Source organism: Podarcis pityusensis, assembly GCF_964106645.2.
Source record: "Podarcis pityusensis genome assembly, chromosome: 14".
NCBI lineage: Eukaryota > Metazoa > Chordata > Lepidosauria > Squamata > Lacertidae > Podarcis > Podarcis pityusensis.
The window spans coordinates 21,984,365-22,039,767 of record NC_138039.1 but is presented as its reverse complement, the minus strand read 5'-3'; the positions used below and the strand labels follow the sequence as shown (position 1 = coordinate 22,039,767).

General features: G+C 44.9%; 2 protein-coding genes across 8 annotated transcripts; one reads left to right on the top strand and one right to left on the bottom strand.

Moving 5' to 3' along the window:
• Window positions 1-5,012: 5,012 nt before the first annotated feature.
• On the bottom strand, window positions 5,013-18,673 carry METTL22 (methyltransferase 22, Kin17 lysine). 7 transcript variants are annotated; one of them, XR_013979537.1, is made up of 12 exons: window positions 18,544-18,673; window positions 15,636-15,789; window positions 14,270-14,635; window positions 13,391-13,431; window positions 13,162-13,306; window positions 12,866-12,937; window positions 11,753-11,806; window positions 10,784-10,864; window positions 9,645-9,747; window positions 8,503-8,671; window positions 7,005-7,176; window positions 5,013-5,566 (listed from the first exon to the last, which is right to left on the bottom strand). XR_013979537.1 is itself a non-coding variant. In XM_080981522.1 (12 exons), exons 1-11 carry the CDS (start codon window positions 18,589-18,591, stop codon window positions 7,075-7,077), a joined length of 1,335 nt encoding a protein of 444 aa, XP_080837648.1. In that variant the 5' UTR covers window positions 18,592-18,673; the 3' UTR covers window positions 5,013-5,573; window positions 7,068-7,074. The 7 variants fall into 7 exon arrangements, 4 of the variants coding, with proteins under 4 accessions (XP_080837648.1, XP_080837647.1, XP_080837649.1 ...); XR_013979538.1 differs by having other exon boundaries at window positions 5,013-5,573; window positions 7,011-7,176; XM_080981522.1 differs by having other exon boundaries at window positions 5,013-5,573; window positions 7,068-7,176.
• A 2,048-nt stretch (window positions 18,674-20,721) lies between these two features.
• On the top strand, window positions 20,722-41,972 carry TMEM114 (transmembrane protein 114). Its single transcript, XM_080981866.1, has 6 exons — window positions 20,722-20,882; window positions 23,457-23,794; window positions 24,841-24,921; window positions 30,905-31,042; window positions 32,103-32,934; window positions 40,381-41,972. Exons 2-5 carry the CDS (start codon window positions 23,611-23,613, stop codon window positions 32,333-32,335), a joined length of 636 nt encoding a protein of 211 aa, XP_080837992.1. The 5' UTR covers window positions 20,722-20,882; window positions 23,457-23,610; the 3' UTR covers window positions 32,336-32,934; window positions 40,381-41,972.
• The last annotated feature ends 13,431 nt before the right edge of the window (window positions 41,973-55,403 follow it).

Here is a 55,403-nt window from a genome sequence, read left to right as displayed (position 1 = left end):
TGACGTTCTTAGGGAATTCTGCTCTTCACAGCAAATCAGTGATAAACACACAGATTGGTGCACAGGCAGGCTGGCTGGCTGCTCAGATATGCACTTTTTTATAGCTGAAATTTAGCAACCGAGAACTTGGCCCTGCTAGTAAAAGATAGTAAATAATCAAGTGCATGATGACACGTTCTCTTGTAACCTTGCTGAATGTTCTGACCCTCCTAATGCCAGATTATGCAATTGGTGCTACAGAGAAAACCAGTGGGCAATTTGAGAAATAGCCAACCTGGACAGAGAGCAGAAACAAGGTCAATGTCTGGTGCAATGGGTCAGTGCATCTGGCTGTTAACCAGAAGGTTGGTGGTTTGAGCCCACCCAGGGGTAGCTGTGGTGGGCAGAATTACTGCATTGCAGGGAGATGACCCATGGGATCCCTTCCCATTCTATGATTCTATGGAAAGTTACTTTCAAAATCTTCCTCTACAAATTTTGTTGTTTCGTATTCCCGCAGTATTCTCACACACAAATATTCACTGAATATTCGATACCTGTTTCAACGTAAGGACAAAAGAAGAGCCTGCTAATGGCCCATCTTATCTCATATATCCTGTTTTTACAGTGGCCAACCAGGTGCCCGAGGGCAAACCACAAGCAGGACTCTACCTTCTCCTTGCAGTTTCCAGCAGCAGGTCTTCAGAAGCACTGCTGCGACTGACCTTTGAGGTGGAGCATAGCCATCATAGCTAGTAAACCATCGAGGGTCTTATCCTCCATGAATTTATACATCCATTAAAACCATTTCTGAGAATTATTGATGTTTGCAAAGTGACTGCAAATATCAGTAGCTTCATTTGCCTAAACATTGATTTTGGGACTAGAGTTTAAATTCAAAACAAACTGAGTTGCAGCCAATGTTAGTCCTACTCAGAGTAGACCTATTTAATTGACCTGATTTAGGTCCATTGTGTCTACTCTAGCTCAGTTAGAGCTTTCAGTTTGAGCTTGCTGCCAGTAACCAATTGCTTGCCACTCTCTCTGCTTTCTAGATTTGAGTGTTAAATAACATTAAGCTCTTTTGACCCAGAAGCCTTTCCCCTTTTCATTTCCTTCACCTCACCTTCAATTATTGTATTATCTTCATTGTCCCAGCCTAGTTCTTCAAATCCTCCTGCCGAAGCATTAATACCCGGTGGGGGCTGACATCTTTAATCATGCTACGTATCAAATGCCAGCACAGTTTAAGTGCATGATGTACAATTAAAGATGGCAACGTTCTGGGAAAACAGCTCTGCTGAGATTTTCAAAGGAATGACAGGCAAATTTGGTGAGATGAAGGGAGGAGGGAGAGCTTAGGTCTCTGCTCAGGTCTCTTCCTGACCAATGAGAGCAAGAAAAAAAGGTAGAATTTTCTGGAGCAGCAGTATTCCTGAATAGCCTGCTTTTCAGCCAACATCAAAGACTAGATGACCCTCAAGGTCCCTTCCAACTCTACAATTATATGATTCTGTATCTTCAAATGGCCTTTAGCAAGTGTAACAGAGCTTTTCAGCCAACCATTGGGCTGGTTAGTGTGAAATTCTCTTTCCATGTGCCTCCAAGGACTGCAGAACACTGGCTCACAACTCTCCAAACTCACATGTCCAGGCACAGTGCATAGCCTTTCCTGTCTTTGGGTCCTATGTGAGTTTTGCCCTGCAGCTCCTAGGGAAATAAGAAACTGCCTTATACCGAGGACAGGCCTGTCTAGTTCAGTATTGTTGGTAACTGGCAGAGGCTCTCCAGGGTTCCAGACACAAGCTTTTCCTACCTGGAGACTGCAGGAGAAGTGATCTAGCTTTGTGGAAGAACATCTGCTTTGCATGCAGAAGGACCCAGGTTCATCCGTGGCATCTTCAGATCCACTTGTGCATGTGGGCATGGGGTCTCCCGAATAGGATAAGCATTTGGACTTTGGAGAGGCAACTCCTCTGTAATAAGCAGGGAGCACTGTTGAAAGGCCAAGTGAGGAAACAGAGTGCAGGATAGCTATGTTTACAAGTGAGGGGAGTGAGGCAGACAGCAAGGAGCAAGAAGCCTGAGAACAACTGAAGAGGGACACAGCAGGAGTCTTCCGACTGGCAAACAAAGGGTGACCTAGAAAGCGATACAGGGTGTGAGAGCCAATCACACAAGGGGTCACTTGCCACCAACCTGAGGCTGACATCAAGGCAATCCTTGCAGAGCTTATTCAGGAGGGCGTGCCATATTTCTGAATTGTGCATACGCACAGACAAGGTATTCTCCAAAAACAAAGCTCATGGTAAAGTGAAGCTGAATCAGAGTATCCCAGAATTCTCCTCTGCCCTACTTTCAAGAGGAGTAGTCCTCTCTAAAGGATGCAAAAGCATACTGAGGAAAAGTGGAATGTAGCTGCCCTTTTGCTAATGCTCACATGAACACAGCGTAGAAACAGGGCTGTGTTGTCGTAAGCTCTAATTGCACATTCAAAATTAGTGTCAGGGCTTAAACTGGGAAGTGAAAGCAGTTGTGCGCATCTTGATCTCCCCACATACACTGGGCATGTCTGCCCCACTCAGAATTCCCAGGCTGAGTGCAGAAGGTCTGATTCTCAAGATCAAAAACCCTGATTATTGCAGAGGTTCCCGATTGTGGGGAGAATTTCTTTGTTCATACCTGGATTTCAGAAGAGATGTGACCTCCAGTCTTAAATTTATTGTTTACTAAAATATGGCGGAACCGGAGAGCTATTCTACATGGGATGCAGAAGGACGTGGTAGAGTGCTGGGGTGTCCCAGTGTAGAAATGGCATTGCATTTTTGCAGTATGCAGCAAAACCAGCACATCAGAATGTAAACCTCTCTCAATAATACAAGTTTCCTTCCAGAATTCTACCACATCACTCTCCCAACTTACTTTGCATAAGGTACAGAGCAGCACCCATTCACACGCAATTGCTGTTTTCACCCTGTGCAAAATATGCATGATGTAATAAATGAAGACAATTGGGAACAGGATTGTAGAAAACAAAAGATGCCTGCAGAGTTGAGCAGAAGACTTATTTTTAAATCCTGTTTTTCACCTCAAATCCCAAAGAGATTAAGGGGGTTGTTCCTTTTGTCTTCCACATACATGCAATAGTTCTGCTTCACAGTGCTGCAATTCTCCAGCAACCCTCTTAACCTAATCTTTCTTTTGTATAGGAAATACTCAAATCGCTCAATAGAACAACTGTACTTTTGTTCTTCGAAAACTACTGTGCAATCAAATCTCCAGTGGGAAAAGTCTGGCTAGAAATCTCACTCAAAAGAAAAACACTGGAATTTCCAACACAAGATCGCTTAATGTGGCTCAGTTACCTCTGTGTGCTCGCAACCAAGCTGGTTAAAGGACTGGCTCCTCTCCTACCAACCAGCTCCTTCAGTGCATGTTTATGGGCAATGCTGGACTACATAGATAGCACATGGAGAAGAGGCAGGTATCTCTTCTTGTCCCAGAACAGAGATGGGGAGTCTGTGGCTCTCCAGGTGTTGTTGGACTCCCAGCTCCCAGCAGGCCTGACAATCATCATAGTCAATAGTCAGGGACAGTACAAAGTGTAGTTCTGAAATCTCTGGAATGCCACAGGCTCCCTATTCCCATCCTAGAACATTCCAGTGCTGCTCTTTGTGGATATTTAGTCTGAACCTGATAACTGCAATGACAGAATACTCACAAGTAAGTGTTATGTCGAGAATACTTAAGTCTTCAGTCAGGTCACAGTGACATCTAGTGGTGAACTGTAAACATCTGAATTTCCCCCCCCCCCCCCACATATTCTATGGTGCACAAAATAATGTGATTGGGACATGCTGGAAATTCAACAATCCCAGCCTGCTACCATTTCATGAAAATAAATGTTCTTGAAAGGACACCAGAGATACCATTTTAACAGGCAGCTCATCTCATCTCAAACTCAAGTAAGAAAGATACTGCATTTCCACTCTGCTTGGTTTTAACATATGTATGTGGGTGGGTTTGTTTTTTGGTCATTTTGCAAGTTGCTTTGAATTGCAGTGGCTAAGAAAAAGCAATATCTTTCTGGGCCAAATTCAAGGTCATTTTATTAATTTACAAGGCCCTTAACAACTTGGGTCCAGAATACTTTAAGAACGACCCAATCCCTTATATCGCTGCCTGATCACAGATATTGTCAGTGTCTCTGCAGTCCCCCTTGGTTCAGATGCTTGGCTTGTAATGACCAGAAGTCATGCATTCGGCGTTGTGGGCCCAATCCTGTGCAACTCCCTCCCAGATGAGATTAGACAAGACCCCTCCCTGCTGAACTTCAGGCGCTTGATTTGACAGCAGAAATTTTCAGGTAGTTTTCTGCTTCTGCGATAAGCGAATTTTAATAGTTCTTATTCATTTTACTTAAAACAACAATCCCATTTTATGTACACTGCTTCGAAATTCAGAATATTAAGCAGCATATAAATACATGAAATAAATAAATGCCTAAGACTGTGATGAGTCCACAGCTGTCCTCCGTTTGCTAATAAGGAGTTTTCAGAAGGGTCTGAAATGCACATTGACTTGTGTCATTCTTTAGTCAAAATAAAGCATGCAACCAGGTTTTGCGTATTCTATGATTGTGCTGCATAATCTTGGATGCCAGTCGTTTCTTCCTCCTAGGCCAGGGGTGCTGTTTTGGGCTTCCAGGAGGCTGGCCTAGCAAATATAAAGCAACGGTATGAAGATGCACCTATCTTCATACAGAGTTCCTTAATTTTATTTGCTCATTGGCTGTTGCTATGGTTATTAACATAAGAACAGCCTGCTGGATCAGGCCAATGACCCATCTCGCCTAGCATCCTGTTCACACAGTGGCCAACCAGATACCTATGGGAAACCTTCAAGCAGGACCCACAGACCCTCTTCTCCTGTGGTTTCCAGCAAGTGGCATTCAGAAGCATTACTGCTTCCGACCAGAGAGGCAGAGGATAAACACTGTGGCTAGGAGCCAGTGATAGACCAAACCTTGTCCATTGTTTGCATTTGTACTATATACATTATATTGCTCTTTGCTAACAGGAGTTCAAGGCATTGTACATTGTTCTCTCTCTCTCTCACACACACCCAACACTATCTTCACAACCACCCTGTGAGGTAGGTTAGTCTGAGAGAGAATGACTGGCCCAAGTTTCATGACTCAGTTTGAATTGGAACCTGGTTTCTGCTCCACTACCATTACAAGTCCAACGTTGTTCATACCAGTTCCTGATTTCCCAACCCTTGAGGGCGCTTGAACCAGTTTTTCGTCTTCATCTCTGCTGGCAGGCTCTAAGGTATATGGAGCCTCTTGATTCTCCACAGAGTGTCCTCCTCACTTACAGCCCCATTTCTTCGAAGCAGGATTCCTGTGAAGGAGAGTCCCTGTGGTCTGTCTGCCCAGGGAGGGCTGCTTCACTGCACAGGAATTTGTTCCTGGACATAGAAATAAGTATGCTGAGTGTCTCCAAAGGTAGGTAATGAGCAGTGAATTCTCAGAAATGAGATGAGCAGGTTGACCGGTACCTAGGGATTGGAACTTCTTGGACTTCTCCACGCTGATCAGAAACAAGATAAATTACACAGATGAGCCAATAGCATGATTTTGCTTAAGGCATGTAGGTGATGGTAACATTCAGCTTTCTTATCCTTACTACAGAACGGAGGTTACTTTGGCCTGGGATTTTGAATTGTAACACTGAAGAGCAGACACAGCAGCAGACTGAGGACAAAAAAATACCATCAATTACTTCCAGGAGGGCAAATCTGCTTGTCTTGTGCATAGCACCTAAAGGCACCTTTACCAATGTGATGCCCTCCAAAAGTTTCAGACTACAACTCCGTCTTCCCACACACACAAAAACTGGGGGAGTTGTAAGCCAAAACATCTGGAGGGTATCATGCTGGTGAAAGTTGCCTTCAAGACTAACAGATTTCTTGCGCCAAAGGTTTCCATGAATTGCTCCACTTCTTCATATGTGTACAAACGTTAACCATTTCTACATACGAGTTAGAAGGGTCCAGTGAATGAAAAAGCCCACACAGTGATACATCTGTTCCTCTTTAAGGTGCCACAAGCATATCTGTTATAAGAATATAATTGACATAATGGGAAGGAGGCACCTAGTAAACTAGCAGTGCTCCCTGGTAGACAATTTTCTCTCTCATATATATATTATAGAATTTTTTTATTAAATTTTCTGTTTTACAATTTTGAATACTCATTTAAACATCCTTAAAATATCAATGACATCCCTTCTTCTCCTTCCATGGTTCATTTTGCATACTATAAATCCCTGCATATTTTACATAAACTGTTCCATTATTACATCCATCAAAACTTACTTACACTGTTGAATTTATCTTAATGCTGCCCATGTTTTCAAGTGTACACAATTTCCTCCCATATATTCAATAAACATTTTGCAATCTTCTTTAAACGTATGTTCTTCTTGTTTTCTTATTCTATATGTTAGGTCCACAAGCTGCGCATATTCCATCAGCTTAAGTTGCCATTCTTCTTTAGTTGGGACCTCACTCATCTTTCATTTTTGGGCTAACAAAAATGGGCCGCAGTAGTGGCGTACATAAATAACCCTTTTTGATACCTGGGAATTTCCGTCTGAATTATCCCCAATGAAAAGGACTCAGGTGGTTGTTTTTTTTGGAAAAGTACTTTAAAACATTTCTTTTCAATTCATTATGGATTATTTCCCAAAACTCCTATCCTTTTACAGGTCCACCACATATGAAAAAACGTTTCCTCAACCTCTTTGCATCTCCAGCACTTATCTGATTCAGATAAGAATCTGAATCTGAATCAGACCTGGTATGCAATTTTCCCATCCCGTATCCAAACTGATGGTCTTCTGGAGCTGCACGTGTTCTTAGAATGCAAACCAAACATATCACAGAGGGTGATATCGTTCATAAATCACACCCAGACTATTAACTGATGCTATGCACATATTTAATATGCTTTTCTAAACACATACCCAGGATCTGTTTGGGTCCTGGCTCCATTCAGATAATTATTTCAGACAGAACCCTACAGGGAAATTATTCTGTACTGAAGTCCTCATGTCCGGTTTTCAATCTCTCAGGGAGAGGTGTGTGTGTGCTTCCTTCAGTGGTCATGTCAGCCGTAATCTTCCATAACTCCTGTTAGGCAGAGAAGAGATATTGAAAATCGATGAACTGCCATGGGGAATATGGTAATCAAAACAGAGCATTTAAATTTTAAATTCTAAAGTAACAGTATTCCTTCTTTACACTTATAACTTGGGACTGCATTACTAATGCATCAACTGTCTTAACAGAGAAGCTTCCATTAAATTAGAAGTTACTTTAAGGGCATTATGCATTTTGAGTTAAAGCAAGAAGAGCTTAATCTACCTAATGCTACAAGATGAAGTTTAGACGCTCAGCACAGCCACGGCTGTATTTGCCACCGCTACACATTCTTTGCTCTTACAAAGAAGATATAACTCAGCAGATGCAAAATAAAAAAATAAATGTCTAATTTCTCATCTGGCTTAGCAGGCAGCATGAAGGACTGGTACTAGTCCAGCCATTCAGGCTCAGTCATAGTTTGTGCACCTAAGAAAAGCTGTGCAGTTGGATCAGACCAAAGGTCATTTTAGTTCTATGTCCTGTTATTACGGTGGCTATTCAGATGCCTACAGGTAGCCCACGCGTAGGTCAAGAGAGGAACAAAATTCTCTTACTCATGATCCCCAGAAACTGGCATCCAGAAGCATATTGCCTCTAACAAAAGTAAATCCCTCTGACATGGTAAATCATCTTTATCTGAGTGAAGACACAGGTGACATTTTAAAAGTGTCAGAGGTAGGATGACAGCAGCTCTCCTGCTCGGAAAACACATATTCGTCTCTCCAAGGGTGAGCTCTGGAAACAACAGCTCTTGCAGGTTTTTAGAGTGGTTCAGTCTGAACAGGGAAAAGATGACCTACTGGCTAGTGCTTGTGGCAACCTTACCACCACCTTGTCCCCAGTAAATTTTGCAACTGGTTTTTTTTTAGATGTTGCACACGTCTTTTCCAGTAAGGTGATAGATTAATGCATATATGTACAAATAAATGATTGTGCCCTTTGAAACCTGCAAATTTGGACTAACACAAGTGTGAAGAATCTAATGCGATTCTGCTTCTTTCTTACATATATTTTTATGCATCCATTCAATTATGTTCCCAAGGCAGTTTACAAGAAACACTAAAACAACTGAATTCATATCTTAAAACCCCATGCCTGTTTTCACCACTCATCATCCATTCCTCAGCTGTTTGCAAAGAAAACTAGCAGCCTTGAAAAGTAAAGTGATGTGTACAACTTACTGCTGGTTACTCTTCTATGTTCGGTCAGAGAACCGCAAGATAATGTCAATTCTTTTTGACTTTGTCTCATTAATACAATTAAACTGAAAACTGCTCAAAGTTTTAGATCGTTTGTCAGACAAACAGTACCCACCAACTGCTCAACCCGCTCATAAATAATATGTTGAGGAAAGGAGAGTTGGACAGGCTGAACAGTATATCTCATTTTGCCATCTCTGATATTTTCTAGATCATTCAAGGTGCTTCGAAAGTAATTGTATGCTTCACATACAACATCCATGTGTCTTAAGGTGAAGTTGAGCCTGCAAAAAGATACATCAGAACTTTCAAATACTACAGATACTACAGAACTTTCAAAAACTGCACAGATTTTAACTAACTTTTGCATCATGCTTCCTGAGATCAAGGTGCAGGCTTTCATCCACATTTGGATATAAACAGATGCCACTTTGAATCAAGATGGTGGGCTGAACCTTTCAAGATTGCATTGATGTTTTGGTTTCTCAAAATCCTCCAACAGTACTAGGTACAAGGCTGGTAGTACAATATAAATGCCAAGTATTATCAGCTTCAGCTCTTCAAGGTCCCTGCTTTAATCAGATATGCCTCCCCAGTGTAGCTATTGTAGTTCAAGTTTAGGCAATCCTGACCAGCACTGCCTCTCCAGCCGAGTTCTCTCTCATCCCATTTTTCCCACTCCCAGAGATCTTTCAACCAAAGAATACCTCAGACAATGGTACCCAACAAAGCTGTAGGTTCTCTTAGGCTGTAACTGAAGTGGATTCACTTAGGATCAGCTTAGGGCTGTTCAAGCACCAATCACTAACCAACAGCATGAGTGTCTGCTTTCGCAGGTCAAGAATAGACTCCCAAAGGTAAGCACAAAAGCGACGCCTGTCTGTCTAGGAAGGTTCTCAGTATCTAGCAAGTGGTTTTCAACAGATCTTCAGTATTCTGCAGCCTTGTAGATGTGCTGTAATTTCCGCCACAGAGGATCTAGCTGAAGGAGATCCAAACTACCTGACAGCCACTTAAATGTTTATTTGGTGACCATGACTGTTTGCTGCATCCTCTTAAGAACAGTTTCATCTTACGAATGCAGTCATCTATATAACTATTTAAAAATATCTAAATAACTTCATGCTGGAAACCTTTTTGAGAAACACTAAGACTGCCCACTTCCAAGCTGAAAAACGTTTCTAGCATTAGCAACAATCAAAACAAATTAATCATATTGTGGGTGTATTTTCCAATTAAGAGTTAAAAGCATGTCACCTCTTTTCTATTGACAAGTAGATGGTGGAGGGGTTTTTCAAGTTGCCAGTGATTCGATACAGCGTTTTGAAAAAGGCATCTGTTAGATCATCGTCATAAAATACTGCAATAAAAAAGGGTTAGGATCATCTGGATTTTGACTTCACATACGAGACATTCACTTCTATCTTAAAAGTTGATTTTTAAAAATATTTTGTTATCCATCTCAAGACTTCAGAAAAGAATGGCTATAGTCTTAATTACTAGGGGCACAGCAGTGTTTTGTTTTGTTAACATCCATTAGGAAGGGAAATAGCCAGGACATGGAATCTTGCAAATGTGAGTGCAGTTGGGGATGAAATATCTAAATCTTTGACTTCTGGTCCTCTAAAATTGGCATATGGCACTACTGTATCTGGCATAGCTTCCATCTGCAAATATTATCATATTCTGAGGTATTCTATCATTCACTGGGGTCCTATAGGGACATAAGAAGTTAGGAACATAGGAAGCTGACATATGGAATCAGACCATTGGACCATGTAGCTCAGTACTGTCTACACTGACTGAAAGCAGGTTTCTGGGGTTTTAGATAAGAGGATGTTCTCAGCCTTATCTGGAGAGGGTGGATTGAACCTGGGATGTAAAGCAGATGCAAAGCAGATGCTCTACCACTAAGCCACAGCCCTTCCCCTTTCTATTATGCATGACCCCCCCCCCCCATTTAATACAAGGAAAGGCTAAGTTCCTCCACAGCTCCTACTTATTTCAAGAGGGCATGTTCAGGGAAAGCCAGTGGTGCCCCATGCTGATTAAAAGCAATTTCCATTACAGAAAAATACAAATCCTCTGAACTGTGATGTGATTTTTCTAGGCTTTGTGTCAAGTTTACCATGTTAAATTCAGGGTAATGTTCCTTCCCACCCCCACTTCAATTGCCACGTCAAGAAATGTTTCTCCAGATGCAGCTGATGTGCATATTTTACAATGGGCTAGATGAGCCGAGTCAGTTTCCTCATTCAATGTCTATGGCCATAATGTGTCTTACTGACCTCTTGAAACAATGATCAGAAAAGATTTGCTGAAAGCACGCAATACACACAGAACAGGGGCTTTAACGACCACTATGAATCCTTGACTCTCCAGTTCTGTTTGCTTACCATCAGCAGCTAGAATCACAGTGGTGAAATCGTGAAGCTCCGCAATCTCTTCTTCAGACCAGCTGTAGGAATGATCAGGATCTACAGCAAAATATGCAAATTGATTTGATTATAAAGGAGACTATAATTTTTTAGACACTGTACAGAAAGTTTAAAGAAGGAAGCAGGTCTTCCCAAAGGAACCCACAGTGGCAAACAACAAGCAATAAAACAATAAAAGCATGTTGAAAATAATTCCGATAAAGTTGCAGACTAGGAGAGATATGCTGGAAGGGGACGGTCTTCAGTAGGTACTGAAAAGACAACAGAAATTGTGCATGCCTAGTATTTAAAGGGAGGAAATTCTGAAGGGGAGATAACACAACACTAAAGGCTCAATTTCTGTATTGTGTGGAACGGACATCCTGATAAGATGGTACTTGCAGACGACCTCAGCTGCAGAGCACAATGATCAACTAGGGGTGAGACAATTTTCAGGTATTCTTGTTCCAAGTTTTATAGAGCTTTACATAACAAACCCAGCAACCCAAGTGCTGTGCATATTTCCTTTTTGCCACTGATCTAAAAATTGCTTGGAGAACTGGATCAGGCTCCGAAACTGTGGGTAAGAAACCCCTGATAATGCAAGCAATCCTCAGACTTGACAAAAAGGATACCCATGGTTCCATATAACATGTAAAACAAGAATGGCTCTGTGGGTGGTCTCTTTTAAAGTGTGACCACTTGACCCCCTGAAGTCTGGCTCTCCACTTCTCGAACTTCTTATTGTTAGAGAAAGAATTTGGATTACTCAGTGGCGTGGGAAATGTACCGGTACTTTGCACATACTCAGAAACAAACTCATTTACTCATCTATTTCAAAGCTAGGCCATGGGTTTAAATTATTTGGCTGTAAGTGAAAACAGTAACTCAACAGATTAGAGAAAGAACATCAAATCAAGCTTTTAAGAAGTTGATGCATCTACTTACCAATACAGAACTCATCTTTAAGCCAGTCCAGCACTCTGACCTTAATCTTAGTTCCTGGAAGTCAGTAAGATGATAAGAAAATAAGTGGGTGGCAAATGCTCTTTAGAAGACAGGTTAAAGCCATTAAAGTGTCATAATAAGAGGAAGACTGTAAATTGCTATAATTGATAATAGTGAACAAGCAGAGGCTTATGCCCCCACCTCACTTTACCCGCCTTCCCCCAAATTAGTCTTGCTAATGATTCCTTGTTCCTTCCCATGATGTATTTATAAAATGTAATTCAAAGCAAACTTAACCTCTGCATTTGCTGGCTAGAGAGAGTTAGGACTATGCAAAGGCTTGTTCTGCTGATGGGGGTATATCCACTGTGGAGGCCCTCAGAAAGCTCTGCAGGCATAGATTCACTAGCAGTTACAGGGAGGAAGGCGCGCGCGCGCACACACACACACACACACACACACACACACAGCCTAGATTCAGCCCCTTCATTCATCAGTGAGACCCAAGGATGGGAACCCATATCCACGCAAGGCTAGAGCTGGTGTAGCTCCTCCTCCTTCTCACTGGGACCAATCGGGGGTGGGGGGTTGAAAATAAAAGATCTGCATGGAGCAGAAAACAAGGTAAGTCCACACCTCCCACCAAGGCTGGGCCTGAAAAGTGGTGGATTGTCCTCACTGCCCCCAAACCCATTGAAACTGTGCTCTTAGCCACCTTTCTAGAAGCAACACCCTAAGGCAATGTACAACACAGAAATTATTACAATGTACAAAGAAGCCAAAAGCACTGTACTGAATAATTCTAATAACAATTAAAATATTATTCCTTAAATTTGGAGGGATCTTTTATAAGCAGACTTGAAATTGGTCTATTTTTTTACTCCACTATGCTCAATGGAACTTACTCTTTAGATAAGTGTGTTTAGGATTGCAGGCATAGGTTTGTAGGGCAGAAGTGGCTGAAGGAAATGTTTAGAACAGAAGCCACTTTTTGACATGTAAATATTTCATGTGGCCGTCTGGACAGTATTTTGGATTTGAATGATATTTTATCCAACTAGAAAAAAACCCAAATCCATTAAAAAATAATAATATACAAGCAGTCTTTTTTACCTGCTGGGTCAGTAAGGTGCTTGTTTAATGCAATATTTCGTTCACACATTTCCAGGAGATCTTCACCAATATCTTTAAAATATTTGAGAAGCAAATGTTAGTAATACTTTGAGAAGAAATGAAAAAAACAAACAAGAGAGGGAAAAAGAAGCATAGAAAAAACAGGGCAGGAACGTTTCTTCTCTCAAACATCATCTGCTTTCAACAACTCAGCTTGACTTACTGCTCTTTCAAGCTTTCTGATAAAAATAAAAGCAACATCACAAACATCAAAGATAACTGTCCTAAATAGATACCTGTGCAATAAATGGCCTTGGCTGCCTTTGCCATGATGATACTGACAATTCCGGTGCCGCCCCCAAGCTCCAGCACTGTGCAGTCCTTAAACAAATCTTGATTGGAGAGGATGTAGTCTGCAAGTAAGAAGGCTCCTCGCCAGACCTTCAAGACAGGAGGCAAAAGGGAGCACAGTCTGGTACATGAGGGTCAAGGGAGAAGAGAAGGGCTGGCAATGTAGCTACCCACCTGTTTGCCAACATCTTCTAAAGGGGTTGCCATGGCATGCTCTGAAAAAGGAAGAACATGAAAAGGGGCCCATTTTTCCATGTTACACGTACAGTAAATTTAGGGAGGATAAGGCAATCAATGGCTACTATATTCTAATATATTCTATATTCAACAATGACTATATTCTACCTCAACTGTCAGAGGAAACATGCCCCTGGATGCTAGTTTTTGGGATACTGCAAGTGAGGAGAGTGCTTTTGTCTTTGGGTTCTGCATATGGGTTTCCCACAGGCTTCTGGCTGGCCACTGAGAATAGGATGCTGGACTAGATAGTCCAATGGGCTGATTCAGCAGGCTCTTCTATGTTGTGTTTTTAATGGAAAAGTTTAAGGGCAAATGTAACAAGGCAGAAAAGAACAAGATATAGTCTGTTGCCTTAGGGCACATTTGTGAAGGGACACTTATGAAATGTATATCCCGCTTTTCCTCCAAGGAGCTCAAGGCAGCACACATGCCCCTCCTCTATCCTCACAACAACCCTGTGAGGTAGATTAGGCTGAAAGAAAATGGTTGGCCCAACGTTGCCAAGTCAGCTTTATAAGCAAGTCTGGGTTTGTGCCTGATCTCTCCCCAGTCCTAGCCCAACAGTCTAATTAACTCACCAAACATAGCTGGCATGGGGAAACTCCTGAGACTGCTTGGCTTGCCATTAGTGAATATCATTTCCTATCAATTTCAATCCAAAAGGTGTACCAGTAAAAGGTTTTATGTGCAGGTGTAGAGGGAGGAATAAAGTATACAAATTGGCTCTCTATGCTCACATCTCAATGAGTACTTCTGGATCATGTTATGAAATGCAAATTATTTTATGCCACATCCATATACTACATTACTGACCTATTTTAATAATATCATAGCAATTGTTTTCTTGCTCTTGTTCTTCCAAGACTTCTCCACCTTTCATCAAAATGATGGGGCACACTTTGTCCCTTGAAAGATCTTCAGCTTCTGCATCAAGTAACGGAGGCTTCCGGACAACCTCCAAATCCCCATCTTTGTCTAACAAAGCTTGAATTCCTTTCAAAGAGTTTTCTTCCTTGTTAGTGCTTTTCAGAGTAACGTGGTCATCAGCAGGTTCCCCCACATCTAATCCCTCTCCACGTTTGTCCTGGTGTTTAAGGTTTTCTTTTTCAAAGCCACTCACGTCCCTCTCAGACTTCTGATTGCTTTTGTCCAAAAGGAATTTGAACTGTGAGAGAAACACTAAGAGGCAACAACCTGAAGTCAAACACTGTGATCAAAGCCCAGTCAATCTTCAAAACCATAACAAAGAATGCAGGAATATCACCATAGCTTTCCTTACTCTCTAAATAGATTTCCCCGACATCTGCCCATTCGTAAGTCACGCATATGATCTCCTGTTTTTGCCGAGTCCTTCCTGGTGTGTCTGATATTTGTATTATGACTGTTGGTTTGACCTCTTTCCTCCATTGCTATACCACCTGTTTTTACTGAACCTGATAAACTTTCCTGAAGTACCCTAACCTCACATTGCCTGCACTTACACTGTCAAGTGCCTGCTGTACTTAGTAACGTCTTAGTTCCCCAGCTTGTCTTCTCCAAAAACCTGCTCAGACAGGATTTATGGGATGGAGGAAGCGTGGTGGGCATTTGCCTCCAAGCAGCAAGTCCCCAATGAGGCAGCCAGAAAGTCCTATCGCCACATTTAATGCTTCTTCCACACCATTTACTAGCATCTGCATGTGCCAGAGTTGGCCCTGGAGCCCTCAGTTGTCAATCCCGATATGAGCCCAATGGGAAACAATTGTGGCATCTCCACTATATAGCACTTGGCACACACAGGTTCAGCCTTGATTAGGGTCAAATAACTTGCTCTGGAAACCTCCCCTGCCCCTTTCCTTTCCACTACCCAGGAAGTAGGTACTGCTACATCTGGCAAGCTCCACTCCCTATCCATGGCACTGTCTACTGAAAAGGATAGATATTCCTGCTAAACACAGGATATGCTTAGTTGCAATGTTAACAACCAAAGAGCCTCAATGTAAATGGAGAGATTCTACCAAAGAGGATGGTGGCGAGACCAGTTGCGTCAAGGAGGTGGTAAGCTGTTTGCTACTGATCAGCTAAGACTTTTAATGTAGTAACTTCTTTAAAACACACACAGAGCTGTTGAAGAAAGCTCTCAGTGGGGATTATGATAATTGTGTGCAAGTAACAGTAACAACCACCAGAGGCACATTACCTGGCTGTCCGACAGCATTCAGCCTGACCATTAAATGCCTTTTGCTTGGGGTGTGTAGGTGGACATCAGATAGGACAGTGTCACTTCGAAAGATGATGTCATCCATCACCTCTCTCCCCCCTGCACCTTGTATGGTGCACTGCTGAAGGGACATCTATAATTATAAGACATAAAGCTCTATTAGCATGTTAATTATAAATAGTTACAGAATTGTATACAAAACCTAGCACCTCCTGCTAGCTTGGTATTACTATTCACTATATTTCGGCACACCTCCTCAGGCACTGCTCCCCATCCCACCCTTCCTTTAAGCTTCTTCTTCTTCTGACACATTAGCCATTTGTTACACATAGGTCCCCAGGTGACTTACAGCATATCTAAGAACATAATTTAATAAAAATATATAATACAATTGACACATTCACACAAGCACATGATTCTCAACAAGTAAACAACTACCTTCCCACCAACAACAGCCATAGAAAGCTTGGGTATCACACTTAGAGCAAAATACAATCCTAACCTCCTTTGCCTCCTCCACATATGAATGCCAACTATTGAAACTGGATGAATCTCTCAATGGCAGAAATATGCAGCAATAGAGAACATTCCTCCTGCTCAACATTGGTAGGAAAAGGAGCACTTTCCAAAAAGAAGTGGCCAGCCTATGCCTCTTACAGGATGTGATCTGAACCCAGATTCTCAGCTCAATGCTTATTCTGCCTCCAAGCATCTCTGCCTCTTGGATTTGATTCCCCCACAGCCTCTTGCCCCCCTGTCCCATTCCATCCCAACATATAGATCTTCTGCAATGCTCCCACAGCTCTGCCAAACTAGCCTTTCAATTCCCCCTCAACACCACCACTGCTGATATTCTGCAACTCATTCTTCTCCCTCAGCAATTGGCATGTTTATGGAAATTTCATCACACCACAGCAGTTCAACCAGTGTGGAAAGGAAGGCTAGAAAAAGCCAGCCTTCTTCACACAGCACATAGTTAAACTATGGAACTCGCTCCCACAGAAGATAGCAATGGCTACCAATTTGAATGGCTTTGAAAGAGAACTGGACAAATTCCTGGAGGAGGGGGATGAGGCCATCAGGGGCTAATAGCCGTGATGGCTATAATGATTCTGAATATTAATCATTGGAAACTACAGGAGTAGGGTGTGCTGTTGTGCTCGGGTCCTGCTTGGTGGTTTCCCACAGGCATCTGGGTGACCACTGTGAGTGGACTCAATGGGCCACTGGCCTGATCCAGCAGGCTCTTATTACATTCTTAATGTTCAATATTCATTTCTGATGCAGTAGCTCAGTCGGTAGAGCATGGGACTCTAAATCTGAGGGTCATGGATTAAAGCCCCACATTGGGCAAAAGATTCTAGATGATCCTCATGGTCCCTTCCAACGGTACAATTCTATGCTTCTATGAAATAGTACGTACATTTAATCTGCATCAATATGTAGTGGATTGTGGGGAGATGATCACGTCTGACTAAGGTTAACATTGCTCTATCCTGGCCCAGTTCCTTTATTTTCAACTTCTGCCTGATATGCAGAAGCAGGTAAAGCTGTTAGCAACAAGGTTGTCAGTGGTCTGAAATGCCCCAGTAATTAAATTTCTGTGTTAAGCCATTGATTTTAAAAAAAAAAGTCTGGCAACCTTCTACTTCCAAAATTATTGAGATGAAGTGCTGAATATTATTTTACTTTTCAGTAAGAATGTATGCCATTCTTTCGTACATCCTAAGTCACATTTTTAAGTGAAGTTCAGGAACTGTTGCTGAAAACACGATACTCCCCCCCTCCCCCATATATATAAGGTATCTGAAATTCTGAAAACAAAACTGGTAGCCTCCCTTTTCACCTTAGAATGACAACAACAAAACTTTACCCAGGATTGCACCAAGTTTAATGAAAGGAGCACACTACCTATCTTTGGGTCCGTCCCCCCTATTTATGACTAATTCATATGCTGCATTTCACTGGATTTGTTATTTTTAAAAATCTTTTATTTAAATTCAGAGTAAAAACAAGAATTTACAGCATATGAATTAGTCATAAATAGAAAAAAATCAAAACCCACAATATACAAAGGTTGAGATTAATATTTCACATTCCTATAAACTAGGCTTATTTTTAAGGGCTATATACATTGGTGGTAGGGGACTTCTCGAGGGCACCAGGCTGGCTAGCCTGGCATCATGCATAACAAAGTGAATTTAAATGGTTAGGCTATATATTAAATGGCTAGGCTATATATTCTTGGACAATGTGCAACCCAGTATATAAGAACTAACAAAACAGATTAACAGTGTACTCTTAATCATGTCAACCCAGAAGTAAGTCCTATTGAATTCAATGGGTTTTACTTTCAGGTATGTAGAGTTAGGCTTGCAGCCTAATTCTTTAAAGCAAGCTGTTTCAGCTTCTGCCTTCGTCAGCCGGAAGCCAACACGTTTTTCTATAAAGATTTAATCTCTGTTAGTAACTGTTAATATGATTTCGGTGATCAATTTGTTTGAAGTGCAGCATGAAGTTTTAAAAAATAGTCTCTTTCACTCCCTCTTTCACACAGCCAAAATGACTTTTATTTGTTTTGGTCCATAATAATGTTACGCCCAGAATACCTCCGCCTCCCCATTGTAATGCTCCTTCCCTTCTAAGTTTAAAACACCTATGCACAGAAGGCAAGCGGGAAGCATTCCACTCTGCACATGCACAGAAGCACTCCCATTTCTACTTCTCCGCATGCTGCCAGTTGTTAAAACAAGCTAAGGCTCCAAGTAGGCAACAAACGGCAGTTTGTTATGGAAGACTGTTATGGGGTGGAACAGGAAACAGAGGGCTGCGCCTTACGGAGCGAGGGCTCTCTCCTGCCCAAGGTGGGTGTAATGGCGACTCTCACCTCCCCTCTCGCGGCAGCTTCGTTGACGCCGCTGCTGCCATTTTGCATTTTGCCCTCAGCCGCTTCCGCCCTTCTCCCCGACTTCCGGCGCGCTGTTTCCCGTAGCAGCGGCCCGCCCTCTTAGCTTAACTGATGCGTTGTCAGCCCAACCGACTCCTGCTTCCCTCTGTTGCCGCGGCAACGAGCCCCTGTTTGACTTACTGCTCTCACCCCTCCCGCGCTCCAGAGTTACTATGGCAACGGTCTCCGTCTGCAAGGACCAAACTCATTTCAGACAGGGCCGGGGCAGAGAGGATGGGGAAAATATTCCAGATGATAGCCCTGCTGGGGCAATGTGGCAGATCTCTGCCCTTTTTATTCACGTCCCCCTGCCCCTCCACACCACCTTTTCCCCAGTTCAAAAACCACAAAAAAATGTTCCTTATTAAAACGTGGAGTTACTTTCTGAGAATTTATTTGTTTAGCTTATCTGTATCCTGTCTTTAAGGATACAACTCCTTCCAAGGCAGCTTTCCAAGTAAAATCAAAATAGTTGCAATGAGAGAATAATATCAAACTCATCATTGTACTTCTGATTGTACCATGCAAGTAAAAAGATCTGGTACCTGGAAGAGAAATTGGTGCTCCTAGAATATAAATTTTAATTAAAAAAAGATTCTAGTCCCTGTGCAATCTTTTACCTGCCTACTGAAAAACCCAATTGAAATAAGTCAACTGAATTCAGTGGGGCTCCTATTGAGTACAGTGGGTCTAGCTTGTGAATAGACATGTAAAGGATTGCACAGGGATACATATTTGTAATAAAATAAAAACTGATCTTAGAGTACTGCATTCTGGTCTGAAAACATAACTAATCTGGTAGGATTACAATTCAGTTATTTTATTGCTTTGATCATGACATGATTTTCTGTGACAATAACATGCAAAATGCAATATGCATTAAAAGCCATTAAAATGAAACAAATATACTAACAGTGTTCATCCACATAATCACCCAAGAACAGCAGCCTTACAGTCACATCCAACTAAGACATACCCAGAGCAGACCCATTGAAATCAATTGGCATAAATTAGTCACATTAATTGATTTTGATGGGTCTGCTCTATTTTATTTACTATTAATTAAATTTATATCCCACCCTTCCAAGACAGTGAATACATCAGTAAAAAAGCGATACAATTTAAAATAAATTTTAAAACAGTTAAAAGCATGGAAAACAATCACATAGTCTAACAGCTAATAATGTCAAGATTGCCAGGAACAGCATCTTTCAGCCATCACTCTTATTGTAAGATGAAAATAAAGATTCCTGTCCAAAACCTTCCTGCCCATTGTAGCTGACCCCATAGTCTGATAAGGCTGCTTTCTAGATTCCTGTGCTCATTGGTGAAACATTGACGGATATGTGATGGGCAAATGCAATATGGCTCAAGCTTGCTCCCCCTCATATATTTTATGTGCATGGTGTGCACCAAATGGCAGAGCCAGCCCAAGACATTTTGCTGCTGGAGAAATCAGGACAGATAAAAGAAAGTTGTTATTCACACAGCATATAGTTAAACTATGGAACTTGCTTCTGCAGGAGGCAGTGATGGCCACCAACTTGGATGGCTTTAAAAGAGGATTGGACAGATTCATGGAAGAGGAGAAGACCAATAATGGCTGCTAGGTCATAGGCATTATTCTGAATACCACTTGCTGGAATCTGCAGGAAGAAAGAGTTGTTCTGGTGTTCAGGTTCAGCTTACAGGTTTCCCTTTGGGGCATCTGGCTGGTCATTGTGAAAACAGGATACTGGAATTGATGGGCCATTGGCCTGATCCAGTAGGGCTCTTCTTATGCTCTCATCACATGCCAATACTAGCAAATCATGTGTTAATACTAGCAAATGGGATCATGTCCTCCACTGCACCTGAGGGCAGGTGGGTAATCATGGGATGCAGAGGGCGGCAGGACAGACTGCATGGCATGCATATCTTTGCCTTCCAGCAGAAGGTGTCTCAGGTGGAACAGCTGGGGAGCTGCCCCTATCACCCCCTATTTTCTGCTGCCTGAGGCAGCTGCTACATTCTGCATAGCCTTAAGACTGGTCCCGCCAACATTATACAGGCTGAGAAGGTTCATTTTGTTGACAGCATATCACAGAACACTTGTTTTCTCCCACTAAGTATATATTTAACCAGTGAGGCAAACACCTGACATTCAGGAACTTGTCAATGAAGGGATTCCCCAGCAACAGACTAGTACCACAGAATAAAAACTCCACTCAGATATGGAACTTGGAGGATATGACAACCTGTAGTATGTGTTCCAAGACTTCCTATCTCTCCTCTCTCAGGTGCAGTGCTCTGTTTACTGTTGGTAGGTTTGTGGTGGGTAATCTTTTAGAATCTTTGGTTAGTCTGAGCTCGTGAGAAATCAATCTTCATTATGAAAACTGTTTTAGTGTGGCAGTATCTGCTCTTTGGAACTCCCCGCCTATTTACATCAGGCAGGTGGCTTCACTGTACCCCTTTCAGCACCTGTTTTTAAATATTTTTCTTCTTAACTGTTTTCACTGGTCCTTTCAATATTTTTTGCCACCTTGAGCTCACTGGGAAAAAGGCAGAAATGTAATTACAGGAACATAGGAAGCTGCCTTCTACTGAGTCAGACCATCGGTTTATCTTGCTCAGTATTGTCCACACTGACTGGCAGCAGCTCCCCAGGGTTTCAGTCAGGAAGTCTCTCCCAGCTGTACCTGGGGATGCCAGGGATTGAACTTGGGACATTCTGTATGCAAAGCAGATGCTCTACCACTGAGCTACAGTCCCAAATGAATAAATATAGCACCTCAGATGCTTTTGCTGCTGCCCTCACATCTTTAGGCAGAATCAGATGTGATATTCCATGTTAAGAAGCATAACGTAAGATGTAGTTTCATCCTGAAGCTCTGGTCACTGCCCTTAACTCTCTGGCCATGAGGGATTTGTAGATGCATCTGGTTATCAGAGAAGACATATGTGCAACAAATCCTGTTCTGACTTCAGGTCTTGCTCTGACTTCTGTTTCACAAGCACAGGTTGAAACAGTCCCTGCTGACTTAAATGTCTTAGAAGCTGATTAGAAGTGCCATCAAGCACCTGACTCACCACTCAGCTGAGTCAGAGAACTTGGATGGTAAGCCAATTGATTTCAGTAGCAGCCATTGTGGTCTGCTTGTGTCGAACCACACAATGGTCAAGTCTCAGTCAGCTCATGGCTGTGAACCCTATGTCTTACCTCCACTGTCAGAGGCAGTAATCCCAGCTACTAATCCTACTCTTGAGCTCCCTGCCTTCTACCCTTTGTGTCCCAGTGGGCAGCAGCAACCACTGCCTACAAGAAAAGGATCCAGCCACTGCTGCCTCCCAGCACCCACTGCCTGAGGCAGTTGCCTCACTTTGCCCAATGATAGGGCTGTTTCTGAGTGCCAGTGATGGCACTGAAATTGAAATTAGCTATTTGGTGCCTTCTTCTCTCATGACAAGTGCTTCAGTTTTTTGAATAAGCAAGTGATTGAAGACAACAACAATAATGCTTTGAGTTCTTTTGAGAAAAAAGGTGGTAACCTATTGTTACAGGCTGCCTCAATCTCTGAGTGGTGTGAGATCCCATGGTCTTTGCACTTAACTAGGGTTTGTGTTGCTTTTGGAATGAGGCACAACAGAAACTATGGTGTCTTTATGACATATGGTTTTACTTACACATATATACAGCCTGAGTGTAGGATGGAGGGGTGTACAGCATTCTTAGCAACTTATGCCATAAATGCAGCAGCAACCTATCCAAACAGGCAGCCAGGATTGCCCTGAACCTCGGGTTCAAAACAGCAGCCAGGATGGTTCAGAGCTGCTTTGTAACAGCCTGCTCTAGTCTGTCTGAGGCTAAGTTGGTTCGGACTTTAAACAAAACTGTGACTCTCTTATTACGACACCTGTATGGTTTCATGTGTGTTGCTCCCATCAAGTGAATTTATACAACTTCCTCATATTGAATAATCCCATTAATAAATCTACCTCAGTCTCCTGACCAGTTTATTCTGGCTGAGCAGGTCATGCCTCTCCAGGCTCTCACACCGTGGCCATGCAAGGCACTTCTCAGCAAGTTGGCATATAATCTGCTGCACTGAAACAATCTGTGCACTACCATGGACAACCCATACATTATTAGGGGGTACAAGCGATAATATCTAAGCTGTAGACCTGAAGAACAGCAAAGTACAGAATGACTTTTCACACATGGCACTGAAGATGCCTTTAAGTTTCTGACATAATATAATAATGTGCACATTTTGGAATGCCATTAAGATGGGATGGGAAGCATCAGAGAGAGACTTTTTTTCAATGAAAAGTACAGATTGATCTTTCCAGGCTCTAACATCTAATTATACACCCAAGAAATACAAAGGAGAGTCCTTTGGAGATCATGTGTGGATATGCCCTGACCATCTCTTTGTAGGTCTCCCTATTCCCTTGTTGCAAATTCCTTCTTGCAACCTCCCTGCAGCTTAAAAGAGCTGGATTTACTCATTGCTCCCTGGGCACTGTCTGTGGTGCTGATCTCTGACGTCCTTCTCCTCCTCCTTTCTTGTATTCAGGAGAAAAAAGCTGTTGGATAATTATTGCCTGAACAAGAAGCCGTTTGGTACTTTGATGGGCTAGAGTGGGCTTCTTCAACCATGCGCTGTGCATGTTTACTCATTTGGAGGGTGACTGAGTGAAGTGCAAAGAAGGGGGGCCAAGGACTGTCATAAGTACCTCTTATTCAAAAGCGGGAACCAACTGGCTATGACTTTCCATGCTGGGAGGAAAAGACAGAGTAAATAAAGGGAGAGAGGGACAGATTGGAGGCAGGGTTTAATTAATTATGTGTGGATTTTCCTGACCACCAGGCTGTTATTACCGCCGTTTGGACTGCAATTCATCTGTTGGGCACCCTGGGAATCATATCCAGAGGACCAGCTTGTTATCAAGGGATGAAAACAGTGGTTCAGTTCTTTCAGTCTTAGGACCAAGGCAGCAGGTGGCAGCCTGAAGAAAATTGCCATGAAAGTCAGACTGAACGCCGTCTCCCTCTTGGCAGCCTTGGCTGGCGTGGTCAGTTTCAGCTTCCTGCTGGTGGCTATCAGCACTGACTTTTGGTACCTTATTGATGCTTCTAAGCTGCAGAAGCTCCTCAACCGCACAGACAGCCTGAGCTCCCATTCAGGGCTCTGGAGGACGTGCCAAGGTAAGTAACCCCTGGTTTCCTCTTGAGCTTTGGTGGGTTAGGCTCACAGGAGAGTGCCTTAGACCGAGTCAGACCATTGGTCCACCTAGAGCTCAGTACGGTTTACACTGACTGGCAGTGGCTCTCCAGGGTTTCAGGCAGGGAGTCTACCTGGAAATGTCAGGGATTGAGCATGGGATGTTCTGCAAAGCAGGTGATCTACCTCTGAGCCATGGCCCACTGACATAAGTTGAGCTCTTTGGGAAAAGTCTCTTCCTAAAGGGAAATACTCACTTCCTTTAATTGGCTGGCTGGGCAGACCCCATCCCACCAACTGTCTCGCAAGGTATCCCACCACATGGCTGGTAGATGGGCTTATTTTATTTTCCAACCATGCTTTAGTCACATCCTACCTTTCCTCCAAGGAGCTGAAGGTGGTGTATAGATCTCCCCACTCTGTTTCATCATCACAACACCCCTGTGAAGTAGATTAGGCTAAGTGATAGTGACTGGCCCAAGATCACCCAGTGAGCTGCATGGTTGGGTGGATATTTGAATCCTGGCCTCCCAGGTCCTAGACCAGAACTCAAACCACTTCCCTACCTTGACACTCTTTATAGGTGAAAGGAAAGGAAACAAGCATTGGAGAGACAGGACATTCCCAGAAGGAGTCCTTATTCTAAACCTGCTGGTTGCAGATCACTACATTGGTAAATAAAGGATGAGTGCTGGCAAATTAGTTAGTGATGGTTAGGATTAAGGGGCTAAGCCTCCAGGGTGGAGTTCTGAAAGGCATAAATGCTATCCATGTTGAAATCCATGGATTTGACTGCTGCAGTCAAGCAATTGTTAAAGACCAGTCTCATAGAACTGTCCTGTGCTGGGAGGTTGTGTCAAGAAGAAGTGGAGCTGCATGTTCTACTTGGTTTAGCAACCAGATTAATCAACTTGATCCTTCAGGTTGATTAATCAACGGTGGTGAAATGGAAAATTTGTAGTAAGAAATTATCTATTGAATTCTGAATAAATGTTTCATGGTCTTTCCCTTTCTTTTCTTTCTCTTCCAGTTAATAGGACCTGTTTCAATTTGGTAAACCCCTTTAACCCTGACATATCAAATATCACCACATCACACAAGCAACTCTTAAGTAAGTGGCTTTAAAAATGTACCAAAATTCATATTTTAGGATAAAATGTGTTCAGAAATGCATATGTTGATATAAAACAAGTATTTATATATGTGTGATATCTGAGTATGTCTTTAAATAAAAAATAGTACCTAAAAAAATCCCAGATTAATGTGGAAATAGGATGAAACGGACATACAAATGTTTTTGTTGTTGTCGGCATCCATCTGTCTCAAGAGACAATGGAGTGCGCCTCTGGGGTGAAGTCAAACTGCTGTGTTAGCAGCACCAAATTGACCTCTGTGGGGCTCAAGCCTGGACAGGTGTATGGAGGTCCTGGGCTGCCCAGATGTTAGGATGCTGTCAGCAGCTCCTGGCTGGTTGCCTAGGAAAGTATAAAGACAAGGAAAAGTATCTTACAGACCTTTTTTATTTCAATCTTTACAGAAAGAGGCTAGAGAACCTAGCCTCTTGGATAATGGCGTTGTCCCAAGTGAATCTCCACCTCCTCATCTCTTCCACTTCCTCATTTGTCATTCTCATCATCTCCTCTACGAGTGCTGCTATGTACCTATGTCTTTGAGTTCTTTGTTCTCCTACTTTTAAGGCTCACCAGGTTTTGGGAGATGGAGGGCCTAGAATGCTTTCTAATGACGAGTCAGCTGGGTGTTGTTCTGGCTCTCCCATGATTTCCCAGCTTTTCTCCTCATCTGCCTCTGAGCTGTGACCTCTCTCAAACCCCTGTTGTCAATATATACTGTCTTCCTCTTCCTCCTCTCTGGAGGGGTCAGCATGGGGAGGTGGTCTCCACCATTCCTCTTCTGCCCAGTCCCTGACACTAGATGACAAGACCCCCTCTCTTGGCCTCATTGATGTGGTGGAAAGGAAAGCAGAGCAATATGTTTGGTACCAGCTTGGCTGCAGGAGTTGCTGGAAGGAGTTGTACATGGCGCTATCCCAACTGCCTTAGGGACTCCACTCCGGATTTGTGTAGGGTTTATTCCTTAGCCCTTTCTTCTCCCAAAGATATCCCACAAGGCAGCAGAGGTTTAGGATCAGAGTTTTTCTTCTCCTAGATGGGCCACCTTCCCAGACCTTCCCAGGTTGATGAGCCACATCTGCCCCGCACTTCCCTCTAGTCTACAGCATGTGCAGAAAACACCTTATTGACCGTTGGACCCACAATCGGTCGTGTCCATTCAATCTACCAGAGCCTGTCTTTGCATGCAAGGAAAGACTCTAGTTTACCCAGGGTTTGAGACCCAATGGCTACCCTCACCTGGTTTAGCTGGCCAGTCAAAGGCATTTCATGTGGTGTTACTGCTGTTGCATGCTGACAGCTTCTAGGAGCCACAGGTGAAGACTGAGAGCAAGGTGGGGACCAAAGGTGGACAAACTACCCCAGAAGGAGCATGACATGTCCCCCACCAGAGGTACTACCTTTCCCCTAACACCCCATACACCCACTTACAAATGTACACATGCAATATTTTAACAGACTGGACCCACCTCTTTCCAGTTATGGGGGCTGCCATCCCCCTTACTTGTAATGTCCCAGAATGGTGTTCTCTCTGGGGTATTTGGAGAGAAAAAAATGGTATGCATTCCCTCCCACCCCAAAATTAAGATTCAAGACAAATAAAAGAAAACACTTCTTCACATAGTGTATGTCCTATGTGATTTTCTCCTACAAGATGAGGCAGTGAGGCTTTTACCAGAGATTAGACAATGTTATGCAGGATATGGCTATCTGTGGCTGCTAGCCATGATGGCTGTGTTCTACCTTCACTGCCAGAGACATTGTGCACCTAAATTCCAGTTTCTGGGAAGCACAAGTGGGGAGAGTGATGCTGTTGCACTGAGATCCTGCTTCCCATGGGCATCTGTTTGCCATTGTGAAAACACGATGCTGGACTACAAGAGCCTTTGGCCTAACCTAGCTGCAGAGCTTTTCCTATGCTCTTATGAGCAAAATATTCCACCTAATTTTACCATCCAGGAATGGGGCCACAACATTCAGGGTCTGTTTGGACTCAGGCCTATCTCTAGAACCAAGGAGCAAAAGTCAGCATGCTTACCAGTTAATCAATCTAATCAATCAATCAATCAATCAATCATTCTAATCTTCATTACAGTCATAGACCAGCACAAGTAGGGTGGGAGTACAATCATTTAGAATCTGTAAAACGTTTTAGAAAGCTAAAAAGTATTAAAACAGAAGGTATAGCTAAAGGACTATAAGAATCTAAAAGAAACTAAAAAAAATCTAAAAGAAGGGTTAGGAGCATAAAACGGATGTGGAAGAGCATAAAGGTTAGTATATAAAAGACTATAACTAACATAGGGACGCGGGTGGGGCTGTGGGCTAAACCACAGAGCCTAGGACTTGCCGATCAAAAGGTCGGCGGTTTGAATCCCCGCAACGGGGTGAGCTCCCATTGCTTGGTCCCTGCTCCTGCCAACCTAGCAGTTCGAAAGCACGTCAAAGTGCAAGTAGATAAATAGGTACCGCTCCAGCGGAAAGGTCAATGGCGTTTCTGTGTGTTGTTCTGGTTTGCCAGAAGTGGCTTAGTCATGCTGGCCACATGACCTGGAAGCTGTGCGCTGGCTCCCTCGGCCAATAAAGCAAGATGAGCGCTGCAATCCCAGAGTCGGTCACGACTGGACCTAATGGTCAGGGGTCCCTTTACCTTTACCTTTATAACTAACATGCTTACCAGAATCAAGAGTAAATGTGAAAATGCAAAGGCGAGCAATTGTGAGCTTACCTACCCATTTAGCTGTACCCAATCTTTCCGGCTATATATCTATACAGTGGTACCTCGGGTTAAGAACTTAATTCATTCCGGAGGTCCGTACTTAACCTGAAACTGTTCTTAACCTGAAGCACCACTTTAGCTAATGGGACCTCCTGCTGCCGCTGTGCCGCAGGAGTGTGTAACATGAGAGTGGAGTGTGTAACATGAAGCGTATGTAACCTGAGGTACCACTGTATGGTCATTCTGCTAGTAAGCAAGATGGCTGCCTTGGAGTGGGTCAACCTATCTGCTAGTGGAGAACAATAACATAAGAGGACATAAGACAAGGGCCCACCAAACGCAATGCACTAGATAAATCCCCCAAGCAGAATCTGAGTACAACAGTGCTCTCCCTACTTGTGCTCCCCAGAAACTGGCATTGAGATGCCTACTGCCTCTGACAGAGGAGATAGATAGAACATATCCTTAAAGAAGAGTTTGGATTTGATATCCCGCTTTATCACTACCCAAAGGAGTCTCAAAGCAGCTAACATTCTCCTTTTGCTTCCTCCCCCACAACAAACACTCTGTGAGGTGAGTGAGGCTGAGAGACTTCAGAGAAGTGTGACTAGCCCAAGTTCACCCAGCAGCTGCATGTGGAGGAGTGGGGAATCGAACCTGGTTCACCAGATTACGAGTCCACTGCTCTTAACCACTACACCACACTGTCCCAAAGCCTAGTTGCCAAGTTCATCTAACCCTTTTTTTAAAGCTGTCCAAGTTGGTGGCCACCTTGACATTTTGTGGGAGTGAATTCTGTAATTTAACTGTACAGTGGTACCTCAGGTTACATACGCTTCAGGTTACATACGCTTCAGGTTACAGACTCCGCTAACCCAGAAATAGTGATTCAAGTTAAGAACTTTGCTCCAGGATAAGAACAGAAATCGTGCTCCGGTGGCGTGGCGGCAGCAGGAGGCCCCATTAGCTAAAGTGGTGCTTCAGGTTAAGAACAGTTTCAGGTTAAGAACAGACCTCTGGAACGAATTAAGTACTTAACCCGAGATACCACTGTATAAGAACTAAGTTGCAGCTTATGGCAATTGCTGCAAGCTCTTCCTATAATGATGTGGAAATGAGGTTTGGAAGTCAGCTCAAGGTTCACAGTTCTAGTATGCTAGTCAAAAATCTCCTCATGCCTAAGCTCGGTCTGTTGCAATAAGATGAAATGTGTTCATGAGTAAGCTTCCCACTGCAGTCTCTCTTTCTTGCATCATTTATCCATTGTTATGGGAAGCCACATTTTTCATCATCCCCTGTAGAAGAGCTGGAAGCAGCGATAGGTGGGAGGAAATCACAGCAGAACCTCTTGTTTTGGCCAGTTGCACCAATGTACTAAGGCAAGCACCTCTAACAGTTCTGGGAATTAGTATAATAGCATTCATTACCAACTCTTGAGTCTCTATTATTTATTGGTTTCCATAGTAGCTTTAAAAGACCAAGAGGGAAGCCAGGTTTTCAGTGCATGGGCAATTAGTACTGAAGAGAAACAAAGTGGAACTCAGAATCCAGCCACTCACTTACAAGGATGAAAATCTACTCTTCTACTCTTCTTTTTTTCAAACAGCAAGGCAGACTCTAGTCTTCTTAATTGAAACCCAGCATGTTCATTGCCAACATTTTAGGGTGATAACCATAGTCTCCAGTTGCGACGAAAATGCCTGGGACCTTCACAAAAACCCTTAAGCCCCACAGCTTCTCACTTTACCATGCAGAGTCCTGAATTCCCAGCTGCAAGCCTTTCCTCCCCCTCCTCTCAAAATACCTAAAATCTTTCTCCACCTTTTCATTCATTGCTCCTTCCATCTCCTGGCCAGGGAAAGAGAGAAGCTTTAGATGTACTGCTGCAGGTGGGGTCTGAGTTGGCTACAACCCAACGTAGACTCACCTTTAAACACAAACTGATTTGATTGTCTCTCCCCTGCTTACTTGAGGCCCAGGCTCAGGCCACCCAGGGCAGAAGACAAAAGAGGGAATTAGAAAGGCCTAGGAAAGTACTCTACACCTCTCTGTTTATTCAGCTGGTGGCACGATAGCTGGCAGGAAAGGTCATCAGAGAAGCACAGAAAGCTAATTGCACAGGAAGAAAGCAAACAACCGAGCAGTAGCTCCTAGGAAGCACCAGAGGGCTCTGAGGAATTTCCAGTTATCCATTAGCCCATTGCACATGAAAAAGACAAAAAAGACAGGAAAAGAGAAAACAGGCAAGAGCAGGAAGGGTCACTTACAGCAAAGAACAAATCACAAACAAGCACAGCTGGGAGACAAGGTACCCATTCTCTCCTCCAAAACATGTTTATTCAGAAGGAATCACAGCTCAGTGGGACTTCAGATTGCAGCCACCATGATATTTATGAAAACCAGGCATCTTATGACACCTCTAAAGATGGGCAGATGGATTGTGGCCTGGCGTCTGTGTGGATAGGGGAGCTCCAGCCCTGATGGATTTTGTCTTTTTTTAACAAATTGTTCTCTTACCACCAGGGATTGACAAGTATGTCAGTTTCAGTTTCTCATTTCCCCCCATCTTAAATTCATTTCTCCATATTTCCACCGCAACTTCTAAGGGGGAAAATTAATGAAAATTCTTTATCATTTCACTTCAAATTTCTCCTAATAAATGTGGTGTTTGGTGTTTGGACCGACTAATACATTTTTTTTGTATTGCAAAATTGGAGAAGCATGAATTTGGAAGGAGAGCTGCCCTTTGGTTTGCATATAGGCCCTCAAACTGCAAATTAGGTGGTTTCTCGTTGAAATGAGAACAATGGAGAAAAGGGCATTACAAAATCTAGACTGTAACCAAGTTAATAAAGTCAGAAAAGAAAATGCCAAGAAGCTTCTAAGTGCAGATCCCTCAGATTTAAAAAATAAATAAATGCAGAGATACAGTATTTAAAGTAAGAAAAAGAGAAAACAATTAAGAAATCCTTATGTTGGAGTACACCAAAGGGACTTTCATTTTGTTGTTTGAAACATTTGTATAAGCAATCAGGATTACTGTCTGCAACAAATGTGTCTCTGCAACTATTTCCTCTAGCTATTCTTAGTTTACATGTAAGTTTCTCTTGAAGGGCTACGTGACAAAAACTTTCATACCACGCTGTTAAATTAGGTCCTTTGAGATCCTTGCAAAAAGTGGCAATAGCCATATGTATAAGGACAGTACTTGGCAAATGTGACCGATCGATTTTGTTTCCCTCCAGATATGCATGGGGCAGTTGTGATCCTGCTACCTCTTAGCCTCATCTTGTTGATCTTTGGAGCAATGACGGGCTTCATCAGTATCCTTGCACAGGCTTACTTCCTCCTTATGTTCACTGGCCTCCTCTTTCTCCTTGGAGGTATGCCATGGAGCTGCTATGGATTTGGGGGCGGGGCGGGAAACAATTCCTTGCACTTTTAGACTATCCTTAATTCCACAGAAGCTGAAGGCAAGGTAACCTTCCCCATGCACCATGGCCTGCAGACTGAATATGGCCTGACAGGTCCCAGACTTGCCAGCCCCCAAATTTTATCTCTTGATCTGATCAGGAGATAAAGCTCTCTGCTCTTTAGAGGGCAATATCTAAAGAGCAGGCAGAATGATTTATCTCCCTGATTGGCACATAAAATATCCCTCTGGCTGCTCTTTAGATAGAATCGCTGAAGGACAGTTGGATGGATCTTTTATCTCCAATCTCAGCACCAAGCACTGCAGCACTGAGTTCAGAGATAAGCCCTCTTCTTGCTCTTTATGAGTAAAAGGTAGTGTCCACCCTCACTCTAGTACTGCCCTTTACTCTTAAATAGCAGGCAGAGACCATATAACACCGGTCCTGAAAGACCTACATTGGATCCCAGTAATTTTCTGAGCACAATTCAAAGTGTTGGTGCTGACCTTTAAAGCCCTAAACGGCCTCGGCCCGGTATACCTGAAGGAGCGTCTCCACCTCCATTGTTCAGCCCGGACACTGAGATCCAGCGCCGAGGGCCTTCTGGCAGTTCCCTCCCTGCGAGAAGTGAGGTTGCAGGGAACCAGGCAGAGGGTCTTCCTGGTAGTGGTGCCCGCTCATGGAAGCCCTCCCATCAGATGTCAAGGAAATAAACAACTATCTGACTTTTAGAAGACATCTGAAGGCAGCCCTGTTTAGGGAAGTTTTTAATATTTGATGTTTTATCGTGTTTTTAATATCCTGTTGGGAGTTGCCCAGAGTGGCTGGGGAAACCCAGCCAGATGGACAGGGTATTATTATTATTATTATATATTATTTACTGTATAAAGGTAAAAGCCGCTTTCATTGCCCCACCCGCTTTTGCCTCTAGCTCCACCCACCCCTAGAAAGTTGCCCTGAATGGAATGTGGTCCCCAGACTGGAAAAGGTTCCCTTCTTCAGACTCCTTCACAGCTTGTCTCTCTTTCAGCTCTCATCACACTGGCCGGGCTCAGCATCTACATCACCTACTTTGCTGCAGGCTTCAGGGAAGCCATTCTCCTCTTGGGAAGGAAGAACCTTCTGGACATTATCAACATCCGGTTTGGCTGGTCTCTGGCCTTTGCCTGGCTTTCCTTGGCTACTGAGATCCTCACTGGGCTAGCTTTCCTCCTGATGGCCAGGATGGTGGATATTAAGCAAAGGCAGGATTGCACCATATGAGGTCATCAAACACCACAGCCCATCCGGGTCAGTGGGTTTTGACACCACCAGGTTTCCATCTCTCCCTACTTTCTCTTTCTTATTTTGAGCCACCTGCTGGCACTTAAAAGTGAGTGACTTCTAAGTCAAAGGATGGCTTGTCTTGCTCTCCCCTTGGCCTTTTTTCTTCCATGCACTTATAATTTTGGTTAGCAGATGAGTGGCCTTCTGGAAAGAGGGTCTTGTGCAGATCTAGGCTCCTTCTGTCAGTGGCGAGGAAATAAAATATGATGTATGAAAAGGAAAATTCCTGGATGCCAAGATCCAGGTTTGGGGCAAGTAGTCTTTGGGGAGAGAATCTCTGCAGAGATTTAAAACCACAAAACATGCAGCAAAATGAAGTGTGGAAATATAGGTTTTTAGACTATAATACATGCCCTTTTAAGTTCCAAAATAGTTCCCTCTTCCGCCAGCACAAAAGGGCTTGTAAGAGCCATGCGGTCTGAGCTTGGATCAACCAGCTCAGACATCTTCACATGCTGAGCTTCTCTGGTAGACTGAAGATGAAGAAAGGCCTTGATCACCTTCCTCCCAAGGTGAGGGGGAATAACCTAGTTTGGGTGTGAGATTACAGTGGTACCTTGGGTTACATACACTTCAGGTTACATAAGCTTCAGGTTACCGACTCCGCTAACCCAGAAATAGTTCTTCAGGTTAAGAACTTTGCTTCAGGATGAGAACAGAAATCGTGCTCCGGCAGCGCGGTGGCAGCAGGAGGCCCCTGTGATGGGACGATGAGCTGCTTGTGCGTAAAATCCAAGTCCCTCAGAGTTTGGTCATGTTTGCAAACCTCTGTCTGTAACGGAGCCCCTTAAACATGGCTCTGTCAGTCGCTTGCAGATTCCGACAGTGGTTGCTTTCGGAATCGCTTCCAACATAAAAGCTCCTTAACGGAAACACGTCTTCTGGACTCTCTGCGTGACAGTTTCCGGCGAGGAGTGGGTGTCCCTACAGGAGGTCCTGAAACCTCCCCACTGTTTTCGCTGGAAGTGTCTCGGAGCCATCCCTCCTGCTCACTTTCCCTCAGCTCAGCTCTTCTCCCCCTACTGGTTCCCTCTTCAGCTGCTGAGTCTCTCCCAACCTGTGTGAGCCCTTCCACCTCCCTTCCTTCCGATGGCAGTTCCCTGACATCCACCTCCCCTCCAGGGCCCCCTTCACCCCCTCCCGCCCCCTCCCCTATGGGCGGTGAGGAGGCAAAACCCCGGAAGGAACTTCCTTCACCTTCCGATGTCTCGAACACTTCTCTCCACCTGTTGCGGTTCCTGGTCTCGAAGTACTCCTCCTCCTCAGAGTCCATCTCCCCTTCCCCTTCCGAATCCGTGAATCCTTCCAACTCCTCCTCCTCATCGGTGGTCCCAAAGTATTCCCTCCGGAACCTCTCCACAGGCTGAGGTTTCCTTGGGAACCTTTGATGGAACGTTTCTATCAATACCTCGTCATTGATATCTTCTGCCATTACCCAAGTGTTTTCTGACTCCGGTTCTCCTTCCCACGCTACCAAATACTCCACCTGATCCCCCTTCCACCTGGCGTCGAGGATTTCTGCCACATGGCTGCTGCATTCCCTTTCTTCTATGATCGGTCCCCGAGTGGACATCCCTTCTCGTCCCCCCTCATACGGTGACAGTAACGACCTGTGAAATACTGGGTGCAGTTTCATGTGGTTGGGTAACCGGAGCCTGAAAGCCACTGGGTTGACTTGTTGAATGACCTCAAAGGGACCCAACCTCCTGGGTCTTAATTTCTTACAACCTCCTTTGAACGGCAACCCTTGGGTTGACAGCCACACCCGATCTCCCACCCTTATGGTTTCACCTTCCCTTCGGTTCTTGTCTGCCTGCCTCTTGTATTCTTCCTTCGCCCTTTCTAAGTTGAGTTGGAGCTGACGATGGATTGCTTCCATTTCTTCTACAAAATGCTCGGCTGCCGGGACGCTCCATCTCTCCCCTCCTCCCCCTGGGAATGCTCTGGGATGACACCCATAATTAGCCAAGAAGGGGCTCATCCCTGTGGACACATTCTCTGCATTGTTGTAGGCAAATTCCGCCAGCGCCACTTCTCTACCCAGTCATTCTCTCTGTCATTGACATAACACCTCAGGTATTGCTGGAGGACACCGTTTGCTCTTTCCGCCTGCCCGTTGGTTTCAGGGTGCCGGGCAGTCGAAAAGTTGACCTCCACCTGCAGTAAGCTCATGAGCTTCCTCCAGAACCTGGAAGTAAATTGTTTTCCCCTGTCTGAGACCACCCTCAATGGCACCCCGTGCAACCTAAAAATGTGTTCTACAAATAACTTCGCTGTCTCTTCCGCCGTGACTGCATGCGAACAGGCTACAAAGTGGCACATCTTTGTTAGTAGGTCTACCACCACCATGATGGCTGTTTTCCCCTTGGACTTCGGCAGATCAGTCATAAAATCTATCGACACTGCCTCCCAAGGTCGTTCTGGGGTTGGTAAGGGTTCTAATAGCCCCGCCGGCGCCCGCCTCTCCCCTTTGGCTCGCTGGCATTGCTCGCACCCTCTTACATACTCCCGTACATCTTCCCTCACCTTAGGCCACCAAAATTCCCTGGTGACCAACCACATGGTTTTGTGTTGTCCAAAATGCCCCGCTGTGGGGCTGTCGTGCAACTGCTTGAGTACCCTCCCCCTTAAGTCTCCTTCAGGGATATACAGTGCCCCTTTGTAATACAAAGCTCCATTTCTTTCCTCGAAACCCCCTGGTTCCTCTCCCTCACCCCTAAGACCTCTGAGCTTATTCTGGGCGTATTCATCATTCTCTGTTTCCTCTACCAGTTCTCTTTGCCCCACCAATGCCGCCCCACACACCCAGCGGTCCTCTGGGATGACATGTCTCTCTTCAGGTGCCCCCTCCCCTTCCAAATATTCAGGTTTGCGTGAGAGAGCGTCCGCCCTAACATTTTCTGGACCTGGCACATAACAAATTTCAAAGTGGAATTTGGAGAACTCCTGGGCCCATCGCACTTGCCGTTGGTTGAGCACTCGTGCCGTTCTCCAATACTCTAAGTTCTTGTGGTCCGTGCACACTTGCACCTTATGTTGTGCCCCAATTAATAAATGCCTCCATCTCCTGAACGCTTCATGAATGGCAAGTAGTTCTCGGTCATACACCGTGTAGTTCCTCTCAGATTTGTTCAGCTTTCGCGAAAAAAAGGCACACGGTCTCCACTCTGACTCCTCCTTCCCAGGCTGCAGAAGCACCGCCCCCACAGCCCGGTCTGATGCGTCCGTCTCCACTCGCATCGGTTTTTGTAAATCCACATGCAGGAGCTGTTCTTCCGAAGCGAACGCCCTTTTCAGTTCCTCAAAAGCTCGCTCCGCCTCCGCCGTCCAAACGAATTTCCTCTTACTGCTGAGACAGTCCGTAATGGGAGCCGTCAAGTGGGCAAAATTTCTGATGAACTTCCGATAGAAGTTTCCAAATCCAAGGAATCTTTGCACATCCTTCCTTGTTTTCGGTGTTTTCCATTCCAGTACCGCTTGGACCTTGCCAGGATCCATGGCCAATCCCTTGTCCGACAAGCGGTACCCCAGGAATTCCACCTCCTTGGCATGAAACTGACACTTCTCTAGCTTCACCCACAGCTGATTGGCTTGCAGTCTGCCCAACACTTCCCTGACGTCTTTTACATGCTGCTCCTCAGTCTCTGAATATACTAACACGTCATCTAAGAAGGCCACACAATTCTTGTAAAGCAAAGGCCCCAGGACGTGGTTCATAAACGATTGAAAGCACGCGGAGCCTCCTTGTAGGCCGAAGGGCATAACTAAATATTCAAATGCCCCCAAAGGGGTGAACATGGTGGTTTTCCATTCATCCCCCTTCCTTATTCGTATCAGGTTGTACGCCCCCCTCAGGTCCAGTTTAGTAAAAATCTTTCCCTTCCTGACCCTTGTCAAAATGTCATCAATTCTGGGCATCGGGAAAGTCACTGGTTCTGACACTGCATTTAAGGCCCTGAAGTCCACTACAAGCCTGGGTTTGTCCGTGTTTTTTTTGTCCACAAAAAACACTGGGCTGCCCCCCACCGCCCTGGACTCTCTGATGAACCCTCTCTTCAGGTTCTTGTCAATGAACTCCCTTAGCTCCTGCATCTCTCTGTCTGACATGGCGTACAGCTTGCCTACAGGGAGCTGTGCCCCAGGGAGTAAATTGATTTGACAGTCAAAGGGCCTATGTGGGGGTAGTTTGTCTGCCTCCCTCTCGCTGAAGACGTTGCTCAGGTCGGCGTATTGTTGGGGAACCTTCCCCTTCTCCGTTACTTCCGTCCCTGCTAGAGTGGCTCTGGCCCCTCCTTGAGCCTCCCGCTCTTTGCAGTGTTCTAGACAATGTGCTGACCCAAAGGAGACCACTCTCTGATGCCAGCCCACTAGCGGATCATGTAACGCTAGCCAGCTCATCCCCAAAATAATGGGAGCTCCTCCCAAGGTAGCCACATTAAACGCTATTAGCTCAGTGTGTCTTGCTACCCTCATTATCATTGGGACGGTCTGCTGGCTGACTTCTCCTCCCAGCAGCTCCCTTCCATCGATCGTGGTCACCTGCAAAGGGTTACTTAAAGGGATAGTCTGTATCTGGTGCTCAGCAGCAAACTCCTTACTCATGAAATTGCAGGAGCTGCCTGAGTCCAATAGCGCCTTTATCTTTAGTGGGTGTCCGTTAGGCAGCTCTAGTAACACCTCTATCACTAGGGCGGGTTTAGGAGGTTCCGGCGTGGGCACTTTCACTGCTCTTTGGCCTGGCTGCTGTGCCCCGACGGTGGCAGCCAGGCGTTGGCTTTTACTTGCTCCGGTACCTTTTCCTCCCTCTCCCCAACAGCTCCCGCCATTCCTTGCCATTCCTTTCTTTGGGGGCAGACTCTGGCAAAATGACCTGGCTGTTGGCAGAGATAACATTTCTTGGCGCCCTTTCCCTCCTTCTTCCGCTCTTCACTGGGCTTTGAAACTGCGTGCGCGCGCGCTGTTCCAATTTCCATCGGCTCTCCCGGCGGGAACGGTGGCTCTGGAATCTCTGGAATGCGAAGCTCCCTCCAACGTTCCCCCTTCCCTTCCCGCCTCTCCAAGGCTCTCGCCTCTTGGCGCGCTCCTATGGTCAGCGCTGATTTGGTCAGCTGGTCCATAGACTCCACCCTGGGCGCCCGGGAAAGTTCATCCTTTACCGCCGAAGCAAGCCCTTCTTCAAAGAGCATTTGAATGGGTTCCGCCGATAGATCCCACCCCAATTTATGGATCAACATGGTAAACTCAGTCCAGTACTCACGCACAGATCTTTTTTTTTTAAATAATATTTATTAAAATTTTCAAAAATACAGAAAGTAAAAATTAAAATACATTCATAGCCCTATTTTCATATATCCACTTTCTGGGACTCCCCCCTTCCCCCACCCCTACCATATTCCTTTTTCATATTGTTGGCTCCACAAGCTCTCAGTTCTGATTAAAAACTTAATTTGTTTAAACCATTATTCGAATTTAAAATTTCTACACTCCTCATCAATACCCTTAATAAAACACAAAAAATTTCTTTCCCAGGGCCCACCCCATTTTCATTCCACAATTTCCCTTTTTTTTTAATAATAAAGACACCCCACATAATAGAAATATCAGAAATAAGAAATAAAAGGTATAATAGATAAAACAAAGCCAGTTCAATAAAAAGAAGTTGACAAGCCTTTGGATTTTAGTTCTCCCCCCCTGTCCCCGGTTCAATTTCCCCCTGACCACCAAACCATGTTATCCGCCTGGAATTCTTACAATCCATAAATCACCTATTTCCCCCAACTCCTTGCTGGTTTTTTTTTTTTTTTTCCTTTCATAGTTATTTTTAGAACACTTAACTTCAGATCTTTAATAAAGCTCCCCCCATTGTTCTTTCCAAATTGTAGTCCAGTTTCCTCTTGTTCCGCTGCTGAAACGTTCTAATTCAGAAGCTTAGTAAGTCTGCAGGGATTATTATTATTCAGGAACAAAAACTTGCGTTCAGTCCCTTCCTTTCTTCAATAGAAAATTCTATTGTCTCCTTTAGCTGAACACCCTGTAGACAAAATATTATTTCCATTTTGCAGCTTTCCCAGAAGATAACCAGTCCTGTGAAATTCCAATGGTATTTTTCCACTTACGACCATCTTTGTAATGTCCCGAAACTCCTCTAGGGGGATTGTTGTAACTTTGTCTTCTCTAGTCCAAAAGTCCGATTGTTATCCATGTTTTCGCCATTTTGTATCCAAGTTTTAACAAGTTATAGCAAATTGCAACAAATTTAGCCAGCAAAGTTCTCATAGTAAAATCCTCTCTGCTTTCCGACTTTGACAGCTACTTTGACAGCTGTCAAAATCTCCGACTCTTTTCACCAGGCTCTCTCTTCAATCACCCCGGTTCCCAGGGGGGGGGGGTTACGTTTCTTCTCCCTCAATTCATCCTCCAGCACAGTTCTTATGATTCCCCATCGTGGAATTCTTAGTTTTTATCAGCAATACAAATCTTTTTGGACCTTGGTTTCCCCGTCCTTGTCTTGGAAGGTCTACAATAGGGGGGGGGACTGACTTCCTTTTTGGATCCCCCCCCGCTCGTGTCCAATTCAAAAAGAAGTTCTTTTTTTCCCTCCTTTTAAACCCAGTTTCCAAATTACTCACGGGTTGTTGTCTAAAAGTCCGAATTTTCAATGGAAGAAGTCAGCGCTCTCCGCCGGATGGCATGCGGCTGCGCTCGGCAGGGATAGCAGAGGACTCAAAGCACCACGCTTCTCCCCGGCACCCGATCCGTAGCCTTTAAAAAGGCTCCTTCACGAGTCGGGAGGGCGCTAGCGGTGCCAGCCGAGTCTCCATGTCCACGACCCTCGTGGCCGTGGTTTTTAAGGGTCCCCGCATCGCCGGTGCGGTAGGACCCAGCCCCTGCCGAGCAGGCTCCCTCCGGAGCTCGGAGGGAGTCCGCCATTCGGCGATGGCGCCAACCCGGAAGTCCCAGTACTCACGCACAGATCGGCTCCCCTGTTTGCACGCCATTAACTGTCTGCGTACCACTCCCTGCTCAATATCGCTGGAAAACATCAAATCCATTGCACGAAAAAACTTCCTCGTATCCTTCAGGATGTCATTGTTTGTTGCCATCAGGGGCCTCACCCAGTCTTTCGCCCCCTTTTCGAGATGCCCAATCACAAAAGCCACCCGCGATTCCTCGTCGGGAAAGTCATCAAACTGCAGATTAAGGGCATATTGCATCTCTGTCCTAAAGGAATGATAGTCCTTGGGCTCCCCCCCAAACTTCTGCACCAATCCTGGCAACTTTCTGGCGAGCGGGGTGGTTTTTCCCTTCTCTGCATCTTGAGCCCTCCTCTCCTCGAGCCTCGCCGTCTGCAGCGCTAGCTGGACCTCCAACGCCCGGTACCTTTCCTCCAGGCTTGGACCCGCTCCAGCTCCTGCTTCTCCGGTTCCGGCTGGGTTGCTCATGATGCCTTCTCCTGCACAAACTGCTCACAGAGACTGTCGGAATGCTGTGATGGGACGATGAGCTGCTTGTGCGTAAAATCCAAGTCCCTCAGAGTTTGGTCATGTTTGCAAACCTCTGTCTGTAACGGAGCCCCTTAAACATGGCTCTGTCAGTCGCTTGCAGATTCCGACAGTGGTTGCTTTCGGAATCGCTTCCAACATAAAAGCTCCTTAACGGAAACACGTCTTCTGGACTCTCTGTGTGACAGTTTCCGGCGAGGAGTGGGTGTCCCTACAGGAGGTCCTGAAACCTCCCCACTGTTTTCGCTGGAAGTGTCTCGGAGCCATCCCTCCTGCTCACTTTCCCTCAGCTCAGCTCTTCTCCCCCTACTGGTTCCCTCTTCAGCTGCTGAGTCTCTCCCAACCTGTGTGAGCCCTTCCACCTCCCTTCCTTCCGATGGCAGTTCCCTGACAGCCCCATTAGCTAAAGTGGTGCTTCAGGTTAAGAACAGTTTCAGGTTAAGAACGGACCTCCGGAACGAATTAAGTACTTAGCCCGAGGTACCACTGTATCAGAAATCTGTAGTCCTGCAGAACAGGTGCCTACCCACCACTAGGTTATATATCTGTGTATTAAATGTCTCTAAATTCCACAAGCAGAAGCAATTCCTGTGGGCAGAATGGTTCCACTAATAGATCAGATGTAGATATAAATACAGTTGTAGAAAATTGCTTCTAACAGCAAAGTCAGATGGTGAGCACTGGCAGGAGCGTAGCAAAAATGGGACCACAAGGGAACAAGCAGAAACGACCCACATGTTTGATGGAACTTTGAGAGCTGCAGAAATACAAACAAAAATATTTTTTTAAGCCCCCAAAGCTTTTGGGGGAAACCCACTGGAAAATAACAACAATGCAGGGAGAGTAGAACATGTTGAATGACCACAGAATTTAGAGTGACAGTTTGAAAAGAACAGAAGAAAATAGAAGGGAGGCCGAGGTGGGATGCTTAGTTTATTGGAACACTGAATGTGAGCACTCCTTTGTGAAAGGAGATGAACTGCAACATTTACTTGCAAGCCCCCCTTTGTACATCTATACTGCCCAACATCTGCAGGTGCCTCCCAAGTCCTTGTGACATCAAAGAATGCTCACAAACATTCTACCTTCAAAGGGCAAAGGTCTGTATAATCTTGATGATATGAGCACTGGTTATATCAAGAAATACTGCTGCGTGCAAGACATCTGCTTTGGCAGAGGTGCTGCTTCTCTTCAAAGTGAGGTGTATGTGTGAGTTTGTGTGTAGCTGCCTGTGCCAGCCCTGGTGTATCCTGCAAAGACATCCTGCTGCACACAGGACACCTGCCAATACTATAGAGAAGGGGTGGCAACATGCTTTCAAGTTGGTTTCCACACCAGAAATAGCTCTGAAAGAAGAACTGTGGTCTTTGCTGACATCTCGTGGCAGGAGTGAGAAACTGAACAGCGAAAAGTAAAAAGAGAGGGTGCTGTATTTATCAGCTTCAGTTGGCAAGACAGCTAAGGCCATTCCTGGACCGCGGTAGCTTAGTCACTGTGGTCCTGGCACCCACAACCTCAAGACTAGATTACTGCAATGCAGTAATGTGAGGCTTCCCTTGGGCTTAGTCCAGAAGCTGCAGAATACAGCAGCTAGGTACTTGCCTAGGTCATCCCATTGACGCTGTGTAACACCTCTGCTGAGTGTGTTGCACACTGCCTGCCAATATGCTACTGGGCGTGATTCAAGGTTTTCTTTTTGCATTTAAAACAACTTGGGACCCAGTCATCTAGAGGCCTGCCTTCTTCAGAAATGACATTGTCCCAGAGGTGTGTTTAGTATGCACAAAGGAGCAGGCTTTTAGTGCTGCTGCATCAGCCCTCTGGAATCAATCATCTTGATATTTAGGCAGTTATGGAAGACTTTTGTTTGTTTGTTTAAGAAAGCTTTACCGTAATGTGACCCAGTCATTTTACGAAAAATTACTTTTACAACTATAGCAATGGCCTTAATTTCTTTTAGTTCAATGAGTCTGCAGTCTTTTGTGTTTTATCTTGTACTACCCCACTTTGGTGGCTTTTGGCTTGTGAAGTGGTTTCTAAATCAGCAAATAAATAAAATATGATGTAAGAAATCTGGCTAGATTCTCCAAAGTATGTTGGACCAACTCTCTATTCAATTAGGCCTGGAATATCACCGGTCTGCGAGTGTCTCTTTGTTTTGATGCATGTGTGTGTTCATCTTTGTCGAATCACAGAATTGTAGAGTTGGAGGGATCCCCAAGCCTCATCTAGTGCAACCCCCTGCAATGCAGGAACCACAGCAAAATTATCCTTGATAGATAGTCAACAGCCTCTGTTTAAAAACCTCCAATGGAGAGTCCATCACCTTCCAATGTAGCCTGTTCTACTGTCAAACAGCTCCTACTGTAAATCAAAGTCTGTCACAAGTAGCAGACTCCAGACTAGATTGTGTATGTGGCTGGCCACTGTGAGAACATGATTCTGGACTAGATGGGCCATTAACCAGGTTCTTCTTAAGTTCTTAGGCCTTAAGACTCAGACAACCAAGGGCTCAGATTCCCAGGTGAAGCAGAAAGGTGAGAGGCAGGAAGGCAGATGCAGGAACCCTTATATTTGCGTGCTCTCCTATGATTGGTGGCTTTTTCAATCCCCCGTGTCATTGATTGGAGGCATTCTCAATCCCCAGGAAGATGTGGATTGTGTCCCTTTTGTCTCTGGAACCCAATTGCTCCAGTGCAGGGATGGGGAACCTCTGGCCCTCTAGAACCACAGGTTCTAGATTCTGCAGTCAAGTGCATTTCAACTGTCTTATTCAGTCTAAGACCTCCACAGATAGTGAAGGAAATTTGTGGTTTCTATTTCCATGCTTTCCCCCACCCATGTGTGTGTGGTTTGCGCTTTTTTAAAAAAGGGTAAACTCTAGGGTAAAGGGGACCCCTGACTATTAGGTCCAGTCATGACCGACTCTGGGGTTGCGGCGCTCATCTCGCTTTATTGGCCGAGGGAGCCGGCGTACAGCTTCCGGGTCATGTGGCCAGCATGACTAAGCCGCTTCTGTCGAACCAGAGCAGCGCATGGAAACGCCCTTTACCTTCCCGCTGGAGTGGTACCTATTGATCTACTTGCACTTTGACATGCTTTCGAACTGCTAGGTTGGCAGGAGCAGGGACCGAGCAACAGGAGCTTACCCCATCACGGGGATTCAAACCGCCGACCTTCTGATTAGAAAGTCCTAGGCTCTGTGGTTTAACCCACAGCGCCACCCGCTAATTTCTTTAAATAAATTCAGTTGTACTTTTTTTATTATTTCAAAATCTTCTTCCTCCTCCTTTAAGCACAGGAGACAGAGAAAGAGGGAGGGAGGGAGAAGCTAAGCTGGGTTTCCTGTAACAGTATTTCAGTGTCAGTAGCGTCTCTCTCTCTCCACCTGCCCCCTGAAGCTCAGCATAATTCTGCCGACGACAGGGACCCTGGGACACCCACATCTGCTTCCTGAAGAATTACCTTCCTTTTCCCAGGCAACCTGGCCTCCTCAAATATTTAAAAGGCAATATTGTCTCGTTCGCACGCAGGGTGCAGAGCAAATAAATGGCTCCGCACTGCGCAGCAGCTAGGTCTTCCTCCAGCACTTTGGAACTGGCTGCACCAGCGCAGTGGGGAAGCGTTTGCATAATCATCCTTTTATTGCCATGATCGCCAGCTTGGCTGGCATTGTACGAAGATGAAAGTTAATTATGAAAAGAGAAATGCATTAAAATAATATTTAGGCCTGCCTGGAGGAAGGCTAGAAAGGCAGCCAGCTTTGGAAGGCCCCTGACAAGCATGCTCAACACCCAGGCTGCGTGATCTGTGCTAAACAGTAAAAACACTCACGTACCATGCACCAGCTGCAAACACCAACTCTGGGGCAGAAAAAGCTGAGTTTTTCAAGCTGCACATGCAAGAGGGAAGGTCTCTGCTCCAGGGAGAATGCAATCTAGATTTTGACACAGGGAAGATAGAGAAAAGTTGATTTTTTTTAAAAAAAGAATAAAAGGGACTTCAAGGAGCAGGATGAGGATCTTTCCAAACTGAGTGAATTGGCAAGGAGAAAGCACAAATTAGGTATTCCCCTTTAATCACAAAGTGAATCAATTTCCTGACTTCTACCCTCACTGCAGAAGTTATCGATTTGCACAGACACATAACAAAGCCGAAATTACTGGAGTCAAAACATGAGATACCGAAAATGACAGCGAGGCTAAACTTTTCAGTCAGAGTACATGACAACTGAGCCAAGTAGCCAACTGACTGCTTGCTTTCTAGGTAGAGAATGCCCCCCTACCCCCTGCAATATGCATTCACAGCTTTTATTTTCATTTAAGGACATAAGAGCATAAGGTACCGTATTTTTCGCCCCATAGGGCGCACCGGCCCATAGGACGCGCCGGCCCATAGGACGCGCCGGCCCATAGGACGCACCTAGTTTTTTTGGGGGGAAATAAAGAAAAAAAAATTATTTCCCCCCCAGAACAGGCAGCTCTCCGCAAGCCTTGGGAGACCGGCGCGACTTCCCACCGGGCTCCCACGCCTTGCGGATATCTGCCTGAAGCCCAAACCAGGTCGGGGGACAGCGGGATGGCGGCGTTCCGCCTCCCCGCTGTCCCCCGAGCTTGTGGGGCTGGCGGCAGGGAGAAGCGCGCTTCTCCCCGCCGCCAGCCTCCAAACCAGGTCGGGGAACCGAAGCCGGGGGTGCGCTGTGCAGCGCGCCCCGGGCTTCGAGATGCAGGCTGCTATCTGCAAGCCTAGGGAGCCCGACGGGAACTCCTGCGGGCTCCCAAGGCTTGCGGAGAGCTTCCTGAAGCCTGCATTCGCCCCATAGGACGCACACACATTTCCCCTTCATTTTTGGAGGGGAAAAAGTGCATCCTATAGGGCGAAAAATACGGTATGTTTAGGTTAGAGAAGAGAAGACTGAGAAATGGAATGAGAGGCAACTTGAAATATCTGAAGGGCTGTCACATGGAAGATGGCCTAGGCTTGTTTTCTGCTGCTCCAGGGAGTAGAATCCGAACCAATGGATTCAAAGTACAGTGGTATCTCTGGATGCGAACGGGATCCGTTCTGGAGCCCCGTTCGCATCCTGAAGCGAATGCAACCTGTGTCCTCACGTCTGCGTGTGCTTGGGATGCGATTCGCCGCTTCCGCACATGTGTGTGACGTCATTTTGACCGTCTGCACATGCGCAAGTGGCGAAACCTGGAAGTAATGCACTCCGTTACTTCCAGGTCACCGCGGAGCGCAACCCGAAAATACTTAACATGAAGCTACTTCAACCAGAGGTATGACTGTACAAGAAAGGAGAGGAGATTCCGATTAAACATCAGGAAGAACTTTCTGACAGCAAGAGCTGTTTGACAGAGTAACAAATCACCTCAGAAGGTGGTGGCCTCTGCTTCATAGGAGGGTCTTAAACTGAGTTTGGGTGGATTTGCAGCACTGGCATTCAGAAGCACAACTTCCTGTGATTGTGGAGCAGAGCCACCATGGCTACAAAAAAGGGGTGCTCTGGTAGATTTGATGGCTCATTACCTCCTGCAGATCCTCCCCAGGTGCTGTTGTCAAGTTCAGGACACCTCTGCTCAACCCTCCTCCCTGCCTCCACATCCTCAGGGAAGAATGATGTGAAGGGAACTCTGAGGCGGCCAATCTGGAAATCTGTGCTCTTCCTGTCATACTCTCCCCTGCCCCCATCCTCTCAAAACCACCGGCCATTGCACCTCTGCTTTACATCAAGGAGAAAACTGTGATGAAGCGAGACAGAGCCCTGAGGACAAGGCAGGGTGGCAGCCTGCGGAGGAAATGACAGGGACTCTGGAAATCTTCTTACAGCATAACACTTGTCAGCACTTCCCGATAAAGCACATGCCTGAGCACTTGGAGCTCTAGGCAAGGCTGAGAGGGAGCGAAGCGTTTGCAGAAGGGCTTACTCCAATGGGGAGTGTGGGGGCTCAGCTTGGTTCTCCTCAGTTCCCTCTGGAAATGCACCTGACTGCACAACAAATAAGAATGAACTGCGGTCTCTGGAGTTAACAGGGTCTCCACCGTGTGACGAAGGCTGGAGTCATAAATTTTAGTATCACTAGATAACTGTGGACAGAAACCACCAGAACCTCCTGCTCAGACCCCATTGGAATCAAATGGAACAGTGCTAGGATGGGGTGTACCCTTAATAAAATATACCTGAAGGAGCGTCTCCACCCCCATCGTTCAGCCTGGACACTGAGATCCAGCGCTGAGGGCCTTCTGGCGGTTCCCTCATTGCGAGAAGTGAGGTTACGGGGAACCAGACAGAGGGCCTTCTCGGTAGTGGCGCCTGCCCTGTGGAACATCCTCCCTTCAGATGTGAAGGAAATAAGCAGCTATCTTATCTTTAAAAGACATCTGAAGGCAGCCCTGTTTAGGGAAGTTTTTAATATTTAATGCTGTATTGTTTTTAACACTCGATTGGGAGCCGCCCAGAGTGGTTGGGGAAACTCAGCCAGATGGGTGGGGTATAAATAAGAAATTACTACTACTACTACTACTACTACTACTACTACTACAAAGCTTTAAAATACTACGATGGTGATGATACCCAAGTAAGTTAGAGTAGGCCCATTAAAATCAACTGATTTAACATTGATTTCAGCAGAATATAAGAACATAGGAAGAGCACCGCAGGATCAGGCCAATGGCCCACCTAGTCCAGCATCCTGTTCTCACAGGGGCCAACCAGATGCCCCATTGGGAAACCGGCAAGCAGGACCTGAGCATAAGAGGACTCTCTCCCCTCCTGTGCTTCCCAGGAATTGGTATTCAGAAGCATTGCTGCCTCCAGCCATGGAGGCAGGGCAGAGCAATCATGGCTAGTAGCCACCAATAGCCCTCTCCTCCATGAATTTGTAACCTCTTTCAACGCCAGCCCGTTTGATGGCCATCAATGCCTTCAGTGGGAGCGAGTGCTGCAGTTTCACTATGCCCAGTGGGTCTACTACAATTATGATTAACTTTGGATATCCCTTATTATTATTAGCCACTATGAATCTGTTGGCTGGGTCTGCTTGTTTTCCTATGGGTGGGGCTGATGGCAGTTAATGTCCAAAACACCTGGGGAGCAACCTGCTTGCAGGAGGCTGACCTAACTCTGTCACACCAACTGTCCCATGACCAAAGACTCTGGCTTTAGAGAAGGTGGTGGGGAACCCTCTGCGGATTATGTTGTCGTGGCAAAGCAAAAGAGCAGGCAAATACACAAGAAAGCAGAGGGGTCAGGGAAATAAGGCTGCAGTGCAAAACCTGCAACGTCATCTCCTAATTGCCTTATATTGGGGAGTCATCCAGATTCAGAGGGTTCCCGCCTGCACAGGGATGGAATAATTGTGAAATTTCACCAGCATTTTAGTGTGCCTTTTTCTTCTTTCACACACAAGTGATTGTCCCAAATACTTTCACCCATATGTGCTTTCCATTAGGACACAGATTTATTGGTTGGAGCACCGTGTCTCAGAATTATCAAAGAAGCTGTGTTTCAATTCGTGAATTGCCTTGGGAAGTGTGAATCGGTAGGGTTGCATGAAGTTGTCAACTGAACCCAATGGCTCTCCCACCCCTGTCCCGTCAGATGCTGCTGAACTATGGCTCCTGTCACCCCTCACCATCGGTTCCATTGGCTGGGGCTGATGGGGGCTGGAGTCTGATAACATGTGGAGAGAAATGCATTAGTTTCCCCCGCTGTAGGCAAGTAGCACATCCTACCCCTCTCTTCTAAGTAGCAATGGGGAAACGACAATGGCCTCTGTGCAGCCCAACCCTTTGCCTCTTATGCAGCAGCATTTGAAAAGTGCCTATATTAATTTGGGCATAAAAATAAATAAATTAGTTGATCTCATTAATGCACTATAAGGTTATCTTGTTAAATGCTAATTGGATGTGTAAACATGCCCTACAAGTTTTAATATGTTAAGTGGTGTCTCTCTCTCTCTCTCTCTGTGTGTGTGTGTGTGTGTGTTGGGGTGGGGGGGGATGTAATGTGTGTTCTGTGTTTGCGTCGTTCCAAATTAATTACATGACAGCTGGGGTTTATCCCAGTCCCAACTTGAGAACCTTCCATAAGTAGTCTTTCAAGAATAAATTGATATTTAATTAATATGTACTGGCAGCCCCGTTTAATTTAAATGAGTTATTTCAGTAAGTTCAAGTGCTGTTGAAAGACACGTGTGTGTGTGTGTGTGTGTGTGTGTGTGTGTGTGTGTGTGTTTGCAAGTGGGAGAGTCATCCCAGTTGGCTTCGGATGCTATTCCACTTGAGTAGCACTAGAGGGCACTTTTGGAAAAGCTGAGAATCACCCACTATATCTCCAGAAAGAACGTACTGTACATCTTTCTTGCACTCTTTCCATCCAAGAAAAATAAAATAAAATAAAAGTAGCAAAATGAAAAGCTTTGATGAGAACCACAGGCAGTAGACTGGATCAAAATTAGAGGGATGCCCAGGGGTTGATTTGAGACAAGGTACAACTCTAGACAGGGCAGGATTATGACCTTTAGACTTTCTAAAAAATTATGCTTCCCCCACATGTAATTCAAAATAAAGACAATACGAAACCATGGAGTAATAATTTAAAAATGGCACAAAATTTACATGCATGCTCAAATTAAAATAGCTTCTTTCCAGATATTCTGGATGCTGTCTCTCAAGATATCATCACCAAACTTGGCATGAGGCTTCCCAAGGTGAGATGTAAGGCTTTGTTGCTATTTGGACCCTGGGAGCCATTTTGAAACAAAATGGTGAACCAAAATGTCACTTTTTTGACATAGATTTGTCTGCCTCATTGCCAGACTTGACCTGAGGGTTCCTGAGGTGGGGGTGGGGGTCTTTGTTGATGTTTGGGTGCCAGGCACAATTCTGAATCACGACAGTAGACCAAATGTGTCTTTGGTGTGACTTTGACTGTTTTTGGCATGAAGGGTCAAAATTCACAAATTGCACTGTCCATGCATAAAACACAATGCTTTTTGATTTCTAAAAAGTATTGGGCAATGCTGGGCACTTCTTGCTAGTAAAAAGATAAAGAAAAGAACAACCTAGGTTTGATTTATAAATGGAGTCACCTGTCACTGGATTCCAGAGTTCTCCTAGTGGATTTATTTTAACAAGCTCAGAGTCAGCTGTTCCCCAAAGCGGCTTCCGGTCTCCTCCCCCCCCCGTCTCCCCTTTTCTTTTCTAGACGTCCTGCTCATCGCTTTGGAAAAAGACAAGCCCTGAGGAAGATCTCTCCAACAATGCTGACAAGCACCCAATGTCTGACACAAATATGAATCTGAATTTCCTGACAGGAATTGATTGTGTTGCTTTGGGAAGCCTTAACAGACCTGCCACTCAGTCGACAGAGCTCTGCTTAATACTTCGCTTTGCAGAATGGAGTGGTCTCTCTGGGACTATCAGTTCAGGAAATGGAGTCTTTTCTGTTACATTTTTTTCCCTTCAAAAAAGGAAAACGCTTTGACAATTATGCACAAGGGAAGCAGGACAGAAATGCTCTTGCCTTCCCCACCTACCGTTGCCCCCTCGCCATGGTCAGCTGATGATCAGGTCCTAAACTTGAAAATGTGCTGACCATGGAAGTTGTACCTCATCCTAAAAAAAGCACCCCAGCAAGGAATGCCTGTAAGGAATTGTGGCCAATTTCAGAATTAAGGGTTAGGGTCAAGAATTGCTGAATGCTGCCCCTTGTGGTGAGCCTTGTCTCTGCAAGTGCTCAGAAATCTGCACTGACTGCATATGTATATGCTTTAAGGACAAGTTAAAGGTGCTGCCGTTAGTATATCTAAACCTAGAACCTCCAAGTGTCCCTGTTTTCCAGGGACAGTCCTGGATTGCCTTCCCAGTTTCTGATTTGATCCTGGAATGTCCTGCTTTTCCTTAGGACTATTATTTATACCCCACTCATATGTACCCCAGCCAGTCTGGGTGGCTTCCAACATATATAAAAACATAATAAAACATTTAAAATCTTCCCTATACAGCATAGCTGTCAACTTACAGATTTGAAAATAAGGGACCAGCAGCCTCGAAAATAAGGGATCAGCAGCCAAAATAAGGGATTTTTCGGGCACAGGTATGTTCAACTTCTGAGCCCTTCCGAGCCAAAGGCAGAAAGCCCAGCCAGCAGCCAAATGAAGCCTCATCAATAAGGGACAGCAGCGGGACATGGAGCTGGGATAAGGGACTGTCCCGCCAAATAAGGGACACTTGACAGCTATGCTATACAGGGCTGCCTTCTAAAGGTTGTACAGTTCCTTAGCTCCTTGGCTCAGGGCTCACATAACTCCATACTCTCCAACATTTCCCTGATCAAAATAGGGATGTCTTAAGGAAAAACGGGATCAAATCAGAAACTGGGATGGCCTCTGTAAATCTGGGACTGTCCCTGGAAAATAGGTCTGAGCTTGTGTAATTTGTAGGCCTGTGGGCTCCACTTTTATGGGATCCTCAGTGGCTGTTGTTTTTCCGACCAGGTAAATCTGTCTCAAACATCACAGCTGCTTTTTGAGAACGAAGCTGCCCATTGCCAGAAATGGGCTCACTTCTGCAACATATGTGGTGTGACTGCAGCAGTGCTGCAGACCTCAGGAGCCTGGCCCTTTCAGAAAGGGTGGTGTATTGGAGAAGTTTCCTGCTAAGAGAGCACCTCCCCTGGGCTCAGCCCCATGGCACATGTTCAGCAAGCCCATCTGCCTACCAAGAGATAGATGCGCCGAACATTTACTGTTCTCTTTCCTCCCCCTGGTGCCACCTGAAATCCATCATCTCGCTATGGTGTCGCTGTGCCACTCCTTGCGAGCGAAATCCAGGGAAGCGGGACGCCGGCGTGCATCCTTTAGAAAATGATACGTGATCTGTCAGGCGAGCATATAAACATGAGCATTGACTCCGGTGCGCTCCCTATAAATCTGCCCCTCTGCCGCTCCAGAACATATGTGCCGTCTCTTCCTTAAACATAAAAACATTAATTACACTATATTGTTTGGCAGTAATGGGGCACCGGCTGCCGGAGACTTGCCAAAACCTTAATTTTAACCATAAATCTGAGTGAGCGGAGATAGATGAAGATAAAGAGGGAGGCAGTTTATAGCGCTGTGGAGTAGCCGGCAGGGAGGATGGAGCATGTGACGCACGGACTGTCGCCACTGTGATGGGGCTGAAACTTACCAGCATGCTTCTATGCTCCTGCAAAGGAGGAGGTTTGCTTGCATGGAAATGATGCCACCATCTGGCAGGAGAGCAAGAAGCAGAGTCAGACCGATGCTCCAGGTGTCTCCAGGCCATCTATGACAGGTGTGCAGAACCTTTGGCTCTCCAGATAAGAATATAAGGCCAGTGGCCATCTAGTCCAGCATCCTGTTCTCGCTGTGGCTTGCCAGAAGCCTGGGGGAAGCCAGCAAACAGAATTTGAGTAGAAGAGCCCCCCTGTGGTTTCCAGCAACTGGGTGGTGCTGTGGTCTAAATCACAGAGCCTCTTGGGCTTGCTGATCAGAAGGTCAGCGGTTCGAATCCCCGCGACGGGGTGAGCTCCCGTTGCTCTGTCCCTGCTTCTGCCAACCTAGCAGTTCAAAAGCACACCAGTGCAAGTAGATAAATAGGTGCCGCTGCAGCAGGAAGGTAAATGGTGTTTCCGTGCACCCTGGTTTCCAACACGGTGCTCCATTGCGCCAGAAGCGGTTTAGTCCTGCTGACCACATGACCTGGAAAGCTGTCTGTGGACAAACACGGCTCCCTCGGCCTGAAAGCGAAATGAGGGCCGCAACCCCATAGTCGCCTTTGACTGGACTTAACCGTCCAGGGGTCCTTTACCTTTTACCTTTATTCAGAAGCATTGCTGCAGCTGTGTTTCAACCGTGGTGGCAGAGCATAGCCAGCATGGCTAGGAGCTATCAACCAACTTTTCCTCCATGAATTTGTTTAATCTTCTTTTAAAGCCTGTTAAGTTGGTGGCTATCACTGCCTCTTGTGGGAGGGAGTTCCATAGTTCAGTGATAAAGAAGTACTTTATTCTGAATCTTCCAACATTCAGCTTCACTGGATGCTCATGAGTGTTAGTGTTATGAGGGAGAAAAACTTCTCTCTATCTACTTTCTCCATGCCATGCACAAGTTTATAAACTTCTATCATTCTACCTTTTCTTTAAACTAGGAAGTCCAAAATGCTGCAGGCTTTCTTCATAGGAGTTACCCCATCCCATTGATCCTTGTAGTTGCCCTTTTCTGATCCTTTTTGAATTCTTTACTGTACAGTGGTACCTCGGGTTAAGTACTTAATTCGTTCCGGAGGTCCGTTCTTAACCTGAAACTGTTCTTAACCTGAAGCACCACTTTAGCTAATGGGGCCTCCTGCTGCTGCCATGCCGCTGGAGCACGATTTCTGTTCTCATCCTGAAGCAAAGTTCTTAACCTGAAGCACTATTTCTGGGTTAGCGGAGTCTGTAACCTGAAGCGTATGTAACCTGAAGCGTATGTAACCTGAGGTACCACAGTATTTAAATATTTTGTTAGAAGACACCCAGAGTGGCTGGGGGGGTCCAGCCAGATGGGCGGGATATAAATAATAATAAATAATAATTATTATTAATTTGCTCACCGGTTTGGCAGATGGATGCAGTGTTACAACAAGGGAATGAGAGTCTTCCTACAAGTTTTGCAATAAGCTGGTGACTGAGTGTACTCAGACAGAAATGCAGCCAGAATACTGGCTTTTATATGAGCTTAATTGTGTGTTGATAAAACTCAGTGCTTTCCACACTGACTGGTAGTGATTTTCCCCAGCCCTACCTGGAGATGCCAGAGTTCGAACCTGGAACCTTCTGTGTTGCAAAGCACATGCTCTGCCATTACAGATGCTCTGCCGCCCTTTCTCAAAGACATAGAAACACCGGAAGCTGCCTTACACTGAGTCAGGCCGTTGGTCCATCTAGCTCAGTTTTGCCTACACTGACTGGCAGTGGCTCTCCAGTGTTTCAGGCAGGGGGCATTCCCAGCCCTACCTGAGGATGGCTGGAATGGAACTTTTGACCTTCTGCATCAAAAGCAGATGCTCTACCACCAAACGGCGGCCCTGGGGGTTCGTAATCTCTGCGTGCTTTACATTGCAAGCAGAAAAAGGATCAATATCAATTTGTGTAAAAATAAAATAACATTCAAACGAGACTTTCTAGCAACTAAGCAAAAGCAAAATAAAACCGTATAGCTCAAGCAGAACTGAGCATCGCATGAAAGAATAATTTTAAAATTAGGCTACCTGGAGTATAGGAAAACTGAGGTAGACATATACAGTGGTACCTCGGGTTACATATACTTCAGGTTACAGATGCTTCAGGTTACAGACTCCGCTAACCCAGAGATAGAGCTTCAGGTTAAGAACTTTGCTTCAGGATGAGACTAGAAATTGCGCAGCAGCGGCAGCGGGAGGCCCCATTAGCTAAAGTGGTACCTCAGGTTAAGAACAGTTTCAGGTTAAGAACGGACCTCCAGAACAAATTAAGTTCTTAACCTGAGGTACCACTGTATGTCTTGAAGGGGTGTTTAAAGCCAGTTGTACTGTCTTTGTCTCATAAGGCACCCAGGGGATGGCATTCTAAAGGGTGGGTGCTACCACCAAGAAGGCCTGTTTTTGCATGGTCACCAAATGGTAACCTGCTATTAACGCCTATCATGGATAAGGCTGTCAATGGCTACTAGCAGTGGGGGACTTTGGACTCTCACATTTCAGCAGCGCCCAGTGTGCAACACTAAAATTCAGGGGCCTTCCGCCTTCCGCACTCCGTCCTACAGCATTGTTTTGGTGCTCCTTGCAGTGCAGCACCCAATGCACTACTGCCTCTGCTACTAGCCACAACGGCTCTGTTCTGCCTTTGCTGTCATGCTTCTGAACACCAGTTGCTGGAAACCACAGGAGTGGAGAGTTTTCTTGGGCTCCGGTCCCACTTGCATGTTTCCCACATGCATCTGGTTGGCCACTGCGTGTGATGGCCGCATTGGCACTTTTCCCTCTCACGCCAGTGTGCCCGTTCTCACTCAGATAAATTGCCCCCTCTTACTGAACAACTCTTTACCGCTAGGTTTATTTTCCTTTTCTCTTAAAATTCTAGCCCATAGTATCCTGCGGAAGGGACCTCTGTGAGGGGATAACTAGTAAGTTGGAGTCTCAGACAGGTTTTCTTTAAATAAACAATAAATATTTATTTAAGGCAAGATAGTATATAACACACACGGATTAAATTTAGGTTACTTCAAGAATACAGTGTGATTTTCTCTTTAATTTGTCCTCAGTTGTTTTTGAGTTATAGGTTTGGTTCCTTTATGCGGTGGAACTTTCTTTCAGTTATCCACCCCCTTTAACACTCCTGCTCCTGAGGTAATTTAAGTAACAGTTATGGTGAAATGGGCACAGGATTTTGGATACAACATATATATGGATCAATGAGAGAGATTGTGGAAGGTAGGTATTAAATTCACAGCATGCTCTAACCTTAGGGAGAACATCATGAAGATGTTATATAGATGGAACCATGCCCCCTTGAAATTAGTGAAAATGTATAAAGGAGGGTCACCGATTTGTCGGAGATATAAAATAGATGTGGGGTCATACTACCACATGTGGTGGACTTGTGCAATCATTAGGGAATTCTGGGATAATATCTATAATGAATTTAAGAAATTATTCAGACTTACATTTAAAAAAACCCCAGAGATCTTTCTTTTAGTCATTTTACCATTAGAAATTAAAAAAGACACAAGACCACTGTTCATGTATGCCACCACAGCAGCAAGAATTCTTGTGGCCAGGAAGTGGAAAAATGAAACAATTCCAACAATTACTGATTGGCAGATACTCATGTTAGAATATTTACAAGTAGCAAAACTGATGGGAAGAGTTAGAGGAGTATTGAACCGGAAAATATTTGGAGAATGGAGAATATTTAAGGATTATATAAGATCATATTGTACCAATCACACCATATTAGCAGAACTTGAGTGATGCTTGTAAACACAACAAATACAGTTTATGGAGTAGACGGGAACAATATTAAAGAATATAAAACTGTGTGAAAAACAACGACAGTATAAACAGTACAATGAGAATGATTGGAAGACTCGTTTTATCAGAAGTCTTTTTTATTTAAGTTTTAATTAAGTATTAATTAGGAAGATTAAGTTTTTTTATGTACGTAAATTTGCTTTTTCTTGTTTCTTTTTTGTGTATTTTCTTCTTTTCTTTTTCTTAATTGTTTTTTCTTTAATTTTCTTTTTGTAGTATGAGATGGTAATTTTTTGTAAATTCTTTGTATAAGTGTGTAATTTAAATTAATAAAGATTATTAAAAAACAACAACACTCCTTCTCCTGAGGTACTTTAAGTAACAGACCAAAGGGCTCTCCACACCCCCTCCCTTTACTGGGTTTGGGAGTTTCTTCTTTTCCTTAGAAGAATCTCTCCCCTCCAGAATAGATTTGAGTCCCAAGT

Excerpts from the sequence above, each read along its gene's own strand:
- METTL22 (XM_080981522.1), bottom strand. The coding sequence starts at position 18,591 with ATGCAAAATGGCAGCAGCGGCGTCAACGAAGCTGCCGCGAGAGGGGAG. Across the intron at positions 11,807-12,865 it reads GCACCTTACTGACCCAGCAG|GAACTAAGATTAAGGTCAGA; the intron begins GTAAAAAAGACT and ends ACTGACTTCCAG. Across the intron at positions 8,672-9,644 it reads TACTTGTCAATAGAAAAGAG|GCTCAACTTCACCTTAAGAC; the intron begins GTGACATGCTTT and ends ATCTTTTTGCAG.
- TMEM114 (XM_080981866.1), top strand. The coding sequence starts at position 23,611 with ATGAAAGTCAGACTGAACGCCGTCTCCCTCTTGGCAGCCTTGGCTGGC. Across the intron at positions 23,795-24,840 it reads GCTCTGGAGGACGTGCCAAG|TTAATAGGACCTGTTTCAAT; the intron begins GTAAGTAACCCC and ends TTTCTCTTCCAG. Across the intron at positions 24,922-30,904 it reads ATCACACAAGCAACTCTTAA|ATATGCATGGGGCAGTTGTG; the intron begins GTAAGTGGCTTT and ends GTTTCCCTCCAG.